Source organism: Carassius auratus, chromosome 36 (genome assembly GCF_003368295.1).
Source record: "Carassius auratus strain Wakin chromosome 36, ASM336829v1, whole genome shotgun sequence".
Taxonomy (NCBI): Eukaryota; Metazoa; Chordata; class Actinopteri; order Cypriniformes; family Cyprinidae; genus Carassius; species Carassius auratus.
Window position 1 is genome coordinate 19,431,205 of NC_039278.1, and position 72,089 is coordinate 19,503,293.

Consider the following 72,089-nt stretch of genomic DNA (forward strand, 5'->3'; position numbering starts at 1 on the left):
GCTGAAAATACAGCGGAGCATCACAGAAATAAATTACAGGTTAACACAGATTCACACAGAAAACAGATGATTTACATTAGAATAATATTTCACAATATTACAATTTTTCCTGTATTTTTGATCAACTAAATACAGCCTTGATGAGCAGAAGAGACTCCTATAAAAACACTGAAATCGTTCTGCTCCCAGAGTTTTGACCGCTAGTGTATAAGGTGATATATAAGTGTCTGTGGAGTGATCTCTCATCATCACACCTTTCTCTGGAAGGTTCCATCCAGTGCTGCTACTATGATGGTCTTTCCCATGTTGGCCATTTCCTCACAGAACTCAACGGTGTCTGGAAACTGCAAAAGATGGTGATTGTTAATCAGTGTGTGACTGAGCCGAGCAATGACTGAAGAGAGTTGAACAGAAACATACAAACTGTCCCTCGTCGATGCCGATGACACAGGCCTGGAGCGACAGACTCTGGACGTCCCGCAGACGGCTGGCAGGAACGGCCTCCATCGTGCTCCTGCGGCACAAAGCACACGACCCTCAGATCTCACACACACACACACACACACACAAGCTGCTCTCTTACATGTCATGCGTGGCCATCCCCATCTGAGAGTAGCGTGTGTCTTTGGCGTATTTGATGAGCAGACAGGAATACTGAGCCACCTGAAACCTCCGCACGCGCCGCATCAGTTCAGTGCTGCACACACACACACACATAATGCAAATAACACATTATTACCCAGCAGATTAAAAACACACTTCTCTTGATTGTATGATGTGCTTATATGCATCAGAGTCATGGATTGTTTTCCTGTATGTCTCAGCATTGTGACGATCCTGACAGCAATGATTTCACCCAGCAACACAAACACGTTTAAAGATCGTTTGGCTAATGTTGAGTTTTGTGGATGTGATTTCTGAATGCTCTCTGAACAGATGTTTAAATTTTCTTTTTTTTTTCTTGGTTATGTGAAACTATTAAAGTAGCATTCCGTCCGATAATCGTGCAAAAGGGTTAAAAGATGCTGGAAAGCTGAGCTGGAGGATTTTTCTGAAGCACAGAGCTCAGTTTAACTGGTCAGAACAAACAAGGGACTCATGAACAATCAGAAAACTGGTAACCACAAACAACCAATGGGGCATTTTAATAATACCAGTGATTTATTTTGCCTTGTTGACTAAATGTAAGCATCTTTAATGTAAAATATCTTACTCAGGACTGTAACTAAATAAAAATAACATGCATTTAGTGTGATCTCTGTTGTTTTGTTAAAATTATTCACATTTTCACGGATTCTGCAAGTGTTCCCAAACTTTCGCATGCCAGTCAGTCTATTGTCAAAGTAAAATGTTACATTTAGAAATCTAGTATTATATGTTCATAAGCAGCTGGTGTTTTCTGGGAACACTAGAGTCACTGAAAAGAGTTTTCGCGCTAACTTCGCGTTGTCTTTGTAACAATGTAACCGTTCTCGCGCCAAACAGCTGCACATCCGCTAAAACTAAAACACTGATTATAGAGTTTCACCTTCATATTTCATAACATAACATGTGTGTACTGATGATTTATTCATCCTCACCTTTTTCCTGAAAACATCGGTCCGAAAATAACCTGAGAAGATGACAGATACTGATTTCATTGTAATCATTTACATTTACGAAAGCAAATTCATAATAATAAATAAAAAACACGCTCGCTTTTTAAACATTTAAACGTTTACGTTAATATTTAGATGTTATCTGCATGACATACATCATCACGGAGTTCATGAATTAAAAGGGCATTAAATATTATAAATATAATATTAGAGTTACCTGAATCTGTCCTCGTATCTTCTGTGGGGAATGCGGTAAAATTTTGGCTACGTTTAAGCAGTCCATGTCGATTGTTTCAGACGTTTTCTAAAATACAGTCAGACTTACAGTAAGATTTGAACAGCGCGCCACCGCCAGTTTGTTCTTTTATAGTAGCGATGGCGTCACTCTCCTCGGGACCAATCGGAAATCGAGGACGCGCGCAGCCACGTTTCGCGCACTAAATCACTGACGTCACAATAGCGGAAGGACCTGACGAAAATCAGACAGGCGGGAATATAAAGAGTGCACTAAATTGCTACAAGATTTTTGTTAAAATTTTCTTAGCTTTTAATACCCACCGATCCAGCACAATTCAGTGAGAAATTAATTAAGTTAAGTTGACGTTTAACGGAACTGCGGACTACAAGAGAGGGGCGTGGCTTGAAAAGGGGACGTAACCGTTGATCTCTCTCTCTCTCTCTCTCTCTCTCTCTCTAACGTTATATATATATATGTTCTATATATTATAGATCAGTGGACGTAACTTGTTAGTGCACCTGTCTCTCTTTTTTATTATTAGCATTATTTCCGAACTTATAATTATATACAAGATCAGGGAAAGATGGTTGTATCTAACAATGAAGAATCATAATATGGCATAAAACATTAAACAAAAAATTCCACGTGCTTATCATTGTATGAGATAAAATGCACAGAAAAACGCACAGTGACAAGGTTAAATGTCTTTGAATAATTCATCATGATGCTTTTTTTAGAAGCCTTTTTAAATTGAACAAGACAAAGAAGACAACAAAAGAGGTTTAAAGCCAGTTTGCTCGTGGATGAAACATTTTGCACATAAAAAATTATCAAAATATTCAAAACATATTTTATAGATTATGGGTTTTCCTAATAATAATAAAAAAATCTACCAAAAATACAATCACAAAAGGGCAGCTGTTTCTTCAACAAGACCACAATATTATGAATTAAACGGTCACGCCCCTCTCGCGCATCACGTGACTTCCATATGGGGATTTAAAGAGTTAATGATCGACTAGCTTCACCCATGTGCGGTTTCAAAGGTCTATACTATGCAGCAATACATCTGGAGCAGACTGAGCCAGGATGTGAGTCCATATGACTCACATAATATTACACCCGAGTGACTGTTGAATCATAATCAGAACTAGGATTTTTTTTTCATGTAATAACATTGTTTAGAGCATGTTTTTTAATGATGTTCTGTTATGTCCATTGACTGTATACAAACAGGTTATGTCCAATGTAGAGGATGCCAAAAATAAAAATGAATATGAAATAGGCACAAATATTATATATGTATTTTTTAATCACCAATGGATTTTGTCTAAAGATGAATCTGGAAAACTGATCATTGTTGCATGCGTTGCTTAACGCGGTGTGCACTGTTTTATACTGCACAGATTTTGTCCAAATTAATAAATAATCTTAGTATTACATGCAGTCGGTGAATTCGCATGCTGTGCACTTGCATAATGTGCCAATAGTGTGCTGTAATTACAGCATCCCGCCAGCAGGGCTGCAGTGTCTGTTTATCTGTGCACTGAGGGGTTCTGGGTAAATGTGGGTCTCTGTATTGTTTTGGACAGGAGCTGGAGCATCAGTTCTCTCCCACCCGCTGGTCACACAGGATATCAACCGATGACGTCATCAGAGCCCATGTGGCAACTCTTAAAACAGGTGTGTGTGTGTGTGTGTGTGTGTGTGTGTGTGCTGGTGAGGGATGTACTGCATTTCATTCATGAAGCAGCTCATCTTCTTACTAATACACTGCTTTTAAAACAGGAAGTGGATTATACATGAATTATATATATGTGTGTGCGTGTGTGTGTGTTTGTGTGTGTGTGTTTTAATTGGCTAATTGTAAATCATTTAGATGTTTAATTTCTGTCTGCCGCATCTTGTAAAGTTCCGTCTGCTGTTAAAGATAAAAATAATAATAATAATAATAATAATAATTACCCATTACAGCTTTACGATTCTAAATTTTCATAGAATAATAAATAGAAAAAACTCAAATAAACTATATAGATATGCATTAAAAACAACAAAAAATTACACAAGAAAATTACATAAATTAATTTTACTTCATAAATGTAAAATTAATAAACTATTTAGACATTAAAAATTGTAAAAAATTATGAAAGTGACAAAAACATACAACAAAAAATACCAATAATAAACTACAAATGAAAAGTGGAAAAAAGCATTTAGCAAGATAATCGCTAAATGAAATAATATAAAATATAAGGAAAACAATCCTGTTTTATTTCAGCTAGTTACCAAGGCAAGGCTCATTCCTGTTAAGTGTAACAAAACTAACATGAATGAAAATGGCAACAAAACTTTATTTACTCATTTTGTTTACTTTAAGTACTAAAATAAAAGTAAAACTGAAATAAAATTTATATGCAAGTTCTTAATTTAATTTAATTTATTAAAATACCTTAAAGGAAAACAGAAAATATAAAAATTCTAAACCAATTGTAAATATGAATAAATACTATAATAGTGTGTTGATGATCACAGTAAGGTCGAGTCGGGGTTCCTGGCCGTGCCATTGGTCCCGAGGGATGTGGTCGTGGTTGCCGTGGGTTACAGCATCGCTCCTGTAGGTATGGACTTGAGTATGTTCTTCATGAGCTGTGTATTGATGTGTGTTATTGTTATTGTGTTTAGGGGTTCTGCATGTGATGGTGTCTGTCATCCAGCAGTATTCACACATCAGGTGAGGTCTGTCTGTCTCAGGTGAGGTGGCTGATGGGATACCAGAAGCTGGACGCTTCTGGTTTCAGTTGTGTTTTTGTTTATTTTGGTGACGTATAAATAAAGTCTTCCCATCTGCCTGCACTTGAGTCTTCGCCTCTTGCGATCCGTGACACTACGTCCTTAATAACAATGGATGAAAAGTTTAGAGCCCTACTGATGATTAAGTCTAGAGTGTGTCCACCTTTGTGTGTGGGTCCATGTACATGCTGAATCGACAGGTAAAAAAAAGCCTCAAGTCCAAATATTAATTTATCACCAATTAACTGTTTGACAAACACTTCCTGCTTCGATGTCCAGATCTGAATTTAAAAAAATCTCAAACATGCTCCGAAGTACCGATCTGAATCAACCGAGTCGCGAAGAGGCTCCGAAGTACCGATCTGAATCAACCGAGTCGCGAACAGGCTCCGAAGTGCCGATCTGAATCAACCGAGTCGCGAACAGGCTCCGAAGTGCCGATCTAAATCAACCGAGTCGCGAACAGGCTCCGAAGTGCCGATCTGAATCAACCGAGTCGCGAACAGGCTCCGAAGTGCCGATCTGAATCAACCGAGTCGCGAACAGGCTCCGAAGTGCCGATCTGAATCAACCGAGTCGCGAACAGGCTCCGAATTGCCGATCTGAATCAACCGAGTCGCGAACACGCTCCGAAGTGCCGATCTGAATACTTCGACCAAAGAATGTAAAAAATAACTCTATTTCTCTAATAACTTTACAACTCTATGAAAGATTCCGATCACATATCTAAAAATAAATCGCTATAGTAATAGAGAAATAATAAGAGGAGTGAAGTTTCCTACCGTTCTGCTGTGTCCTCACGCGCCTCTGACGCTCCGCGGTGAGTCTCCGCCCCTCACAGGCGCCTTTACAGCGCTAAATTAATCATTTTTGCTAATTATTATACATTTACTTCGTTGTCAGCTTCAGGTACTTCATTTATTATTGTTCAATGAACTGTTTGAAACAAAAAAGGTTGTATTTCAGTAATAAATTTAAATTATCAAAATAAAATATATAAAATAATGGTTTCTATTTTAATATCCTTAATATAATCTATTTCTGTGATGTGCAGCTGTATTTTCAGCATCATTCCTCCAGTCTTCAGTGTCACATGATCTTTAGAAATCATGAAAATATGATGATTTATTATTAGAACTATTAATAGTTGCGCTACCAAATATTATTTTGGAATCTGCGATACTTTTTTCAGGATTCTTCGATGTATAATTTAATTTTTATTATTAGAATTATCAACAGTTTTGCTGATAAATATTATTTTGGAATCTGTGATACTTTTTTCAGGATTCTTTGAATAAAAAGTTAAAATTAAATAAATAAACTTGAGTAAAAGTACAGATACGTATAATAAAATATTACTCCAGTAAAAGTAAAAGTACTCCTTTTTCAATTTTACTCAAGTGAAAGTACAAAAGTACTAAATTTTTTATGTACTTAAGTAAAAAAGTACTGAAAGATAGATGTTTGCAATTTTATATAGGCTAGTTTAATTTTATATTAGCACATTTTTTTTAAATAATCCTACTACTCAAACTACCTGGGACTTTTTCCAAAATAACCACTATTTGGATTCAAGATATATTTTTGTTGTTGATATGGACTACACTGATGAGAGTAATGTTCACTGTGAAGCTTACACTGTGATGTACCTGAGAGAAAACAGAGATGACCATCTGATCTCCACCAGTAAGAACAAAGTATTTTAAAGTTGGTTGTTTTACAGAACATCACAGTTATATATGACATGATAATAAGGCCTGAAGTTAGGAAGAACATTTTAAGGAAAATATAATTATATTTTCATAAAGATTTTTTCATTCTCAAACCTTGTCTTTGGTGTAAAAACACCCCTGGCCAAACGGGGTGCATCTCTTCCCCTCTTTGATAATTACTGTAGTTACCATGTTCTGAACATCACATCCTTTCTTTTCTCCCCTGATGTAATCTATATATATCCTTAATAACAATGGATGAAAAGTTTAGAGCCCTACTGATGATTAAGTCTAGAGTGTGTCCACCTTTGTGTGTGGGTCCATGTACATACTGAATCGACAGGTAAAAAAAAGCCTCAAGTCCAAATATTCATTTATCACCAATTAACTGTTTGACAAACACTTCCTGCTTCGATGTCCAGATCTGAATTAAAAAAAATCTCAAACATGCTCCGAAGTACCGATCTGAATCAACCGAGTCGCGAACATGCTCCGAAGTGCCGATCTGAATCAACCGAGTCGCGAACAGGCTCCGGAGTGCCGATCTGAATCAACCGAGTCGCGAACAGGCTCCGAAATGCCGATCTGAATCAACGGAGTCGCGAACAGGCTCCGAAGTGCCGATCTGAATCAACCGAGTCGCGAACAGGCTCCGAAGTGCCGATCTGAATCAACCGAGTCGCGAACAGGCTCCGAAGTGCCGATCTGAATCAACCGAGTCGCGAACACGCTCCGAAGTGCCGATCTGAATACTTCGACCAAAGAATGTAAAAAATAACTCTATTTCTCTAATAACTCTACAACTCCATGAAAGACTCCGATCACATATCTAAAAATAAATCGCTATAGTAAAAGAGAAATAATAAGGGGAGTGAAGTTTCCTACCATTCTGCTGTGTTTGGTCCTCACGCGCGTCTGACGCTCCGCGGCGCGTCTCCGCCCCTCACACGCGCGTTTACAGCGCTAAATTAATCATTTTTGCTAATTATTATACATTTACTTCGTTGTCAGCTTCAGGTACTTCATTTATTATTGTTCAATGAACTGTTTGAAACAAAAAAGTTTGTATTTCAGTAATACATTTAAATTATCAAAATAAAATATATACATACTGAATCGACAGGTAAAAAAAAGCCTCAAGTCCAAATATTCATTTATCACCAATTAACTGTTTGACAAACACTTCCTGCTTCGATGTCCAGATCTGAATTAAAAAAAATCTCAAACATGCTCCGAAGTACCGATCTGAATCAACCGAGTCGCGAACATGCTCCGAAGTGCCGATCTGAATCAACCGAGTCGCGAACAGGCTCCGAAGTGCCGATCTGAATCAACCGAGTCGCGAACAGGCTCCGAAATGCCGATCTGAATCAACGGAGTCGCGAACAGGCTCCGAAGTGCCGATCTCAATCAACCGAGTCGCGAACAGGCTTCGAAGTGCCGATCTGAATCAACCGAGTCGCGAACAGGCTCCGAAGTGCCGATCTGAATCAACCGAGTCGCGAACAGGCTCCGAAGTGCCGATCTGAATCAACCGAGTCGCGAACACGCTCCGAAGTGCCGATCTGAATACTTCGACCAAAGAATGTAAAAAATAACTCTATTTCTCTAATAACTCTACAACTCCATGAAAGACTCCGATCACATATCTAAAAATAAATCGCTATAGTAAAAGATAAATAATAAGGGGAGTGAAGTTTCCTACCATTCTGCTGTGTTTGGTCCTCACGCGCGTCTGACGCTCCGCGGCGCGTCTCCGCCCCTCACACGCGCGTTTACAGCGCTAAATTAATCATTTTTGCTAATTATTATACATTTACTTCGTTGTCAGCTTCAGGTACTTCATTTATTATTGTTCAATGAACTGTTTGAAACAAAAAAGGTTGTATTTCAGTAATACATTTAAATTATCAAAATAAAATATATAAAATAATGGTTTCTATTTTAATATCCTTTAAAATATAATCTATTTCTGTGATGTGCAGCTGTATTTTCAGCATCATTCCTCCAGTCTTCAGTGTCACATGATCTTTAGAAATCATGAAAATATGATGATTTATTATTAGAACTATTAATAGTTGTGCTACCAAATATTATTTTGGAATCTGCTATACTTTTTTCAGGATTCTTCGATGTATAATTTAATTTAATTTTTATTATTAGAATTATCAACAGTTTTGCTGATAAATATTATTTTGGAATCTGTGATACTTTTTTCAGGATTCTTTGAATAAAAAGTTAAAATTAAATAAATAAACGAGTAAAAGTACAGATACGTATAATAAAATATTACTCCAGTAAAAGTAAAAGTACTCCTTTTTCAATTTTACTCAAGTGAAAGTACAAAAGTACTCAATTTTTTATGTACTTAAGTAAAAAAGTACTGAAAGATAGATGTTTGCAATTTTATATAGGCTAGTTTAATTTTATATTAGCACATTTTTTTTTTATAATCCTACTACTCAAAATACCTGGGACTTTTTCCAAAATAACCACTATTTGGATTCAAGATATATTTTTGTTGTTGATATGGACTACACTGATGAGAGTAATGTTCACTGTGAAGCTTACACTGTGATGTACCTGAGAGAAAACAGAGATGACCATCTGATCTCCACCAGTAAGAACAAAGTATTTTAAAGTTGGTTGTTTTACAGAACATCACAGTTATATATGACATGATAATAAGGCCTGAAGTTAGGAAGAACATTTTAAGGAAAATATAATTATATTTTCATAAAGATTTTTTCCTTCTCAAACCTTGTCTTTGGTGTAAAAACACCCCTGGCCAAACGGGGTGCATCTCTTCCCCTCTTTGATAATTACTGTAGTTACCATGTTCTGAACATCACATCCTTTCTTTTCTCCCCTGATGTAATCTATATATATCCTTAATAACAATGGATGAAAAGTTTAGAGCCCTACTGATGATTAAGTCTAGAGTGTGTCCACCTTTGTGTGTGGGTCCATCGACAGGTAAAAAAAAGCCTCAAGTCCAAATATTCATTTATCACCAATTAACTGTTTGACAAACACTTCCTGCTTCGATGTCCAGATCTGAATTTAAAAAAATCTCAAACATGCTCCGAAGTACCGATCTGAATCAACCGAGTCGCGAACATGCTCCGAAGTGCCGATCTGAATCAACCGAGTCGCGAACAGGCTCCGAAGTGCCGATCTGAATCAACCGAGTCGCGAACAGGCTCCGAAATGCCGATCTGAATCAACGGAGTCGCGAACAGGCTCCGAAGTGCCGATCTCAATCAACCGAGTCGCGAACAGGCTTCGAAGTGCCGATCTGAATCAACCGAGTCGCGAACAGGCTCCGAAGTGCCGATCTGAATCAACCGAGTCGCGAACAGGCTCCGAAGTGCCGATCTGAATCAACCGAGTCGCGAACACGCTCCGAAGTGCCGATCTGAATACTTCGACCAAAGAATGTAAAAAATAACTCTATTTCTCTAATAACTCTACAACTCCATGAAAGACTCCGATCAAATATCTAAAAATAAATCGCTATAGTAAAAGAGAAATAATAAGGGGAGTGAAGTTTCCTACCATTCTGCTGTGTTTGGTCCTCACGCGCGTCTGACGCTCCGCGGCGCGTCTCCGCCCCTCACACGCGCGTTTACAGCGCTAAATTAATCATTTTTGCTAATTATTATACATTTACTTCGTTGTCAGCTTCAGGTACTTCATTTATTATTGTTCAATGAACTGTTTGAAACAAAAAAGGTTGTATTTCAGTAATACATTTAAATTATCAAAATAAAATATATAAAATAATGGTTTCTATTTAATATCCTTTAAAATATAATCTATTTCTGTGATGTGCAGCTGTATTTTCAGCATCATTCCTCCAGTCTTCAGTGTCACATGATCTTTAGAAATCATGAAAATATGATGATTTATTATTAGAACTATTAATAGTTGTGCTACCAAATATTATTTTGGAATCTGCTATACTTTTTTCAGGATTCTTCGATGTATAATTTAATTTAATTTTTATTATTAGAATTATCAACAGTTTTGCTGATAAATATTATTTTGGAATCTGTGATACTTTTTTCAGGATTCTTTGAATAAAAAGTTAAAATTAAACAAATAAACTTGAGTAAAAGTACAGATACGTATAATAAAATATTACTCCAGTAAAAGTAAAAGTACTCCTTTTTTCAATTTTACTCAAGTGAAAGTACAAAAGTACTAAATTTTTTATGTACTTAAGTAAAAAAGTACTGAAAGATAGATGTTTGCAATTTTATATAGGCTAGTTTAATTTTATATTAGCACATTTTTTTTTAATAATCCTACTACTCAAAATACCTGGGACTTTTTCCAAAATAACCCCTATTTGGAGTCAAGATATATTTTTGTTGTGTATATGGACTACGCTGACGAGAGTAATGTTCACTGTGAAGCTTACACTGTGATGTACCTGAGAGAAAACAGAGATGACCATCTGATCTTCACCAGTAAGAACAAAGTATTTTAAAGTTGGTTGTTTTACAGAACATCACAGTTATATATGACATGATAATAAGGCCTGAAGTTAGGAAGAACATTTTAAGAAAAATATAATTATATTTTCATAAAGATTTTTTCCTTCTCAAACCTTGTCTTTGGTGTAAAAACACCCCTGGCCAAACGGGGTGCATCTCTTCCCCTCTTTGATAATTACTGTAGTTACCATGTTCTGAACATCACATCCTTTCTTTTTTCCCCTGATGTAATCTGTATATATCCTTAATAACAATGGATGAAAAGTTTAGAGCCCTACTGATGATTAAGTCTAGAGTGTGTCCACCTTTGTGTGTGGGTCCATCCACAGGTAAAAAAAAGCCTCAAGTCCAAATATTCATTTATCACCAATTAACTGTTTGACAAACACTTCCTGCTTCGATGTCCAGATCTGAATTTAAAAAAATCTCAAACATGCTCCGAAGTACCGATCTGAATCAACCGAGTCGCGAACATGCTCCGAAGTGCCGATCTGAATCAACCGAGTCGCGAACAGGCTCCGAAGTGCCGATCTGAATCAACCGAGTCGCGAACAGGCTCCGAAATGCCGATCTGAATCAACGGAGTCGCGAACAGGCTCCGAAGTGCCGATCTCAATCAACCGAGTCGCGAACAGGCTCCGAAGTGCCGATCTGAATCAACCGAGTCACGAACAGGCTCCGAAGTGCCGATCTGAATCAACCGAGTCGCGAACAGGCTTCGAAGTGCCGATCTGAATCAACCGAGTCGCGAACAGGCTCCGAAGTGCCGATCTGAATCAACCGAGTCACGAACAGGCTCCGAAGTGCCGATCTGAATCAACGGAGTCGCGAACAGGCTTCGAAGTGCCGATCTGAATCAACCGAGTCGCGAACAGGCTCCGAAGTGCCGATCTGAATCAACCGAGTCGCGAACAGGCTCCGAAGTGCCGATCTGAATCAACCGAGTCGCGAACACGCTCCGAAGTGCCGATCTGAATACTTCGACCAAAGAATGTAAAAAATAACTCTATTTCTCTAATAACTCTACAACTCCATGAAAGACTCCGATCACATATCTAAAAATAAATCGCTATAGTAAAAGAGAAATAATAAGGGGAGTGAAGTTTCCTACCATTCTGCTGTGTTTGGTCCTCACGCGCGTCTGACGCTCCGCGGCGCGTCTCCGCCCCTCACACGCGCGTTTACAGCGCTAAATTAATCATTTTTGCTAATTATTATACATTTACTTCGTTGTCAGCTTCAGGTACTTCATTTATTATTGTTCAATGAACTGTTTGAAACAAAAAAGGTTGTATTTCAGTAATACATTTAAATTATCAAAATAAAATATATAAAATAATGGTTTCTATTTTAATATCCTTTAAAATATAATCTATTTCTGTCATGTGCAGCTGTATTTTCAGCATCATTCCTCCAGTCTTCAGTGTCACATGATCTTTAGAAATCATGAAAATATGATGATTTATTATTAGAACTATTAATAGTTGTGCTACCAAATATTATTTTGGAATCTGCTATACTTTTTTCAGTATTCTTCGATGTATAATTTAATTTAATTTTTATTATTAGAATTATCAACAGTTTTGCTGATAAATATTATTTTGGAATCTGTGATACTTTTTTCAGGATTCTTTGAATAAAAAGTTAAAATTAAACAAATAAACTTGAGTAAAAGTACAGATACGTATAATAAAATATTACTCCAGTAAAAGTAAAAGTACTCCTTTTTTCAATTTTACTCAAGTGAAAGTACAAAAGTACTAAATTTTTTATGTACTTAAGTAAAAAAGTACTGAAAGATAGATGTTTGCAATTTTATATAGGCTAGTTTAATTTTATATTAGCACATTTTTTTTTTATAATCCTACTACTCAAAATACCTGGGACTTTTTCCAAAATAACCCCTATTTGGAGTCAAGATATATTTTTGTTGTGTATATGGACTACGCTGACGAGAGTAATGTTCACTGTGAAGCTTACACTGTGATGTACCTGAGAGAAAACAGAGATGACCATCTGATCTTCACCAGTAAGAACAAAGTATTTTAAAGTTGGTTGTTTTACAGAACATCACAGTTATATATGACATGATAATAAGGCCTGAAGTTAGGAAGAACATTTTAAGGAAAATATAATTATATTTTCATAAAGATTTTTTCCTTCTCAAACCTTGTCTTTGGTGTAAAAACACCCCTGGCCAAACGGGGTGCATCTCTTCCCCTCTTTGATAATTACTGTAGTTACCATGTTCTGAACATCACATCCTTTCTTTTCTCCCCTGATGTAATCTGTATATATCCTTAATAACAATGGATGAAAAGTTTAGAGCCCTACTGATGATTAAGTCTAGAGTGTGTCCACCTTTGTGTGTGGGTCCATGTACATACTGAATCGACAGGTGAAAAAAAGCCTCAAGTCCAAATATTCATTTATCACCAATTAACTGTTTGACAAAAACCCTTCCTGCTTCGATGTCCAGATCTGAATTTTAAAAAATCTCAAACATGCTCCGAAGTCCCGATCTGAATCAACCGAGTCGCAAACATGCTCCAAAGTGCCGATCTGAATCAACCGAGTCGCGAACATGCTCCGAAGTGCCGATCTGAATCAACGGAGTCGCGAACAGGCTCCGAGGTGCCGATCTGAATCAACCGAGTCGCGAACAGGCTCCGAAGTGCCGATCTGAATCAACCGAGTCGCGAACAGGCTCCGAAGTGCCGATCTGAATCAACCGAGTCGCGAACAGGCTCCGAAGTGCCGATATGAATCAACCGAGTCGCGAACAGGCTCCGAGGTGCCGATCTGAATCAACCGAGTCGCGAACAGGCTCCGAGGTGCCGATCTGAATCAACCGAGTCGCGAACAGGCTCCGAATTGCCGATCTGAATCAACCGAGTCGCGAACACGCTCCGAAGTGCCGATCTGAATACTTTGACCAAAGAATGTAAAAAATAACTCTATTTCTCTAATAACTCTACAACTCCATGAAAGACTCCGATCACATATCTAAAAATAAATCGCTATAGTAAAAGATAAATAATAAGGGGAGTGAAGTTTCCTACCATTCTGCTGTGTTTGGTCCTCACGCGCGTCTGACGCTCCGCGGCGCGTCTCCGCCCCTCACACGCGCGTTTACAGCGCTAAATTAATCATTTTTGCTAATTATTATACATTTACTTCGTTGTCAGCTTCAGGTACTTCATTTATTATTGTTCAATGAACTGTTTGAAACAAAAAAGGTTGTATTTCAGTAATACATTTAAATTATCAAAATAAAATATATAAAATAATGGTTTCTATTTTAATATCCTTTAAAATATAATCTATTTCTGTGATGTGCAGCTGTATTTTCAGCATCATTCCTCCAGTCTTCAGTGTCACATGATCTTTAGAAATCATGAAAATATGATGATTTATTATTAGAACTATTAATAGTTGCGCTACCAAATATTATTTTGGAATCTGCTATACTTTTTTCAGGATTCTTCGATGTATAATTTAATTTAATTTTTATTATTAGAATTATCAACAGTTTTGCTGATAAATATTATTTTGGAATCTGTGATACTTTTTTCAGGATTCTTTGAATAAAAAGTTAAAATTAAATAAATAAACTTGAGTAAAAGTACAGATACGTATAATAAAATATTACTCCAGTAAAAGTAAAAGTACTCCTTTTTCAATTTTACTCAAGTGAAAGTACAAAAGTACTCAATTTTTTATGTACTTAAGTAAAAAAGTACTGAAAGATAGATGTTTGCAATTTTATATAGGCTAGTTTAATTTTATATTAGCACATTTTTTTTTTATAATCCTACTACTCAAAATACCTGGGACTTTTTCCAAAATAACCACTATTTGGATTCAAGATATATTTTTGTTGTTGATATGGACTACACTGATGAGAGTAATGTTCACTGTGAAGCTTACACTGTGATGTACCTGAGAGAAAACAGAGATGACCATCTGATCTCCACCAGTAAGAACAAAGTATTTTAAAGTTGGTTGTTTTACAGAACATCACAGTTATATATGACATGATAATAAGGCCTGAAGTTAGGAAGAACATTTTAAGGAAAATATAATTATATTTTCATAAAGATTTTTTCATTCTCAAACCTTGTCTTTGGTGTAAAAACACCCCTGGCCAAACGGGGTGCATCTCTTCCCCTCTTTGATAATTACTGTAGTTACCATGTTCTGAACATCACATCCTTTCTTTTCTCCCCTGATGTAATCTATATATATCCTTAATAACAATGGATGAAAAGTTTAGAGCCCTACTGATGATTAAGTCTAGAGTGTGTCCACCTTTGTGTGTGGGTCCATCGACAGGTAAAAAAAAGCCTCAAGTCCAAATATTCATTTATCACCAATTAACTGTTTGACAAACACTTCCTGCTTCGATGTCCAGATCTGAATTTAAAAAAATCTCAAACATGCTCCGAAGTACCGATCTGAATCAACCGAGTCGCGAACATGCTCCGAAGTGCCGATCTGAATCAACCGAGTCGCGAACAGGCTCCGAAGTGCCGATCTGAATCAACCGAGTCGCGAACAGGCTCCGAAATGCCGATCTGAATCAACGGAGTCGCGAACAGGCTCCGAAGTGCCGATCTCAATCAACCGAGTCGCGAACAGGCTTCGAAGTGCCGATCTGATTCAACCGAGTCGCGAACAGGCTCCGAAGTGCCGATCTGAATCAACCGAGTCGCGAACAGGCTCCGAGGTGCCGATCTGAATCAACCGAGTCGCGAACACGCTCCGAAGTGCCGATCTGAATACTTCGACCAAAGAATGTAAAAAATAACTCTATTTCTCTAATAACTCTACAACTCCATGAAAGACTCCGATCACATATCTAAAAATAAATCGCTATAGTAAAAGAGAAATAATAAGGGGAGTGAAGTTTCCTACCATTCTGCTGTGTTTGGTCCTCACGCGCGTCTGACGCTCCGCGGCGCGTCTCCGCCCCTCACACGCGCGTTTACAGCGCTAAATTAATCATTTTTGCTAATTATTATACATTTACTTCGTTGTCAGCTTCAGGTACTTCATTTATTATTGTTCAATGAACTGTTTGAAACAAAAAAGGTTGTATTTCAGTAATACATTTAAATTATCAAAATAAAATATATAAAATAATGGTTTCTATTTTAATATCCTTTAAAATATAATCTATTTCTGTGATGTGCAGCTGTATTTTCAGCATCATTCCTCCAGTCTTCAGTGTCACATGATCTTTAGAAATCATGAAAATATGATGATTTATTATTAGAACTATTAATAGTTGCGCTACCAAATATTATTTTGGAATCTGCTATACTTTTTTCAGGATTCTTCGATGTATAATTTAATTTAATTTTTATTATTAGAATTATCAACAGTTTTGCTGATAAATATTATTTTGGAATCTGTGATACTTTTTTCAGGATTCTTTGAATAAAAAGTTAAAATTAAATAAATAAACTTGAGTAAAAGTACAGATACGTATAATAAAATATTACTCCAGTAAAAGTAAAAGTACTCCTTTTTCAATTTTACTCAAGTGAAAGTACAAAAGTACTCAATTTTTTATGTACTTAAGTAAAAAAGTACTGAAAGATAGATGTTTGCAATTTTATATAGGCTAGTTTAATTTTATATTAGCACATTTTTTTTTTATAATCCTACTACTCAAAATACCTGGGACTTTTTCCAAAATAACCACTATTTGGATTCAAGATATATTTTTGTTGTTGATATGGACTACACTGATGAGAGTAATGTTCACTGTGAAGCTTACACTGTGATGTACCTGAGAGAAAACAGAGATGACCATCTGATCTCCACCAGTAAGAACAAAGTATTTTAAAGTTGGTTGTTTTACAGAACATCACAGTTATATATGACATGATAATAAGGCCTGAAGTTAGGAAGAACATTTTAAGGAAAATATAATTATATTTTCATAAAGATTTTTTCATTCTCAAACCTTGTCTTTGGTGTAAAAACACCCCTGGCCAAACGGGGTGCATCTCTTCCCCTCTTTGATAATTACTGTAGTTACCATGTTCTGAACATCACATCCTTTCTTTTCTCCCCTGATGTAATCTATATATATCCTTAATAACAATGGATGAAAAGTTTAGAGCCCTACTGATGATTAAGTCTAGAGTGTGTCCACCTTTGTGTGTGGGTCCATCGACAGGTAAAAAAAAGCCTCAAGTCCAAATATTCATTTATCACCAATTAACTGTTTGACAAACACTTCCTGCTTCGATGTCCAGATCTGAATTAAAAAAAATCTCAAACATGCTCCGAAGTACCGATCTGAATCAACCGAGTCGCGAACATGCTCCGAAGTGCCGATCTGAATCAACCGAGTCGCGAACAGGCTCCGAAGTGCCGATCTGAATCAACCGAGTCGCGAACAGGCTCCGAAATGCCGATCTGAATCAACGGAGTCGCGAACAGGCTCCGAAGTGCCGATCTCAATCAACCGAGTCGCGAACAGGCTTCGAAGTGCCGATCTGATTCAACCGAGTCGCGAACAGGCTCCGAAGTGCCGATCTGAATCAACCGAGTCGCGAACAGGCTCCGAGGTGCCGATCTGAATCAACCGAGTCGCGAACACGCTCCGAAGTGCCGATCTGAATACTTCGACCAAAGAATGTAAAAAATAACTCTATTTCTCTAATAACTCTACAACTCCATGAAAGACTCCGATCACATATCTAAAAATAAATCGCTATAGTAAAAGAGAAATAATAAGGGGAGTGAAGTTTCCTACCATTCTGCTGTGTTTGGTCCTCACGCGCGTCTGACGCTCCGCGGCGCGTCTCCGCCCCTCACACGCGCGTTTACAGCGCTAAATTAATCATTTTTGCTAATTATTATACATTTACTTCGTTGTCAGCTTCAGGTACTTCATTTATTATTGTTCAATGAACTGTTTGAAACAAAAAAGGTTGTATTTCAGTAATACATTTAAATTATCAAAATAAAATATATAAAATAATGGTTTCTATTTTAATATCCTTTAAAATATAATCTATTTCTGTGATGTGCAGCTGTATTTTCAGCATCATTCCTCCAGTCTTCAGTGTCACATGATCTTTAGAAATCATGAAAATATGATGATTTATTATTAGAACTATTAATAGTTGTGCTACCAAATATTATTTTGGAATCTGCTATACTTTTTTCAGGATTCTTCGATGTATAATTTAATTTAATTTTTATTATTAGAATTATCAACAGTTTTGCTGATAAATATTATTTTGGAATCTGTGATACTTTTTTCAGGATTCTTTGAATAAAAAGTTAAAATTAAACAAATAAACTTGAGTAAAAGTACAGATACGTATAATAAAATATTACTCCAGTAAAAGTAAAAGTACTCCTTTTTTCAATTTTACTCAAGTGAAAGTACAAAAGTACTAAATTTTTTATGTACTTAAGTAAAAAAGTACTGAAAGATAGATGTTTGCAATTTTATATAGGCTAGTTTAATTTTATATTAGCACTTTTTTTTTTTATAATCCTACTACTCAAAATACCTGGGACTTTTTCCAAAATAACCCCTATTTGGAGTCAAGATATATTTTTGTTGTGTATATGGACTACGCTGACGAGAGTAATGTTCACTGTGAAGCTTACACTGTGATGTACCTGACAGAAAACAGAGATGACCATCTGATCTTCACCAGTAAGAACAAAGTATTTTAAAGTTGGTTGTTTTACAGAACATCACAGTTATATATGACATGATAATAAGGCCTGAAGTTAGGAAGAACATTTTAAGGAAAATATAATTATATTTTCATAAAGATTTTTTCATTCTCAAACCTTGTCTTTGGTGTAAAAACACCCCTGGCCAAACGGGGTGCATCTCTTCCCCTCTTTGATAATTACTGTAGTTACCATGTTCTGAACATCACATCCTTTCTTTTCTCCCCTGATGTAATCTGTATATATCCTTAATAACAATGGATGAAAAGTTTAGAGCCCTACTGATGATTAAGTCTAGAGTGTGTCCACCTTTGTGTGTGGGTCCATGTACATACTGAATCGACAGGTAAAAAAAAGCCTCAAGTCCAAATATTCATTTATCACCAATTAACTGTTTGACAAAAACCCTTCCTGCTTCGATGTCCAGATCTGAATTTTAAAAAATCTCAAACATGCTCCGAAGTCCCGATCTGAATCAACCGAGTCGCAAACATGCTCCAAAGTGCCGATCTGAATCAACCGAGTCGCGAACATGCTCCGAAGTGCCGATCTGAATCAACCGAGTCGCGAACAGGCTCCGATGTGCCGATCTGAATCAACCGAGTCGCGAACAGGCTCCGAAGTGCCGATCTGAATCAACCGAGTCGCGAACAGGCTCCGAATTGCCGATCTGAATCAACCGAGTCGCGAACACGCTCCGAAGTGCCGATCTGAATACTTCGACCAAAGAATGTAAAAAATAACTCTATTTCTCTAATAACTTTACAACTCTATGAAAGATTCCGATCACATATCTAAAAATAAATCGCTATAGTAATAGAGAAATAATTAGAGGAGTGAAGTTTCCTACCATTCTGCTGTGTTTGGTCCTCACGCGCGTCTGACGCTCCGCGGCGCGTCTCCGCCCCTCACAGGCGCCTTTACAGCGCTAAATTAATCATTTTTGCTAATTATTATACATTTACTTCGTTGTCAGCTTCAGGTACTTCATTTATTATTGTTCAATGAACTGTTTGAAACAAAAAAGGTTGTATTTCAGTAATAAATTTAAATTATCAAAATAAAATATATAAAATAATGGTTTCTATTTTAATATCCTTTAAAATATAATCTATTTCTGTGATGTGCAGCTGTATTTTCAGCATCATTCCTCCAGTCTTCAGTGTCACATGATCTTTAGAAATCATGAAAATATGATGATTTATTATTAGAACTATTAATAGTTGCGCTACCAAATATTATTTTGGAATCTGCTATACTTTTTTCAGGATTCTTCGATGTATAATTTAATTTAATTTTTATTATTAGAATTATCAACAGTTTTGCTGATAAATATTATTTTGGAATCTGTGATACTTTTTTCAGGATTCTTTGAATAAAAAGTTAAAATTAAATAAATAAACTTGAGTAAAAGTACAGATACGTATAATAAAATATTACTCCAGTAAAAGTAAAAGTACTCCTTTTTCAATTTTACTCAAGTGAAAGTACAAAAGTACTCAATTTTTTATGTACTTAAGTAAAAAAGTACTGAAAGATAGATGTTTGCAATTTTATATAGGCTAGTTTAATTTTATATTAGCACATTTTTTTTTATAATCCTACTACTCAAAATACCTGGGACTTTTTCCAAAATAACCACTATTTGGATTCAAGATATATTTTTGTTGTTGATATGGACTACACTGATGAGAGTAATGTTCACTGTGAAGCTTACACTGTGATGTACCTGAGAGAAAACAGAGATGACCATCTGATCTCCACCAGTAAGAACAAAGTATTTTAAAGTTGGTTGTTTTACAGAACATCACAGTTATATATGACATGATAATAAGGCCTGAAGTTAGGAAGAACATTTTAAGGAAAATATAATTATATTTTCATAAAGATTTTTTCATTCTCAAACCTTGTCTTTGGTGTAAAAACACCCCTGGCCAAACGGGGTGCATCTCTTCCCCTCTTTGATAATTACTGTAGTTACCATGTTCTGAACATCACATCCTTTCTTTTCTCCCCTGATGTAATCTATATATATCCTTAATAACAATGGATGAAAAGTTTAGAGCCCTACTGATGATTAAGTCTAGAGTGTGTCCACCTTTGTGTGTGGGTCCATCGACAGGTAAAAAAAAGCCTCAAGTCCAAATATTCATTTATCACCAATTAACTGTTTGACAAACACTTCCTGCTTCGATGTCCAGATCTGAATTAAAAAAAATCTCAAACATGCTCCGAAGTACCGATCTGAATCAACCGAGTCGCGAACATGCTCCGAAGTGCCGATCTGAATCAACCGAGTCGCGAACAGGCTCCGAAGTGCCGATCTGAATCAACCGAGTCGCGAACAGGCTCCGAAGTGCCGATCTGAATCAACCGAGTCGCGAACAGGCTCCGAAGTGCCGATCTGAATCAACCGAGTCGCGAACAGGCTCCGAATTGCCGATCTGAATCAACCGAGTCGCGAACACGCTCCGAAGTGCCGATCTGAATACTTCGACCAAAGAATGTAAAAAATAACTCTATTTCTCTAATAACTTTACAACTCTATGAAAGATTCCGATCACATATCTAAAAATAAATCGCTATAGTAATAGAGAAATAATAAGAGGAGTGAAGTTTCCTACCGTTCTGCTGTGTCCTCACGCGCCTCTGACGCTCCGCGGTGAGTCTCCGCCCCTCACAGGCGCCTTTACAGCGCTAAATTAATCATTTTTGCTAATTATTATACATTTACTTCGTTGTCAGCTTCAGGTACTTCATTTATTATTGTTCAATGAACTGTTTGAAACAAAAAAGGTTGTATTTCAGTAATAAATTTAAATTATCAAAATAAAATATATAAAATAATGGTTTCTATTTTAATATCCTTTAAAATATAATCTATTTCTGTGATGTGCAGCTGTATTTTCAGCATCATTCCTCCAGTCTTCAGTGTCACATGATCTTTAGAAATCATGAAAATATGATGATTTATTATTAGAACTATTAATAGTTGCGCTACCAAATATTATTTTGGAATCTGCTATACTTTTTTCAGGATTCTTCGATGTATAATTTAATTTAATTTTTATTATTAGAATTATCAACAGTTTTGCTGATAAATATTATTTTGGAATCTGTGATACTTTTTTCAGGATTCTTTGAATAAAAAGTTAAAATTAAATAAATAAACTTGAGTAAAAGTACAGATACGTATAATAAAATATTACTCCAGTAAAAGTAAAAGTACTCCTTTTTCAATTTTACTCAAGTGAAAGTACAAAAGTACTCAATTTTTTATGTACTTAAGTAAAAAAGTACTGAAAGATAGATGTTTGCAATTTTATATAGGCTAGTTTAATTTTATATTAGCACATTTTTTTTTTATAATCCTACTACTCAAAATACCTGGGACTTTTTCCAAAATAACCACTATTTGGATTCAAGATATATTTTTGTTGTTGATATGGACTACACTGATGAGAGTAATGTTCACTGTGAAGCTTACACTGTGATGTACCTGAGAGAAAACAGAGATGACCATCTGATCTCCACCAGTAAGAACAAAGTATTTTAAAGTTGGTTGTTTTACAGAACATCACAGTTATATATGACATGATAATAAGGCCTGAAGTTAGGAAGAACATTTTAAGGAAAATATAATTATATTTTCATAAAGATTTTTTCATTCTCAAACCTTGTCTTTGGTGTAAAAACACCCCTGGCCAAACGGGGTGCATCTCTTCCCCTCTTTGATAATTACTGTAGTTACCTTGTTCTGAACATCACATCCTTTCTTTTCTCCCCTGATGTAATCTATATATATCCTTAATAACAATGGATGAAAAGTTTAGAGCCCTACTGATGATTAAGTCTAGAGTGTGTCCACCTTTGTGTGTGGGTCCATCGACAGGTAAAAAAAAGCCTCAAGTCCAAATATTCATTTATCACCAATTAACTGTTTGACAAACACTTCCTGCTTCGATGTCCAGATCTGAATTAAAAAAAATCTCAAACATGCTCCGAAGTACCGATCTGAATCAACCGAGTCGCGAACATGCTCCGAAGTGCCGATCTGAATCAACCGAGTCGCGAACAGGCTCCGAAGTGCCGATCTGAATCAACCGAGTCGCGAACAGGCTCCGAAGTGCCGATCTCAATCAACCGAGTCGCGAACAGGCTTCGAAGTGCCGATCTGAATCAACCGAGTCGCGAACAGGCTCCGAAGTGCCGATCTCAATCAACCGAGTCGCGAACAGGCTTCGAAGTGCCGATCTGAATCAACCGAGTCGCGAACAGGCTCCGAAGTGCCGATCTGAATCAACCGAGTCGCGAACAGGCTCCGAAGTGCCGATCTGAATCAACCGAGTCGCGAACACGCTCCGAAGTGCCGATCTGAATACTTCGACCAAAGAATGTAAAAAATAACTCTATTTCTCTAATAACTCTACAACTCCATGAAAGACTCCGATCACATATCTAAAAATAAATCGCTATAGTAAAAGATAAATAATAAGGGGAGTGAAGTTTCCTACCATTCTGCTGTGTTTGGTCCTCACGCGCGTCTGACGCTCCGCGGCGCGTCTCCGCCCCTCACACGCGCGTTTACAGCGCTAAATTAATCATTTTTGCTAATTATTATACATTTACTTCGTTGTCAGCTTCAGGTACTTCATTTATTATTGTTCAATGAACTGTTTGAAACAAAAAAGGTTGTATTTCAGTAATACATTTAAATTATCAAAATAAAATGTATAAAATAATGGTTTCTATTTTAATATCCTTTAAAATATAATCTATTTCTGTGATGTGCAGCTGTATTTTCAGCATCATTCCTCCAGTCTTCAGTGTCACATGATCTTTAGAAATCATGAAAATATGATGATTTATTATTAGAACTATTAATAGTTGCGCTACCAAATATTATTTTGGAATCTGCTATACTTTTTTCAGGATTCTTCGATGTATAATTTAATTTAATTTTTATTGTTAGAATTATCAACAGTTTTGCTGATAAATATTATTTTGGAATCTGTGATACTTTTTTCAGGATTCTTTGAATAAAAAGTTAAAATTAAATAAATAAACTTGAGTAAAAGTACAGATACGTATAATAAAATATTACTCCAGTAAAAGTAAAAGTACTCCTTTTTCAATTTTACTCAAGTGAAAGTACAAAAGTACTCAATTTTTTATGTACTTAAGTAAAAAAGTACTGAAAGATAGATGTTTGCAATTTTATATAGGCTAGTTTAATTTTATATTAGCACATTTTTTTTTATAATCCTACTACTCAAAATACCTGGGACTTTTTCCAAAATAACCACTATTTGGATTCAAGATATATTTTTGTTGTTGATATGGACTACACTGATGAGAGTAATGTTCACTGTGAAGCTTACACTGTGATGTACCTGAGAGAAAACAGAGATGACCATCTGATCTCCACCAGTAAGAACAAAGTATTTTAAAGTTGGTTGTTTTACAGAACATCACAGTTATATATGACATGATAATAAGGCCTGAAGTTAGGAAGAACATTTTAAGGAAAATATAATTATATTTTCATAAAGATTTTTTCATTCTCAAACCTTGTCTTTGGTGTAAAAACACCCCTGGCCAAACGGGGTGCATCTCTTCCCCTCTTTGATAATTACTGTAGTTACCATGTTCTGAACATCACATCCTTTCTTTTCTCCCCTGATGTAATCTATATATATCCTTAATAACAATGGATGAAAAGTTTAGAGCCCTACTGATGATTAAGTCTAGAGTGTGTCCACCTTTGTGTGTGGGTCCATCGACAGGTAAAAAAAAGCCTCAAGTCCAAATATTCATTTATCACCAATTAACTGTTTGACAAACACTTCCTGCTTCGATGTCCAGATCTGAATTTAAAAAAATCTCAAACATGCTCCGAAGTACCGATCTGAATCAACCGAGTCGCGAACATGCTCCGAAGTGCCGATCTGAATCAACCGAGTCGCGAACAGGCTCCGAAGTGCCGATCTGAATCAACCGAGTCGCGAACAGGCTCCGAAATGCCGATCTGAATCAACGGAGTCGCGAACAGGCTCCGAAGTGCCGATCTCAATCAACCGAGTCGCGAACAGGCTTCGAAGTGCCGATCTGATTCAACCGAGTCGCGAACAGGCTCCGAAGTGCCGATCTGAATCAACCGAGTCGCGAACAGGCTCCGAGGTGCCGATCTGAATCAACCGAGTCGCGAACACGCTCCGAAGTGCCGATCTGAATACTTCGACCAAAGAATGTAAAAAATAACTCTATTTCTCTAATAACTCTACAACTCCATGAAAGACTCCGATCACATATCTAAAAATAAATCGCTATAGTAAAAGAGAAATAATAAGGGGAGTGAAGTTTCCTACCATTCTGCTGTGTTTGGTCCTCACGCGCGTCTGACGCTCCGCGGCGCGTCTCCGCCCCTCACACGCGCGTTTACAGCGCTAAATTAATCATTTTTGCTAATTATTATACATTTACTTCGTTGTCAGCTTCAGGTACTTCATTTATTATTGTTCAATGAACTGTTTGAAACAAAAAAGGTTGTATTTCAGTAATACATTTAAATTATCAAAATAAAATATATAAAATAATGGTTTCTATTTTAATATCCTTTAAAATATAATCTATTTCTGTGATGTGCAGCTGTATTTTCAGCATCATTCCTCCAGTCTTCAGTGTCACATGATCTTTAGAAATCATGAAAATATGATGATTTATTATTAGAACTATTAATAGTTGCGCTACCAAATATTATTTTGGAATCTGCTATACTTTTTTCAGGATTCTTCGATGTATAATTTAATTTAATTTTTATTATTAGAATTATCAACAGTTTTGCTGATAAATATTATTTTGGAATCTGTGATACTTTTTTCAGGATTCTTTGAATAAAAAGTTAAAATTAAATAAATAAACTTGAGTAAAAGTACAGATACGTATAATAAAATATTACTCCAGTAAAAGTAAAAGTACTCCTTTTTCAATTTTACTCAAGTGAAAGTACAAAAGTACTCAATTTTTTATGTACTTAAGTAAAAAAGTACTGAAAGATAGATGTTTGCAATTTTATATAGGCTAGTTTAATTTTATATTAGCACATTTTTTTTTTATAATCCTACTACTCAAAATACCTGGGACTTTTTCCAAAATAACCACTATTTGGATTCAAGATATATTTTTGTTGTTGATATGGACTACACTGATGAGAGTAATGTTCACTGTGAAGCTTACACTGTGATGTACCTGAGAGAAAACAGAGATGACCATCTGATCTCCACCAGTAAGAACAAAGTATTTTAAAGTTGGTTGTTTTACAGAACATCACAGTTATATATGACATGATAATAAGGCCTGAAGTTAGGAAGAACATTTTAAGGAAAATATAATTATATTTTCATAAAGATTTTTTCATTCTCAAACCTTGTCTTTGGTGTAAAAACACCCCTGGCCAAACGGGGTGCATCTCTTCCCCTCTTTGATAATTACTGTAGTTACCATGTTCTGAACATCACATCCTTTCTTTTCTCCCCTGATGTAATCTATATATATCCTTAATAACAATGGATGAAAAGTTTAGAGCCCTACTGATGATTAAGTCTAGAGTGTGTCCACCTTTGTGTGTGGGTCCATCGACAGGTAAAAAAAAGCCTCAAGTCCAAATATTCATTTATCACCAATTAACTGTTTGACAAACACTTCCTGCTTCGATGTCCAGATCTGAATTAAAAAAAATCTCAAACATGCTCCGAAGTACCGATCTGAATCAACCGAGTCGCGAACATGCTCCGAAGTGCCGATCTGAATCAACCGAGTCGCGAACAGGCTCCGAAGTGCCGATCTGAATCAACCGAGTCGCGAACAGGCTCCGAAGTGCCGATCTCAATCAACCGAGTCGCGAACAGGCTTCGAAGTGCCGATCTGAATCAACCGAGTCGCGAACAGGCTCCGAAGTGCCGATCTCAATCAACCGAGTCGCGAACAGGCTTCGAAGTGCCGATCTGAATCAACCGAGTCGCGAACAGGCTCCGAAGTGCCGATCTGAATCAACCGAGTCGCGAACAGGCTCCGAAGTGCCGATCTGAATCAACCGAGTCGCGAACACGCTCCGAAGTGCCGATCTGAATACTTCGACCAAAGAATGTAAAAAATAGCTCTATTTCTCTAATAACTCTACAACTCCATGAAAGACTCCGATCACATATCTAAAAATAAATCGCTATAGTAAAAGATAAATAATAAGGGGAGTGAAGTTTCCTACCATTCTGCTGTGTTTGGTCCTCACGCGCGTCTGACGCTCCGCGGCGCGTCTCCGCCCCTCACACGCGCGTTTACAGCGCTAAATTAATCATTTTTGCTAATTATTATACATTTACTTCGTTGTCAGCTTCAGGTACTTCATTTATTATTGTTCAATGAACTGTTTGAAACAAAAAAGGTTGTATTTCAGTAATACATTTAAATTATCAAAATAAAATGTATAAAATAATGGTTTCTATTTTAATATCCTTTAAAATATAATCTATTTCTGTGATGTGCAGCTGTATTTTCAGCATCATTCCTCCAGTCTTCAGTGTCACATGATCTTTAGAAATCATGAAAATATGATGATTTATTATTAGAACTATTAATAGTTGCGCTACCAAATATTATTTTGGAATCTGCTATACTTTTTTCAGGATTCTTCGATGTATAATTTAATTTAATTTTTATTATTAGAATTATCAACAGTTTTGCTGATAAATATTATTTTGGAATCTGTGATACTTTTTTCAGGATTCTTTGAATAAAAAGTTAAAATTAAATAAATAAACTTGAGTAAAAGTACAGATACGTATAATAAAATATTACTCCAGTAAAAGTAAAAGTACTCCTTTTTCAATTTTACTCAAGTGAAAGTACAAAAGTACTCAATTTTTTATGTACTTAAGTAAAAAAGTACTGAAAGATAGATGTTTGCAATTTTATATAGGCTAGTTTAATTTTATATTAGCACATTTTTTTTTTATAATCCTACTACTCAAAATACCTGGGACTTTTTCCAAAATAACCACTATTTGGATTCAAGATATATTTTTGTTGTTGATATGGACTACACTGATGAGAGTAATGTTCACTGTGAAGCTTACACTGTGATGTACTTGAGAGAAAACAGAGATGACCATCTGATCTCCACCAGTAAGAACAAAGTATTTTAAAGTTGGTTGTTTTACAGAACATCACAGTTATATATGACATGATAATAAGGCCTGAAGTTAGGAAGAACATTTTAAGGAAAATATAATTATATTTTCATAAAGATTTTTTCATTCTCAAACCTTGTCTTTGGTGTAAAAACACCCCTGGCCAAACGGGGTGCATCTCTTCCCCTCTTTGATAATTACTGTAGTTACCATGTTCTGAACATCACATCCTTTCTTTTCTCCCCTGATGTAATCTATATATATCCTTAATAACAATGGATGAAAAGTTTAGAGCCCTACTGATGATTAAGTCTAGAGTGTGTCCACCTTTGTGTGTGGGTCCATCGACAGGTAAAAAAAAGCCTCAAGTCCAAATATTCATTTATCACCAATTAACTGTTTGACAAACACTTCCTGCTTCGATGTCCAGATCTGAATTTAAAAAAATCTCAAACATGCTCCGATGTACAGATCTGAATCAACCGAGTCGCGAACATGCTCCGAAGTGCCGATCTGAATCAACCGAGTCGCGAACAGGCTCCGAAGTGCCGATCTGAATCAACCGAGTCGCGAACAGGCTCCGAAATGCCGATCTGAATCAACGGAGTCGCGAACAGGCTCCGAAGTGCCGATCTCAATCAACCGAGTCGCGAACAGGCTTCGAAGTGCCGATCTGAATCAACCGAGTCGCGAACAGGCTCCGAAGTGCCGATCTGAATCAACCGAGTCGCGAACAGGCTCCGAAGTGCCGATCTGAATACTTCGACCAAAGAATGTAAAAAATAACTCTATTTCTCTAATAACTCTACAACTCCATGAAAGACTCCGATCACATATCTAAAAATAAATCGCTATAGTAATAGAGAAATAATAAGAGGAGTGAAGTTTCCTACCATTCTGCTGTGTTTGGTCCTCACGCGCGTCTGACGCTCCGCGGCGCGTCTCCGCCCCTCACACGCGCGTTTACAGCGCTAAATTAATCATTTTTGCTAATTATTATACATTTACTTCGTTGTCAGCTTCAGGTACTTCATTTATTATTGTTCAATGAACTGTTTGAAACAAAAAAGGTTGTATTTCAGTAATACATTTAAATTATCAAAATAAAATATATAAAATAATGGTTTCTAATTTAATATCCTTTAAAATATAATCTATTTCTGTGATGTGCAGCTGTATTTTCAGCATCATTCCTCCAGTCTTCAGTGTCACATGATCTTTAGAAATCATGAAAATATGATGATTTATTATTAGAACTATTAATAGTTGTGCTACCAAATATTATTTTGGAATCTGCTATACTTTTTTCAGGATTCTTCGATGTATAATTTAATTTAATTTTTATTATTAGAATTATCAACAGTTTTGCTGATAAATATTATTTTGGAATCTGTGATACTTTTTTCAGGATTCTTTGAATAAAAAGTTAAAATTAAACAAATAAACTTGAGTAAAAGTACAGATACGTATAATAAAATATTACTCCAGTAAAAGTAAAAGTACTCCTTTTTTCAATTTTACTCAAGTGAAAGTACAAAAGTACTAAATTTTTTATGTACTTAAGTAAAAAAGTACTGAAAGATAGATGTTTGCAATTTTATATAGGCTAGTTTAATTTTATATTAGCACATTTTTTTTTTATAATCCTACTACTCAAAATACCTGGGACTTTTTCCAAAATAACCCCTATTTGGAGTCAAGATATATTTTTGTTGTGTATATGGACTACGCTGACGAGAGTAATGTTCACTGTGAAGCTTACACTGTGATGTACCTGAGAGAAAACAGAGATGACCATCTGATCTTCACCAGTAAGAACAAAGTATTTTAAAGTTGGTTGTTTTACAGAACATCACAGTTATATATGACATGATAATAAGGCCTGAAGTTAGGAAGAACATTTTAAGGAAAATATAATTATATTTTCATAAAGATTTTTTCCTTCTCAAACCTTGTCTTTGGTGTAAAAACACCCCTGGCCAAACGGGGTGCATCTCTTCCCCTCTTTGATAATTACTGTAGTTACCATGTTCTGAACATCACATCCTTTCTTTTCTCCCCTGATGTAATCTGTATATATCCTTAATAACAATGGATGAAAAGTTTAGAGCCCTACTGATGATTAAGTCTAGAGTGTGTCCACCTTTGTGTGTGGGTCCATGTACATACTGAATCGACAGGTAAAAAAAAGCCTCAAGTCCAAATATTCATTTATCACCAATTAACTGTTTGACAAAAACCCTTCCTGCTTCGATGTCCAGATCTGAATTTTAAAAAATCTCAAACATGCTCCGAAGTGCCGATCTGAATCAACCGAGTCGCGAACATGCTCCGAAGTGCCGATCTGAATCAACGGAGTCCCGAACAGACTCCGAAGTGCCGATCTGAATCAACCGAGTCGCGAACAGGCTCCGAAGTGCCGATCTGAATCAACCGAGTCGCGAACAGGCTCCGAAGTGCCGATCTGAATCAACCAAGTCACGAACAGGCTCCGAAGTGCCGATATGAATCAACCGAGTCGCGAACAGGCTCCAAGTGCCGATCTGAATCAACCGAGTCGCGAACAGGCTCCGAAGTGCCGATATGAATCAACCGAGTCGCGAACATGCTCCGAAGTACCGATCTGAATCAACGGAGTCGCGAAAATGCTCCGAAGGGCCGATCTGAATCAACCGAGTCGCGAACAGGCTCCGAAGTCCCGATCTGAATCAACCGAGTCGCGAACAGGCTCCGAAGTACCGATCTGAATCAACCGAGTCGCGAACAGGCTCCGAAGTGCCGATCTGAATCAACCGAGTCGCGAACAGGCTCCGAAATGCCGATCTGAATCAACGGAGTCGCGAACAGGCTCCGAAGTGCCGATCTGAATCAACCGAGTCGCGAACAGGCTCCGATGTGCCGATCTGAATCAACCGAGTCACGAACAGGCTCCGAATTGCCGATCTGAATCAATCCGAGTCGCGAACACGCTCCGAAGTGCCGATCTGAATACTTCGACCAAAGAATGTAAAAAATAACTCTATTTCTCTAATAACTCTACAACTCTATGAAAGATTCCGATCACATATCTAAAAATAAATCGCTATAGTAATAGAGAAATAATAAGAGGAGTGAAGTTTCCTACCGTTCTGCTGTGTTTGGTCCTCACGCGCGTCTGACGCTCCACGGTGAGTCTCCGCCCCTCACACGCGCGTTTACAGCGCTAAATTAATCATTTTTGCTAATTATTATACATTTACTTCGTTGTCAGCTTCAGGTACTTCATTTATTATTGTTCAATGAACTGTTTGAAACAAAAAAGGTTGTATTTCAGTAATAAATTTAAATTATCAAAATAAAATGTATAAAATAATGGTTTCTATTTTAATATCCTTTAAAATATAATTTATTTCTGTGATGTGCAGCTGTATTTTCAGCATCATTCCTCCAGTCTTCAGTGTCACATGATCTTTAGAAATCATGAAAATATGATGATTTATTATTAGAACTATTAATAGTTGTGCTACCAAATATTATTTTGGAATCTGCGATACTTTTTTCAGGATTCTTCGATGTATAATTTAATTTAATTTTTATTATTAGAATAATCAGCAGTTTTGCTGATAAATATTATTTTGGAATCTGTGATACTTTTTTCAGGATTCTTTGAATAAAAAGTTAAAATTAAATAAACAAACTTGAGTAAAAGTACAGATACATATAATAAAATATTACTCCAGTAAAAGTAAAAGTACTCCTTTTTCAATTTTACTCAAGTGAAAGTACAAAAGTACTCAATTTTTTATGTACTTAAGTAAAAAAGTACTGAAAGATAGATGTTTGCAATTTTATATAGGCTAGTTTAATTTTATATTAGCACATTATTTTTTTTATAATCCTACTACTCAAAATACCTGGGATTTTTTTCCAAAATAACCACTATATGGAGTCAAGATATATTTTTGTTGTTGATATGGACTACACTGATGAGAGTAATGTTCACTGTGAAGCTTACACTGTGATGCACCTGAGAGAAAACAGAGATGACCATCTGATCTTCACCAGTAAGAACAAAGTATTTTAAAGTTTGTGGTTTTACAGAACATCACAGTTATATATGACATGATAATAAGGCCTGAAGTTAGGAAGAACATTTTAAGGAAAATATAATTATATTTTCATAATGATTTTTTCCTTCTCAAATCTTGTCTGTGGTGTAAAAACACCCCTGGCCAAACGGGGTGCATCTCTTCCCCTCTTTGATAATTACTGTAGTTACCATGTTCTGAACATCACATCCTTTCTTTTCTCCCCTGATGTAATATATATATATATAGGTGGTTGAATAAAAACATTTGGACATTATTTATAAAAATGACCTCAAGTTAGCACCAGCAAGCTTGTTAGCTAGACATTTAGCATCAGCTACAATATTTACTTATTTTCAGTACGGTTATGAATAAACATTGATGTCTGTCTAACGTTACTTGTCTAGTTAATTCAAACAATATAACGTTACTGTTGATAAACAATATAAAAACAGACTCATAGTAGCATTTTAATAAAACTCTTAATATTACGGCAGCGGGGAATTTGGACATGCATGAGTTATTTTATTTAATCTGTGTTAGTTTAAGGTTATTCTATTTTATTTTTTAACCTAAAACACAGAGACGCTGTGTCTGCATCGTTTGCACTGGAGCATTTCAATGGGCTTAAACAGATCACTCTTTACAGCGGATTTAGTTCCCAAACAACTGACAATTTTGACCTCAAATATGATTTTCAGTTACAATAATTAATCCAAAATTTAGACATTAATAAGTTACTTTTAGCAACATCAGGCGCACGCGCGCTCACAAGATCTCCCGGTTCTTACTGACTCGCACTAAACGGTTCATTTGAATCAGTGAGTGGTCGACTCCAGAACAGCTGCAATCTGATCATTCTAATTCGTAAACGAATCGTTTGGTGCGATTCTGATCCGATTTAAAAGTAGGTGCGTTCTGTTCGCCCGTAACTGTACTGCGAAGTGGACTTCACAGGGTATTCCGCCATCTTAAGTGAGATTCCAATCCGAAGGGAGCGAACATGTTCAGTTCGAAGGGCACTGAGCATGGCACAGGGAATAAGGGAACATGGATACATCACTTCACAGGAAGTGGAGAGCGATTATCCCCCAACTGTCATTGCGCGCAGCACGTCATCACCAGTCAGAACGGCCGTCTTCGCCGTCTTCTTTCATATTCATTACGGGTTGTAAAAAGGTATGATAATGTAAAAGTGACTAGAAGCAGACGAGGCTCTGCCATTTTTCTTTATTTTACTTTATTTACCTCAGTGTTTACTATAGGCTACGGCTGTGCCCAGAAAGAAGGCGCACGAGACCGCTATGCAATTATATGACCATTTATTAAAAACACATATAGGCTATACAGTTAACCAAATAAAAGTTATTTTCATATTTGCATGACAGCAGGGCTTCAATTCTGTTAATAGTCAAGTAATAGCAGCAATTGTCAATTAAAGTGTATAATAAACATACGTTTTTCATTATATAGTACTCAATTATTTTTTATTGTATAGTGTACATATTTTAAATGTGATTGATTGTAAATAAAAATTAAAATATGAATGTAGTCTTAGGCTATATATTTATATCATAATCTGCGCGACCCCATCGGTGACTTTCTTTGATGACGTTTGCAGGGCGTGCCAAATGAGTGGTTATTGTCAGTGAAGTCCACTTCAACTGATATACCGTGCTCAGGGAGTAGGGAGCAGTGGACACTGTGTAGGGACCCTGTCGAATGGAACTCACCTTATATTTTGAAAAGACTCAGTTCGTTCGTGATGAATCAGACCGCTTCTGCCTGTCGGAGCACGTGATATATTATAGGGAGTAAAGATATGTTTTATGAAATGTAGTGAAGTAGAAAAGTACGATCTTATGCTTTGGAATGTAGTGAAGTAAAAGTAAAAGTTACTCAAAATAAAACTACTCCAGTAAAGTACAGATACTTGAAAAATGTACTTAAGTACAGTAACAAAGTAAAGCTACTCCGTTACTGTCCACCACTGTAAAAAAGTAACGGAAAATGCACCATATGGTAATGGTAACGGAGTTAATTTATTTAAAAAGTAATGCGTTACAGTATTAGTTACTGTCAAAAGTAACTGCGTGCGTTACTGCCCAACACTGGACAACACTCTTAGAAAAAAGGGTTCATTGGAGTTCTATATAGAACCCACTACGAACTCCCAAACTGATTCAAATGATTCGCGAACCCGCTCCGAACTCTCGAACTGACTCAAATGATTCGCGAACCCGCTACGAACTCCCGAACTCATTCAAATGATTCGCGATCCGGCTCCGAACTCCCTAACTGATTCAAATGATTCGCGAACCAGCTACGAACTCCCAAACTGATTCAAATGATCTGCGAAGCCGCTCCAAACTCCCAAATTGACTCAAATGATTCGCGATCCCCAAACTGACTCAAATGATTCGCGAACCCCAAACTGACTTATGTTATGGTATTATTCATATAATACATATAATTTTATGCTATTATAAATCTATTATACCGGTATGTTATTGTACCATTGTACTCGCTTTTCATATTATTCACTTTACTTTAAGCTGTACTACATATACTTTTTAATATAAAATATCACTTTACTATTTTTCTGCTGTGCACTGTATCAGTGCATATTTTCAAATTTCACTGGATCCATAGCCTCATCAGTTACATGTTATTATTTGTTGTGGAGTTCATCTGTAGTCTATAGTGCAATCAAAATGAAAAGCAGACTACAAGTGTGTCACTTTTTGATTTGTATTTACTTGTTTTATTAAATTTTCTAAACGATAGTAAATTATTAGTGTTTAAAGTACACATGAAATCAAAATGACTATATTTACTTTGTTCGCCTAAATTGATCGTTTTGTGCTGAACAATTCATCCATGCGAGTCAATCCACACAAAAAAATTTTTTGGCTTCATAATCTTTAATCAAAATCTGAAAATGCCCCTCCCCTCTGCATTGGAGGACCTTCACTGATGACGTAGGCTTGAGGAATTGGGTGTCTGCTTAATCCGTAACCACGCCCCTCCAACTGACAGTAGACAGGCTGCCTGTGTGTTTGCGAGCATTGACAGCGCGTGAAAGGAGAGATGGCGAGGAGGTGCATTTTTGGTTGTGGAACTCACGGAACACTTTTCCCTTTCCCTAAAATTTCCTCGTTACGGTCCAGATGGATCGATATTATTACATTTCGAGGAAGGAGGGATAACAGAGTGTTCACGGATGTGCTCGAAGCACTTCACGCGCGAATACTCCAAAAACAGGACAGAACAGGTAATGGGGTTCTTGAAATATCTGTCATTAACAGATAATGCTGTCCCGTCAGTGTACACCGTTGGTACCTCACAAAGTTTGACGACGGTGAGTTGAAATGAACCATGTCTCATGCAATTGAACACACCTACTTATCTAGATCCAATCAGGTGCTAGTTGGAAAATAAGCCACGCCCACTATTTTTCCTCATTTATTATTCCGTTTCTCTCGGAAATACGTCACAACACTGGAGAAAAGCCGTTTGCAACTTCCGTTTCACGGGGACTTTAAAGATGTATTATTTAGATTTTATCCCAGTATTTCAAAGGGAATGAGCTGTGTTCTGACCTGAGACACAAGAAAGAGAGAAACAAAAAGAAAGAAAAATTTTGGGATTGAACACAGAGAAAGCAATAAAACAACTACATATTATGTAATGTACATTCAAATTACATTACATGAATATGTTACAGTGAGTTATACTAAATTAACAGATTTGTAAACCGAAAAAATCAACGAAATCAACAAGTGAGACAAATGTGAGCTTTCGATTAATAATTTTCCAAACCTAACTTGGAAAAATATTAATTTGTTCATATTAATATGAACTAATGCAACAGGGGTAACATTACTACAATATGAAATGCTCATTAGTTAGAAGTGCAATTAGTAGACAGAAGTATTAGAATGAAGTGATCATCTGTTTTGTTTAGTCCACATTTTAAATTAAATCATGAATATGTAATATAATATTAATGAAATATATCAATATATGTAATATAATATATGATGTCTAATATTAAATAATTAATGAAATAATAAAGATATTTAATATAATATTTAAAAAATAATCATTAAATAAAAACATGTTGGAAAATGAAAATCTTCTTATAGTTTATTAATTGTATTATATTATATAATAGTCTGTCAATTTATTTGTATATTTATCTTTATAACCTTTATATTAAATTGTTAATAAATGTGTATATATAATAAACACAAGAATTTGAATGATCCGTCATCTGTTTAATAACATTAATATTATATAATTATTATATTGTTATTTATTATATAATGTTGAAATAAATTATAATTTATTAATTCTATTAATTTAGTTACACACATACACTTAAATATAATTTATTGTTTTATTCTATATTACGTTAAATTAATTTAAAATGTATTTATTATTTTAATTAGGATTTTATATATATATATATATATATGTATATATGTGTATATATATATGTGTATATGTATATGTAATAATACATGTGTATATATAATATTAAATTATTAATAAATGAATATATAATAATTAAATTATATAATCATTGTAATTATAGGAAATAAATAAATTACATTTAAATAATACATAATAAAAAATAAATAAAAATTTTTTTTTTTTGTTCATGAGCCACTGATCTGGTTATGAGTATACCAATGTTTTACCAGAATATTATAGTTTTACTGCAATGTTTCTGGTTGAACTCTGTCCCAGTCTGTTCACTGCTCTCATCTGATTGGATCAGACAGAAAAAGATCTGCATGTTTGATCTTGTTTACAATCATTTGCCAAACAAATCAGTGTTTCTTCAAGAGAAACCCGACCACAGATTTACTCTCTTAATGTCTTAAACTCTTAATGTCTAGTTTCACCTTTCTGACGGTATCACAGCTGTAGAGAAGAGATGAGGTGGAAAGCAGTGTTTTGTGTGTAACCTCTGACACAGAGCTTCAGCAGGGCTGGGTCTGAAGGTTATAGTGACTGTGTACTAGGTTAGGGTTCGTGATTTGCCTCGTCACTCAGTGCTGCGCGGTTCAATGATCTCAGAAGATGATGACACACGAGTGCTGATAATAAAACAGTCTCACACTTCACAAATGACACAAACAGCACACATGAGGGCCAGAAAGAAAGGTTTGTTTGTTATTCCTCTTTTATTCACATTCACTGTATTAAGTTTAGTTAAATATATGTTTGAAAAAGACTAGATCTAAGCTTCTAAAGTTATTTTTGTTCTTATTAGAAACTACTTGTTTTTTATTTTATTTTATTTTAGTGCAGTCCAAAAGTTTTTACTACAGTAGTAAAAATAGTTTTGTGTGTTTGTAATTTTATTACTTTCAATACAACTTTTGATTGACATAACCCAACAATTATCTTAAAATGTAATATGAATTTGATCATTTTTCTTTTAAATGTACTAATTCAAATGAATTATTTTCATTTAACGTTATGAATTGTGAATGATCTGGACTCATATTTGTGTTGTGCTGCATTGATGAACTATGTTAATTGTTGTATAATTGTTTATTTTGTTGGACTGGTTAGTTCACAGGTGATCTCACCTTTCACAGGTAAAGTCATGGTTGCCATGTCAACAGATACATTACAAGCATGCTGTGATTGTTTGAAGGTTTATGCGTGTCTAGTTTCTTTCAGATGTTTTCTGGTTAAATTAAACTGATCCAAGATGATTTTATTATCTTAACGTTTTTTTATTAAATAATAGATTAAGTAATAATTTTTATTTAATTTTAATGTAGTCTAAAGTTTTGACACTAGCGGTAAAAAGTCTCAACATTTATTATTATTATTATTATTATTATTATTATCATTTGAGAGAAAAAGTTAACAAAAAATGTGATGAACTTTATCCATTTTGTGTTTATATATACTATTTTAAAAGCTTATTTTCTGTATTAGCATTTTTCTTTATTAAGAATGATCTTTTGTTTTCTGTTTTCTCCACATTTTTAATTAAATGACAAGAAAAAATATATAATACACACACACACACACACACACACATATATATATGGTCTTATTTCTTTATTTAATATTATATATTTATAACATAAAGATAGTAATACATTAAATATATAATAAATTATTAAATAAGTAAATAATATCTGATGTGGTTATGAGTAAATATTTAGTATTACTATGTGTAACTGAAGTGTTTCTATGTTAAGAATGATCAAAACATAAACAAAATTCAAGACACGATGATTTAATTTATTGAATACGCATTATACTTTACATTTTACATTCAGTGGAGTCCAAAGATCTGACACTCGTACTGAAAATTGTTTGTTCTATTCCTTCTTTGTAAGCTGCTTTAGATAAAAGCGTTTACTGAATGTAAATATTAAAGGTCAGCTGGGTGTTCTGAAGCATGTTTTATGAGGTTTGCTGCTGAGATTCATATTCTCTGGGCCAAAGTTGTGTTTAATCTCTTAATGAAGCGTGCAGTAATGATTGTTAAACAGACACGTTTAGCATTGAACTCTCATTATTATGGGATGGGAGGTTTGCTGTCGTTTAAGCAACTGTGGTTTAGTTTTGTGCATGTCCTGCAGTGTTTATCATAGCGAAATGGAAAAAGGTTTGGTTGAGCGCCTGATTAGCATTTTTCATGGATGTGCATGCCGTAAATAAAAAATTACTGTCAACGGAAAAAACAAATACACTTAAGTTTTTTTTTTTTTAGCAATATTGTAATAAAATGTCATCTGAATGATATATGAACAATCCCCTCAGTAAAATCATTCAAAATATAGAGAGGAATAAAACTGTAAGTTTTGGTGTTTGTAAGTGCTGCAGAAGTGGATATAAAACTCTTTAAAGATATGTATGGGAATTAAAATGTACAGGCGGAAATAGATAAAGTGCAATAAAATATAAACACCCAAATGTATATTTTAGATGTTTTCATTCCTGTAGTCTGAAAGAAAGATATGTTATGGAAGCAAAACAGACCAAAATTTCAAAAAAAAAAAAAAAAACTGTGTATGGAAAAACTATTATTTTACCTTAGATTTCAATTATAGTACATATCTTTAAAAGCTGTTTTCACAAAATGAGTTTGTTCTCCACTTCTGCAGCACTTACAAACACCAAAACTTAAAGGTTTATTCCTCTCTATATTCTGAAGGTTTCTACCGAGGGGATTGTCCATATATCATTCACACTCATTTATACATCATTTTATTCCTAAAAACCCAAACCCAAACCAGAATTTTAAATCTGGCTTCATCCAGCGTTCAGATTTATGTTCTGGAAATGCATGAAAACTATTGCATAACATTTCAGAACATTAGTAATAGAGAACAATTCCCTTAATGTATATATGATTATTATTAGATGGGAATATATGGTTGTATTGGTCAGCTCACATTTTTACTTGTAACACTACAATAACAATATAAGAAGAATCATGTACTCAAACATTGATGTTTTAGTAGATGATTATTCATGCACCGTATTTTTTGATTAAGTGTTACGTTTTTTCACCTGTGGTGTCTTGCTTTAAATCTGAACCTTGCACTTTTATCCTAACATCCAAAAGATGTTTTATAATGGAAAGTAGAATTTTAATTTATTCATATTTCAAGTTTCTTCTCTTTTCCATGTCAACAGCGAGCCGTGACTCCATCGGGGTTTCTGCTCATGGTGTGTCCATGTTCTCTTCCGTCACCAGCTCTATCTCTGACCTGCGTTTCCGCTTCCGATGGCGAGCTATCCTGGTGGGAATCCTGCTGGGATTGGCTGTCCTGGCGTACCTGCACCAAACTCCATCGAGCTCCACCGATGGCAAAGCTAGCAGCCAGCGCTCGTGGCGTTCCAGCCGGGACGTATCAGGCATGATGGCATCGGCCGAATCTGTGGATTCACGTTATAACGACACGTATCCGCTCAGTCCTCCGGAACACACGACCGGCGGGATCCGCTACCGGATCGGAGTCATAGCAGACCTGGACACAAACTCACGCAGACAGGAGGAGAACACGTGGTTCAGCTTCCTGAAACGAGGACACCTGCTGGTGTCCGACAGCAGGGACACTGTGTCTGTGGAGTGGGATCCGGAGACTGTGGTTCTGGAGAGTCATCTGTCGGAGAAGGGTCGCGGGATGGAGCTGTCCGAGCTGGTGGCGTTTAACGGGCACCTGTACAGCGTGGACGACCGTACGGGTGTGGTGTACCGGATAGAGGGCAACCGAGCCGTGCCTTGGGTCATCCTGCCGGACGGAGACGGCAATGTGTCTAAAGGTGAATACAGCTTTATATAAGAACAACTTTAAGAGACTCCAGCAGCGTATATCTTATTTATTACCTTACATATTCGTGTTCTTTTAGCTCAATTGGTAGAGCACTGCACTATGAAGCGCAAGGTTGGGGGTTCGATTCCCCGGGAACACATGACATGTAAAAACGTATAGCCTGAATGCACTGTAAGTCACTTTGGATAAAAAGAAGTGAAAGAAGTGTTTTCTGCTTAGCAGGACTACATTTATTTGATCAAAATTACAGTAAAAAAAAATTGAAATATTATAATTTAAAATAGCTGTTTTCTATGTGAATATAGAATGTTGAAATGACATTTGTTTCTGCGATTTAAATCTGTTTGTGTAAACCTTGATATGTTGCTGTTCAAAAGTTTGGAGTGTAAGATTTAAAAGAAGAATTTAAAAAATATACTTTTATTCATCAAGGATGCATGAATTAATGAAAAATGACAGTGTTATAAAAGATTTCCATTTTTAATAAATGCTGTTCTTCTGAACTTTCTGTTCATCTGTGAATCCTGAAAAATAAAATAGATCACAGTTTCCATAAAAATATTGTGCAGCACAACTGTGTTCAACATTGATAATAATCAGAAATGTTTCTTGAGCAGTAAATCATCATATTATTCTGATTTCTGAAGATCATGTGACACTGAAGACTGGAGGAATGATGCTGAAAATACAGAAATACATTACACTTTAATGTATATTAAAATAGAAAATGTATATTTTAAATAGTACAAATATTTCAAAGTTTTTTTTGTATTTTTATCAAATAAATGCAGCCTTGCTGAGCAGAAGAGACTTCAGTCAAAAACGTTAAAAAAAGACTGGCAACAAATATCATCTGATTTGATTGTATATCGTCATTCTGTATCATTAAAAAAAGTCACATGAAATCATAATGGACTTAGTATGAAAATCAAGTGCATCTACTCTTCAGTATGTTTAATCCATCCTCTTGTTTAAACAGGAAGTATATAAACTGGAATAAGAAACATCAGAAATAAACCACACGTGTTGAATTATCAATGAGGAATCTAGACGCAATATTTTACATGCTCAAGAGTGCATCGTTTTAGTGCATCATGCAAGTGTGATCTTTCCCTTGACCTCTGACCTTTGGTGGCAGGTTTTAAGGCGGAGTGGTTGGCGGTGAAGGACGAGCGTCTGTATGTCGGTGGTCTCGGGAAGGAGTGGACGACCATCACTGGAGAGTTCGTCAATAATAACCCCGAGTGGGTGAAGATAGTCGGGTTTCGTGGTGATGTGGAGCACAAGAACTGGGTACCGCGGTATAACTCGCTCAAGATAGCAGCAGATATCAAACCACCAGGTGAGACACACTCACACTCACACACACACACACACAAACTCACACACACTCACACTCACACACACACACACACACACACATTTTATATTGTAAAAACATTTTACAAGATGACTGGGTTTTTGATCAAATAAATGCAGAAAAAACTCTTTGACTGGCGTATGATCTGATATCGTATCGTATCGTATCGTATCATCTGTCTCAGGTTATCTGATCCACGAGTCGGCCGTGTGGAGCGAGCGTCTCCAGCGCTGGTTCTTCCTCCCTCGCCGAGCGAGCTCTGAACGCTACGAGGAAACGGCAGACGAGCGCCGAGGCACAAACCTGATCCTGAGCTGCTCGCCGGACTTCAGTGAGATCTCAGCGTCACGCATCGGGACGCTCAAACCCACGCTCGGCTTCTCCTCCTTCAGATTCATCCCAGACACAGACGACCAGATCATACTGGCGCTCAAATCAGAGGAGGACGCGGGACGAATCGCCACGTACATCACGGCCTTCACGCTGGACGGACGAATCCTGCTGCCTGACACCAAGATCGGAGACGTCAAATATGAAGGACTGGAGTTCATATAGATGACACGGCCATACACTGGCCAGAATATTTCCAGACACATGCAGACGGCCGTCCTCAATGTGGGACCAGACACAGAAAACATCACTACAGTAGACTTCAGGAGGCTGAAGCAGCGGGAAACAGATGCAATAATAGAGGAAACAGGCTTTCTGCAGGTCCTAATTCACGTTTTCCAAAACTAAGGCTTTAAAATAAAGTCGTGGCATTAAATGCTGCATGCACTGCAACAAATGAACATTTTCCAGCACAGATAGATTAACGTAATGCTGCATTTAGGTGACCCTGGAGCACAAAACCAGTCATAATTTTTCAAAATTGAGGTTTATGCATCATCTCTCCATTGATGTGTGGTTTGTTCGGAGGACAATATTTGTCTGAGATACAACTATTAGAAAATCTGGAATCTGAGGGATGCAAAAAAAATCTAAATATTGAGAAAATCATCTTTAAAGTTGTTCAAATGAAGTTCTTAGCAATGCATATTACTAATCAAACATTAAGTTTTGATATATTTACGGTAGGAGATTTACTAAATATCTTCATGGAACATGATCTTTACTTAATATCCTAATGATTTTTAGCATAAATGAGAAATATATAATTGTGACCCTTATATTGCAGAAAGCCTGTGTAATAAATACATAAATGTGTACTTTGAGAAACGCACAAATGAGAAGTATTCCAGTAATTGGGTTAAAAATTATTAGCCTTTATTAAAAACAACAACAGCTCAAAACTTTATTTTTTTAAGTGTACAATCTACACTGGATATGTTTATATAAAATGTCTTTGATTCATGTAATTGATTAAAAAAATAACAAGATGTGCATATTAAAATGAATGCAAATAAAGATTTATTATTCATTTGAAACATTTAGGTTTTTGTTTTTTAGTGCATTTAATTAATTAATTTATGTTTGTGGTTTACTAAATTATGGATTTAATCAAATAATGAATTTAAATGGTAAAATCAGAGTTTAGTTCCCATGATGACCAGGTTGGTGGGAAGCCCGTCGACTTTAAGAACCTGAAACACATCCAGCGTCTTTAGGAAGTCGAACATGCGTCTGTCTTTGGATCTGAATTCACTGAAAACCCCTTTAGACCCTGTGAAAACACACTTAGATGAGCAGCTTGCCGTCATCTGTTGAGCATGCGGTGAGAGCGCTGACTAATGTAACGCTGCTGATTGGTGGAGAGTGTTGTTAAACTCACCGCTGTCTCTCAGCGCTGACAGCATCTGTTCAATCAGCCGCTTGGCCGTGCTGTGATCAGGAACTCTGGAGTGGATCTGAACGGCCATGACTGATGGGAAATCCTGCAGCATCGTCTCTGGATACTGGAGGGAACACAAACACAGTGAAGACCAAGACATGTTTTGAGTTTTGAAGATTGTTTCTGTACCTGAGCTTTAGTCATGGCTGTCTTGGCATCGCTGAGGGCGAAGGCATAACCACAAACTCCAGCCACGTCGTCTAGGATCAGACTGCAGTTCTGCGACGGCGTGACGTGACCCTCCACCAGCCTGACGCAGACACAGAAACCAGTTTGATTAAGTGCTCGGTGACTAACTTAACTAAACTAACTAGTGTATTCCTCTCACCGGTCACCAACCAGCTCCACCTTCTGCTGCGTCTCGATCTGCATCTCCTTAAAGATCTTCTGCACCTCCGGCTGGAAACAAACACACAACAGAGTCGCAAGAATCCAGACAGACACATAAAAAAATACAGTAGAACTTTTGACTGGTGAATAGGAACTAAAACAAGACATGATGTTTTGTGGTGTACTGTCTCTTTAAGAGCGTGTCACCTGGTCTCTAGGAGTGCAGGGTCGTATGGTGTACACGCGTGTGGCCGGAGGACTGCGGAACAGATCACGGATCCCGTGAGACGGCAGCATCCGCTAAACATCAACACAAACACCGTCAGGAGCTGGAGGCTCGGTCACAGGTCAAAGGTCAATGTGGTACAGAAGTGTACCTGGAACTCTCCGGACAGTCCTCCTCTGAAGCCCCAGGGCTCGGGGTCATCGGTCAGAGCGAGGGCAGCATGAGGCGTCTGACCTCCTGCAACACAAACAAGACAAGTTTAGAATTATTATTATTATGAAACAGAGAGTTCGGCTCCTTGATTCTGATTGGCTGAGGCGCGTTCGAAGCTGTTGTGAATTACGCTACAAAGTAACACACACCTTTGTTTACTTCTGTGCAGTGGTGGACAGTAATGGAGTAGCTTTACTTCGTTACTGTACTTAAGTACATTTTTCAAGTATCTGTACTTTACTGGAGTAGTTTTATTTTGAGTAACTTTTACTTTTACTTCACTACATTCCAAAGCATAAGATCGTACTTTTAACTTCACTACATTTCATAAAACATATCGTTACTCCCTATAATAGATCACATGCTCCGACACGCAGAAGCGTTGTCTGATTCATCATGAACGAACTGAGTTTTTTAATAAATAAACGTTTAAATCGGATCGCGAATCGCACCAAATGATTCGTTTACAAATTAGATGCTTTCTCTAAGGTACATCACAGTGTAAGCTTCACAGTGAACATTACTCTCATCAGTGTAGTCCATGTCAACAACAAAAATATATCTTGACTCCATATAGTGGTTATTTTGGAAAAAGTCCCAGGTATTTTGAGCAGTAGGATTATAAAAAAAAAATAATGTGCTAATATAAAATTAAGTAGCCTATATAAAATTGCAAACATCTATCTTTCAGTACTTTTTTACTTAAGTACATAAAAAATTTAGTACTTTTGTACTTTCACTTGAGTAAAATTTAAAAAGGAGTACTTTTACTTTTAGTGGAGTAATATTTTATTATACGTATCTGTACTTTTACTCAAGTTTATTTGTTTAATTTTAACTTTTTATTCATCAAGGAATCCTGAAAAAGGATATTAAAAAAGAAACCATTATTTTATATATTTTATTTTGATAATTTAGAATTATTACTGAAATCAGACGCGCGTGAGGACCAAACACAGCAGAACGGTAGGAAACTTCACTCCTCTTATTATTTCTCTTTTACTATGGCGATTTATTTTTAGATACGTGATCTGAGTCTTTCATAGAGTTGTAGAGTTATTAGAGTTATTAGAGAAATAGAGTTATTTTTTACATTCTTTGGTCGAAGTTTTCAGATCGGGAATTCGGAGCCTGTTCGCGACTCGGTTGATTCAGATCGGGACTTCGGAGCCTGTTTGAGATTTTTTAAAATTCAGATCTGGACATCGAAGCAGGAAGTGTTTGTCAAACAGTTAATTGGTGATAAATGAATATTTGTACTTGAGGCTTTTTTTTACCTGTCGATTCAGCATGTACATGGACCCAAATACAAAGGTGGACACACTCTAGACTTAATCATCAGTAGGGCTCTAAACTTTTCATCCATTGTTATTAAGGACGTAGTGTCACGGATCGCAAGAGGCGAAGACTCAAGTGCAGGCAGATGGGAAGACTTTATTTATACGTCACCAAAATAAACAAAAACACAACTGAAACCAGAGGAGCGTTCAAAGTTACGAGACTGTTTCTGAGGAGCTACATTGTTTGGTGGAAGAAACTGTTTTTATACTTTATTTGCTCGGTTTTATTTTGTGAAACCTTACTGTGTATATGGAATAACCGCAATAATCCCCGTGAAGCCGTGGTTTACTCTGTTTTAATAACAGCTAAGGAGCGTTGTCAGTTCTTGGTGCTTGTTCTTTGAGCTTACTGCTGTATGATCAGAGGACGAGCGGCTCGAGTCTCTCACCCAGGGTCTTGACGAAGGCTTTGGCCATGGTGACGCCGCTCTTGATGTCACAGATGTAGTTGTAGAGGTCGTAAAGGACGATCCGGTTGGGAACATTGGACAGTCTGTTGAACATCCGCACCACAGCGCTGCACATATCGTCAAACTTCTCCGCTCTCCGCCGCCATTCCTCCTTATCCTGCGGAGATCCAACCACAGGTACATGTACATCAACACATTATATCCAAAACAACTCACAGTGCATGCAGTGTCAATGCATTAGTGATGAAGTGTGTGATCCTGACCCGCTCTGAATCCTCTCTGCGCAGCCAGTGCAGCTCCTGCAGCATGAGGACGGCCGTGGCTCCGTGTTCGTACGGCAGATAGAAGAGCTCGGACAGCAGCATCAGGTCGTCCAGCGTCAGCGGCTCAGCGGTGTACAGAGGGTTGTCTCTGGGTCCTGGAGCGTATCCCTCCGTCTGCATCGGCTCCTCGTCAGACGCCTGGCGTTTAGAGCGGCCCGCTCCTGCACCTGAGACCACAGGGACACACCTCTGGGATAATCATGAGTGATTGGGATTCCAACATTACTATTAATGCCAATTAAGCAGGTGTTTTTTGATTCTACAGGGTCTTATCTATTATCTAAAACCATAAAAACGTTCAATAGAATAAAACTAGAACTTTAACTTACTATATTTGTCATTTACGTGTCATTTGAAGTACTCAAATAATTAAAACTAAATAAAAGAATAATTAATAATAATAAAAACACAAAATAATTAACTGAAATTTTAATAAAAGCAGAATTTGTAAAAATATAATTCAAAACAATAACAAAAACTATATCAATGATATTAAAATAACACTGATTCAATGTTTTTTTTTTTTAATTCAGCAAATCACAGAATCAGATTTTTTTAAATAAAATATATTGAAAAAAATAATTAGTTTGCTTTATAGTAATGAGTATTTCTTACAATGCTTAATTTGCATAAAAATAAAGCAGAAAAATTGTTTAGCAGAGTCCTAAAATAAGTTTTTTTTAATAAGAAAAACATACATTTTTCTTTGAATTAAGGGTGAAATATGAGCTGTGTATATAATCTTATTATTAATCTTTTGTTCATATTATTTTAATATTTTCTGTTTTCATTTTAGTAATTTTTTAGTAGGTTTAAAAAAAATGTCTATGTAGTTTTCATTTTTAGTTTATTTATTTATTTTAGTATTTCAGTGTATTTAATTGATATTTGACATATTTATCAATATTAAGTAATGAAATGTTTTGATGGCCTTTTAAAAATGTATTTACCATCAGGTTGATCAGCTCTGCTGAACTCAACCAGCCAATCAGTGAGCGCCAGCCGCAAAGCCTCATGGGGGTTGTAGTCCGAGCCCTGATCGTCTCCATCTGTGCAGCGATGACATCACAGACATTAATAAATGATGCAAACGATGCGGTGTGAACAGAAGCGATCATTACCCATAGAGACGTCTCTGTGTCCCGAGCTGCACCAGGTGGCCAGCGTGTGAACAGCCACAAAGTTAAGCTCAAATTCACAGTTGGGGTTGGTGAGGACACCTCTGAGTTTAGGGATGAGCTCGGTGGGCCGGTTCTTGAAGGGTCCCAGGAACATTCTCTGCGGGTCGTAGTCGTTAGCGTGGATGTTGTCCCAGATGACCGGCGGTCTCCTCAGAACAGCGGACACCTCCTCTATAGACGCCACACTGATGTCCTGGGACACCACCTTCGGCCCTGACGGGACACAAGCATGTTCTGCATGTCAAAACTGCCTTCACGCCCCTTCCTTTACGATGCATTCATGCATTTAGTTCAGTGCACTAGTGATGCATGGGTTTGATTCGCAGGGAATGCATGCACTGATCAAATGCAGACTCTGAATGCAATGCAAGTCACTTTAGATAAAAGCATCTGCCAAATGCATGAATATTAGTGATGCTACCTGTCCAGAGGATGTCGATCCCAGCGTTGAGTTTCTCTCCGACCGTGTTCAGATACGCAGACAGCGGCACGCTAGGAGAGCAGAACGCAGCGCAGTAATCTGCACAAACCAGATTACAGAAATAATGACAATTGTTGTGCATTGAAGAAACGCTCAACACTGAGAATGCTGGTGGTTATTTTGAGACGGCTGTGTTTACCGGTGGGGCAGAAGAGGAAGGTGTGCGGCTCGTCCAGGTGCAGAAACACCTGGTTAGTGACGGACACCTGAGCTTCAGCGAACGAGCTGAACGCCTCTTTATCAGCCGGACACATCTCCGTCTCGATGTCGTCAAACAGCAGCGCGAACGACCGGCAGCCGAAGCCACACACCTGCACAGAGTTCACAAAGAGATCACTTCTAATCAAAGATTGGGTCAAATAACTGATGATTGCTTTCCAGCGGTGCGCACCTGGCTGAGCTTCCTCTTGAGCGCCGCCAGCTCTTTAGGGTTGGAGAAGGTGATGTCCAGCCCTGGAGAGATGGCATAGATGAACTCCACGTTACGCTCCCGAGCGGCGGAGATCAGCGTCATCAGCTGCTCTGGAAGACACAACCAACACCACATCTTCAGAAACTACAGTCCTGCTCTGCTCAAGGGGATCAAGATCAAAGTTTATCAAGGACCAACTTTGGTTTGGGCTTCTCTGGTTTAAAGTACTGTGAGAGTATCATATTCAGTATTCATTATTCAGTGCTGTGTATCAAATACATGACTGTCACCTGCTTCCTCCAGGGAATACAGATCCCTCCAGTACATCCGGTGTTTGTAATCATCTTTTGGGGCGTACAGATACGCGTTCAAGCCCCATTTCTGCTCCCTATGAAGACAACAGCACACACACACAGAGAAGAAGTAAGATAAATGAGCTGATAAGAGCTGAAGGCATGTGATAAGAGCGGTTCGTTCACCTCCTGAAGAGCTCTTTCCTCTGGCTCATAGTCCACGGCCTCCCATAAAACCCTGCAGCACACAAAGATCATAACCTTCAGAAATCAAATACATGCATTTATCCTAATGCATAATATGTAAAACTGGATAAATTGTGCATCTTGTTTATTATATATTCTGCATTTATTCTACATTCTAGGCATTATTATTATAATGATACAAATCAGTAGAATATCCTTAAAAGCTATTTATAACATGATTAAAAAAAATTACATGTTGCGCATGTTTCTAGCACTATTTGGCTATTTTTATTTTGCCATATTATGAATATGGCTTTAAAGAAATAATAATATTTATTATTAGCATTACTCCTACTGCTACTAAATAAAACCAAAAAATGTATTCAATCATAATATTTTACTGCAAGATAAAATTATTATTATTACCACTACTACTAAAAATGAAACTGAATAAAAAAAGAATAATATTACAATGCGGCTACTAAATAAAATAAACAATTACTAAATAAAACATATTAGTATTGTACTATTTTATCAACATGTAACAAAAAAAACAACTAAATAACTAAGCTGTAATCACGTTACAAACACATTAAGCTTAACATTAATCATGTGTGTGGTCTTTACGTATATTTATGTTATGTTACAGTTTTTGTATTATGTCAAACGCTTTTAGTGACTCACCCTCGACTACTCCACTGAGGAACATCTTGGATTTCTGGGACATGATTCCTGGTTTTGCTGGAAGTGTGCTCGACGAGATCTGTGGATCTGATGACACGGAATCAGCTGTTTGGATTAATGTTTATGTTTATAATATCTCTACTTCCTTATTGTACGCGTGGTCACGCTGTCGCGCATGCGCGCTTCCGCAGCTGTCAAATAAACCCCGCCCATCCGCGCATAGCTCCGCCCTCCGCCCGCCCGCTTTCTGCAGTCTCTACTTGAGGTAACGTACTCCACACAAATTAATCATGAAATTATTAATAAAAGGCACTACACACTACACTACATTTGAAAATGTATATGAATTGCATGAATTAATGTCAGTGTGCCTTTAAAATGTTTAAAATGACAATGAAGGGAACTTAAAACACTGTAGAAGTTCGTGACTAAAACGAACATCCCCTCAAATCAATGAAAAACTGAAACATTATTAAGAAAATATATACACCCAGGTGTTTATTCTTCGTCTTTCCGTTTGAATATTACAAAATAAACACGTTTTCTTGTGAATGTTGTTTTAAATGGTAATTAATTTACAGGATTTTCTATTTCTCAACAACGTCGTCCTCTCTCACGTGACATCGTTTTCGCGGGAAAACAACGGTATTTTCAGTAAGTACTATCTTTGAATATTTGATGAATTATAAATTTTTTGCTGCAGGATCTTTTCCCTTCACTTTACTTTCTAATAATTAAATTTAGTTTTGGTGATTATTAGTAGAACCAGAGTAAAACTTCATAATATTAATACCTAGTCTTTATCTTCAACACTATTGATATTATTTCAATTCAAACCCAACAGACTTCTGTCAAATGTCTTAATTATAAAGCTTGTACATCTTTTACAGTAAATATCACCTGCTTTAATATTTAATGGCTTTTTTTGTATAAAATAATGTCATTCAAATATTTTCAAGTGACTTAAGTGTCAAAAATACTTCTAGAATTATTACCTTACTATAATAATCTCACCTGATTAGATCTCAATATGAAAAATAATTACAATTTATAATCATAAAAAAAAATGATAGGGTCACTTCTATGTGTAACGTCCTAATAATGTTAAGAAATAGTTATATTTAAATTTTATTTTCAATTATTATTTTTTTTAAATGGTTTTCTAGTTTTATATTGTTAATCAATGTTCTTAATTTGTCGCAAACATATTATATTATTATAATTGTATTTTTTTATTATTATAGTTTTAGTATTTTGGGGCTGCCATGTGCTATACTAAACTTGTGCAGTTACCTAATCGGTATAATTAAACATATCCATCTAGTGTTATATAATAATTAATATTTAATATAAATATATATCATAATTAATTATTATAATTATAATACAATCATCAAAAACCAAAATGAATTGCAGATAACTGAAATAAATTAATCTCTGGGTAGAAACAGAGTTAAAAGCATTATATTTACAATGTTCTGAGTTTAGTGTAAAAGAAGAGAAGTCATTCGTTAATACATAAACATTTTTATTCAAGTAAAGTATTGCCATTCCAAATGAAAAACAGGTTTTTTTTTTTTTGGTATCACTTCAAAAAACTCAGGTTGTATATATATATATATGTATATATTTATATATGCAGAAGACAAACCATAAACCATGAACCATTTTATTTCCTTTCATAATGACCGTTTCATCCTTTAATGCCGTTCCATTCTTATGTACAAAATTGAATACGCAAAAGTACTTCAGTAGAAGTTTTAAGTGTCAAGTAAGAAAGAGCTGAAAGCAAAGTCAGTTTAGTGAAGTGCAAATGGCCCAAGCGCAGCTCTCTGGACTCCATCTGTACGACTGTGATTCTGGTTTATATGAGTTATAATAGATGCTGTTAATAGAGCTTGACTTGTATTTAACCCCGTGTGAACCAGTCACGTGTTATCAGTGCTGTGAGGTAATGCTGAGTCTCTGATCCATGAACATCATCTTCTCTGCTGCTACCTCTTCAGTCCTCTCTGAGCCTGTTTCAGCAGCGTGTCGAAGTCGAACGACTCGCATCGGCTCCTGGATGTTGGAGCCACATCCCGGCTGGAATCTAAACGACAGGACAAGGAACCAGAGATGAGGCAAAATCCAAAAAATCCTTGTTTTTATGTTGCATTACACTGTGAAAGCATCACAATCTCACACAAAATAACTGTTAGGTGACTGGGGGGATAGAATCGGATTGAGATTTTTCTTGTGATTGCGATTTAAAATGTGTGTAAAAAAAATAAAGTGATTATATGTCCTAATATTTAATTATATTTCAATGTATTTAATATTTAATATGTTAATACTACCAAATAAATTTTTTTTACTAAAAGACAAATAAGAAATATTAGGATTGTAATACATCACAGTGTAATAAAAAAAAAAAAAAAAAAAAACATTAATTATATTTTACAGTAAAACTGTAAAATTACAATATTACTATTTATGGCTCTCTTAAGTTATTAATTTTCAAAAGTTAAACCATCAGTTGTAATTATTATTATTATTATTATTAAATAAAATTACAAATAAAAAATAAATCTTACTATTGTAATTTTACTGTAAAATAAAAATAGTTTAGGAACAATAATATAATAATGATACATTTTATTTTAGATTACAACTTTGAAAATTACAAAGTTCATATTTATGTCCATTTTAAAAGTTAAACCATTGACTTCTATTAGTACTACAAAATTACAAAACAAAAATAATCATTTTACTGTAATATAAAATAATAATAACACTTAATATAAAAAATAAATAAATGGTATTTGAGAAAGATAGTGTTATAATAAACAAAGCTGTGAAATTACATTATATTTAATATTATTTATGGCTAATAATTTCCTAATTTCTTTATTTTCACTCTGAAATATGCAGCGCATATATTAATTTAATTAAATCTCACTCTAAGTCAATGTGTGATTTACTCTGTAACTCTTAACAGACAATGCAAAACTGCATTTCTCCTCATATCAGCTAAAAAGTAAATTAATATGAAATGAGAAATCATTTAAGAGACCAACCTAAATCTGCATAGTTGGATTTACAAAACTGTCTTCTGCCGCCAAAGCAGATGTCGAAGGGCAGCTCGTCTGGACGCCTCAGTTTACTGCCGTTCTCAATAGCAGCGTAAGCATCGTCTGTGCTGTGATACGTGATGAAGCCATAGTTGTCTCTACAAAGAGAAACACACGGAGAAAATATATCAGCTGATTACAGAAGCCGAATTACAGAATTCATTATAGAAGCCGAAGCTGATGCACCAAAATTAAATACATTTTTACAATATTACAATTATAATATTTAACTGTATATATTTAATTATTTTAAATTTACAACTGTAAAATTGCAATAAGTATTTATACAATCTTAATTTCTTCATTTTAATATTTTAAAGAAACAAATATGATTGATACTACTAAATAAAAACAAAATGAAGACAATAGAAATATTACTAATGTAATGTATGTATCCTTAATATACATTGTTTTCCCTAATTAATTGTAAATCTAAATTTGGTTTCATTCTCTATTTGTATTTCTTGTAATTACTCAAAAGCTACTATAAAATTACTAATAAATATATTATATTATTTTACTGTAAAAAAAAATAGTATTTTAGAAAAAATCTATATTTACACTACAACAGTAAAATTACATGATTAATATTTATGGCTGCTGAAAACATTAAATCATCGTTATTACTATTATTACTACAACTACTAAATAAAATAAAAATGACTCCAAAACTACTACTAAATTACAAAAAATATATATTAATTTTGTAGTATTTTACTGTAAAATAAAAATAAAAACATTTTACATTACAACAGTAAAATTACAATATTGATATTTATGCCTGTTTTAATTTCTTTATTTGAATGAAATAATAAAAAATGACTCAAAAACTACTACTAAATCACTGAGAAAAATATTTGAATATTTTACTGTAAAAAAAAAAAGTACAAGAAAAAAATACATTTTACACTAAAACAGTAAAACCTTCATTTCTTCATTTTAAAACATTAAACCAGTTATTACTATTATTAATACTAACAGGAATTAAAAAAATAAACAAATAACTAAAACTACTACTAAATTACTAAATAAAATATACTAAATATTACTCTAGTAATATTTCACAGTAAAATAAAAAATTCAGTATTTAAGAAAAACGTCGTTTTATTTATTCGATGGTATGTTTTTGTAAATCTCACCTGATTATTATAATAATAATAATAATTGTATTTCTTGTTATTGGTGTGTCTGTAAATCTCACCCATGACTCCTGAGATGCACCGTGCAGTCCTCCACCTTCCCGAACAGAGAGAATCGATCTCTGAGGTCCGACGGAGACGTGCTTCTACGGATCCCTCCCACATACACCACCCTCCGCTCCTCCTGGAGATCAAACACGTCATTACACACACACACACACACACACACACACACCAATCGCTCATCCACTTACGATGGCTTTCTGCTGCCGGAGTTTACGAGCCTCCTCGTGTCTGCGGTTGAGCTCCTTCTCTCTGCGACTGAGAACAACCACTGATTTAGACTCACACTCAACAGCAGACGAATCACTGTGTTGTGCTGCGTTCACACTGACCTCGTCCATCTGCAGCGAGACTCAGGCGAGCGCGAGCGCGAGCCCGAACCCGAACGAGAGCGGTGTGACGATCCGGATCGTGATCGGGAGCAGCGGCGTTCTCGCTTGCGAGGAGGAGAACGAGAAGACGAGCGTGAACTGGAGCGCGAGGAGGAACTGCTTCCTGAATGCCTTCTGGACCTGTACCTAAAGCCACAGACGTTATTAAACAAGATGTTTCGGGTTAAACTACTAAAGATTGGGACAGTTTGAACGGATCATTCATAGGTATCATGCCAATGAATCAATTCAGAACTCTGATTCATTGATTCGATTGAATCATTACTCGGATGTTCACAGAACATAAAAAAAAGTATATATATTTTTTATATTTATTGTATTTTAATATTATATTATTACTTATTCATTACTAAAATCAGATTTTTATATTAAATAGTTGTTTTGTGTATATATTAATATATTATTTATATTTACATATACATATTAAATAAATTTGTATATATTTATTATATTATATACATTATATATATATAATGTATATAATATACATTCATCCCTGTTACAAGGATGAATATAAATGAGCTTTTATAAAATTATTTGATTGTACCATTACTCAAATTAATAATGATTAAATAATAATTATTGTTTGTTTTATTATTTAAATAATTTTTTTAATTAATTGTGTATCATATTATTTTCAATTATATACTTCTATTTTTGATTCATATTTATAAATATTGTTTTAATTTATATAAGCTGCTTATTGCTAAATGGATGCATATAAAATTAATTATTAAATAACAAAAAAAATATGTTAACTTTTTTTTTTTATATCCTAAAATTTTTTCATATTATTATATACTGTATTTTAACAAAATTTTACTGTATTTGAGTGTCAACAGCTTCCATTTACCTTGTTCTGGGCGGCGAACGAGACCTGGAACGAGAAGATGATGATGATGATGATGATGAAGAACACGAGGAGCATGACCTCGAGCTGGAGCGCCGATATCTGCCATCATAGCCCCGCCTCTTCAGCCTCCCGCGGTCCAATGGGCTCAGAGAGCGGGAGGAGAGGTGCAAGCCCCGCCCCCTCAGAGACTCCGCCTCCTGGAACGCCTCCATCCTGCAGGGGGAGCTGTCAGGAGAAAGCAGCACTGAAGCGGACAGAGCGTTTGTGTGCGTCGAAGAAGTCTCCCTGCTCTGAATCCCACAGTAGTCGTGGTCCAGGAACGCTGGAGTGGGATCCGCCGCTGGAGAGGAGCTGGGAAGTGATGGTTTGGGGTGAGTTTTACTGGGCGGCAGTGGGCGAGGTTCGATTATCTGGATGGGTTTGCTGGGCGAGGGCTTGATGGATTCATGTTTGGTCCCTTTGAGCGACGCCAGGGGTCTCCAGATCTGATGTGGGGGTGTAGCGGGTGGAGTCAGTCCTGGAGGAAGGGAAGTAATCAGTGACACAAGCACAGGCTAAAACGAATCGTCTTCTGTCGTGACGAGACAAACATTAGACAGATCAAGTGAAAGGAAAAGGCAAGAGGAGTCTTTTATGGACTGGAAATGATTCAGTGCTGATAAAACACACTGTTCTTATCTGATCTGATGTAAATGAGCTGATAGTGTCTTGATAATAACACGCGATCATAAACGAACATGTATTTATCATTTACCTTGAGTCTCAAACTGCTCCAGAAGACTGGTTAGATCAGCGGCTTCAATCCCTGCAAACACACACCGCATTAAACTCTTTCAGACTGTGATTCTAGTGCCAGTGATATACTACTGTAGATCTATGAATATTCTGGATTTGTAGGGGGTTTCACATTTTCCACTTTAATTTAAAGTTTGAGTAATTTTGTTGCTGTTTTTTTTTTTTTTTTCATGTTCTATTTTTGTCTATTATAGTTTTCATTAACATTTTAAAATATTTTCAGTTTTAATTTTAGCTAGTTTTAGTGATTTTGTTGTTTTTGTTATTATTATTAGTTTTTTTATATAATTTAGTTTTGTATTTAGTTTCTATTAGTTTTTATAAATATTTGAAAATCACATTTTTGTTTTTATTTTAATTTAATTTTAAATTTTAGTTGTGTTGTCATTTTATTTGTTTGTTTTTGTCTATTTAGTTTCTATTATAGTTTTCATTAATGTTTTAAAATACTTTGTTTTAATATTTTTCATTTTAGCTAAAGTTGTAGTAATTGTTATTTATATTTTTGTATTATTTAGTTTTTATTTAGTTTCGATTACAATTTTTTTTTAATATATTTTAAAATCTAAATTTTGTCTTAAATTGATTTACGTTTACATTTTAGTTAAATCTTTACGATTTTTTTTCTTTTTGTGATTTTGTAATTTTTATTTAAATTTATGCTGTTTTTTAATTTTTACTTGTTTTTTTTCCATTTAGTTTCTATTATAGTTCTCATTCATATTTCAAAATAATTTTTATATTTTCAGTTTTCATTTTAGCTAGTTTTAGTAATTTTGTTGCTTTTGTTATTATTTGTATAATTTAGTTTCTATTAGTTCTATAAATATTTTTAATCAAATTGTAGTTTTTGTTTTTATTTTAATTTTAGATAAATCTTTAAGAATTTTGTAGATTTTTTTCATTTTTATTAGTTTTTTATTTTTGACTGTTTAAAATGTAATTAACAATATTTTTATATTTTTATATAAATTTTTATACTTTCCATTTTTCCATTTTTTTTGCTTCTATTATAGTTTTCATTAATTTATTAATATTTATTTTTCACTTTAATTTTAGTTAAAAGTTTTAGTCATTTTGTCAACTTTTTTTTTTTTTTATTCATTTTACTTTTTTGTATATTTAACTGTTAATTAATTTTAATTTTAGTTTTAATTATTCTAGTAAATCAAGTTAAACTGAATGAAAATGAGAAATGCTGCCCTGGCAACTAGTATTTCAGTTCATTTCAAGTAACGCAACGTTTTTGTAGGGCTTCAGTTTTAAAAAAAAAGACCCTGCTCTGAAAGCAATTTTAATAGAAGAGCAAGTTTGATACGTCTCTAAACTTGGCTATTTCTTGCTCACCGATTTCTGCACCGGTGGTCTGCTTCTGCTTCTCTGTGACAGTCGTGGGCATCCGGACAGACGGTCGTCTCCTTTCAGATGAAGTTTTGTGTTTGATGTCCACAGAGATGGAAGCAGATGTCACAGGCACGAGCTCAGAGACTCGAACCTCTTCACATGAAACGCAGACGTCTGGTTCTGAGGCGTTCTGCGGCGCTGCTTGGGTTGTGTTTATGCATCGTGTGGGTTTCAAGGGCACTAACACCGGGTTTGGAGGGTCAATGCAAAGCTCCACAGCCTTCCTGCCGTCTTTCCGAGAGGGACGTGAGACCCCGGGCGGCTGGGATGGAGGTGTTTTCACTTTAACAGCTGGTGATATCTCACCAGAAGCTGTGTTTGGATCCAGCAGGATTGGTGGAAGCTCGCTGGGAAGGTCGGGAAGCGACGGCCATTTGGTTCGAAAGTCCATCCGTTTCTCCTCCAGAGGAGGCTTCTTCTGTCTGAGGAGACGGTACTGATCTAGACTGAGCGCTTTGGGCTTCTGAGGGGAAGTGATGTCAGTTTTAGAGGATGTAGATTCAGAATCAGATTCCTCATCATCAGGAGGAATCTCGTGAACGGAGATTAGATTACACGCGAAAGTCACCGTTTTCTTTCTTCGCATCTTCACATCGCCGGGTTTGACTAAAGCGCTGCGTTGAGGTGTCATCTTAACGCTTTGCTCTAAAGATCTCACACTTTCTTCCTGGCTGTTGGTGTCCTGTGCATTTGGTTCTTCGTCTTGTTCTGTCAAGACTTCTCTGTCTCCTGATTGGTCCAGCATGTTCTCTTCCTGTTCCTCGTAACCTTCTACATCAATAAACTCCTCCTCTTCCTGCTCCGCAGACGCTCGCGTCTCCTTCTCCAGGTGTGTCCTGATGCAGTACGGATGCATGTGTCTCACTAGTTCTGCCAGTAACTCGCGTCCGTCCTGTGGGAATACGAGATCGGATTCGATCCGGAAGGTTCTCACAGAGCGGCGCTTCTTCTTCTTCTCATCTTCTTCTTCGTCTCGCTGGGGAATCTCACTCTGGGTCAGGAAACGCCGACGAGGTCTCAACTGTCTGTCAGACATCACGACCTCCTGATGGAGAAGAAATAATAGACAATAGAAATAATGTTTTTCTATTTTAATATACATTAAACTGTTGTTTATTTCTGTGATGCCTTGAATCGACTCAATAACGAGAGAGAGCAAAGGAAACGTACTCTTCCTGAGTTTTTGGACCGATCCGGAGACGTCTGGCTCAAATGAAGCAGATTCCTGAGCTGTGATGGAAACACGTGTGATTAAGTAATTATATTAACACTAATGTGCATACATTAAGACACTAAACAGCAAAAAAAAAGTCTCTTTTTTTTCACTAACCGTGTGATCCGAACCATTCTGAGCGGCGAAGATCTCTGCGTCCGGGAGCGTGTCGAACGGAGACAGCGTCTCGACGTCTACGCTGTCCAACATCTCGGTCAGAGCGGACAACAGCGACGCCTCGCTCTCCACGCTCTCCGTCAGCCTCTTCTCCTGAAACATGGATAAAATGGACGGATCCAGGCTTCCATGAAGAGCATCAGAAATCCTTCCGACATCCAGCTCGAAGACAGGAGCATCGTGATTTCCAAATTCATCCTGTGGATAACACAAAACAATGTGGGATTCAGATCTCGCAGAACTTAAAGCTCTTACTATATTTTACTTTATATATTTTACTTCCATTTTGATTTACAGTGAAAACAATCGAAGAAGAAATATAAATGTTAACATTAATTATTAACTGTCTGAACTAAAAGTTAATAAAAAATTACTAGAAAAGAAACTTAAATTTTAAACCTGTAGAACCAAAAATGTAAACGTTCAGTAGTACACTAACTCAAAATTTACAGGTGTGTAATAAATAAGAAACTAACTGTTTATTCTGCAAATATTTAAATAATATTTTAAATAAAAAAATAAAAAAGCCTTCATACCGTGAACCATATTAAAACTTTACCAGTAACTATAGTGGAAATACTAAAATCACTACAATAAATCTATAAATATTGAATCTTTTTTTTTCTATAAAAACTGACTTAATTTATTACAAATGTATTATATACTTAATATATTTAACTTTTATCCATTTTGATTTACAATATAAACAATAAAGAAATATAACATATGTTAACATTTTACTAACCGATTATTATTTTTTTTTTTATTTTATTGTATAACAAAAAACGTTCAGTAGTACACTAACTCGAAGTTTTCATGCATTGGACTAAAGAACAAACTCAGCAAAACTCAATTTAATTTTCTGGAGTCTTAATTAAGTGTGAATAGTAGTTGTCTAATTCGGATTGACTCTTGATCTGAGAATGAACGGGATTCACTGGGGTTCTGTAAGACTGGTGTGCGCGAGAGACACGTCAGCGTGGTTTGAGAAGCGTCAAAGCGTAATCTGACAATCAACATACACTAAAGTTAATTATTAATCATTCATCCATCCATTCGTTTATGCATTTAAATATGAACAGAGTGGAAAAGATCGTGTAAAAAAACTCGTTTGATTCACTCATTTAATCTCGATTATACAGATTGAGTGCAGAAGCTGTCAAACAAACACGCTGCGATATTACTCTAATTACTCGATATTACTCATTATTATGAATTTAGGACATTTTATTTTTCACACGGTTATATATTTGAACGACATGTTCATAATCCAAACCGGTGTACGATCATTTAAATAGTTTAAACCCTGAAAGTGGTGTTTAAGAACCTCAATGGAGCACTTAAGCCACATTTGAGTTCATAAAAAGACCTTAATATCGCATTTCTCAAGATTTATAACGCGTGTATAACTTCACATCCGCCTCGAGCACGCGCTGGCGTCCACGTGTTCACATGGCGAGCGTCCTTTCTACGCTTGATCGTCACCACAGCGTCTTTATATAAACATCTGTATGCGTACAACAGAAACATGTATAAAACCTGAGAGTCCCGATTCGCCTGTGCTGCTGTGTGGTCCGTAAAATCGCGCTTTAAATCCTTCGGTTTTACGCCATGCGGCGCCGCCATTTTGATTCGGAGAGAGGAGCTGCACACGAGGCGCCGGGCGAGTCACGTGGTGCGGAGATTCCCGGGAAAATGACAGCTCGCCTTGAATACGATTTAAAAAAATATCGTTGCAGTTGCTAGGCAACAACTTAACGGTCTAATCGTTTTACCTCATATTCGTTTTACTGCGTTTTAAATTAGAAAAGTCATTTTAAGGCTTTGAAATTGCTATTATTTTACATATTTTATTTGATTTCTGTAATTGGGATGACAAATAGAATGTCATGTAGTAGTTGATCCGCTATTAGTAATTATGTACTATTCACATTGCTTTAATTTCATTAATTAGGGGCCAAATAATGGATTATTATTTTTTAAGTTTTATATTAATTTCTTCAACTCTGCATTTCATTATAATTGTTCAAATAATGCACATTTAAATCAGCATTTCTGTATTATTTTCTAGTAAAATATCAAGATAAATATTAAGAAATGGACCATAAACTAATGTACTTTTTCGAGACTATTTCTTTCCATTAGCAGATTTGTTTTCACTTGTTTTAAGCACTGTTAATTACCATTAAGTAAAACAAAAAAAGAATTACTAAAAATAAACATTGACTGAAATATAATAAATATAACTTAAACATATTTTATGTCAGCTAGTTGCCCAGACAACATTTATCATTTTTTTAATTTTAAGTTAAAGTACTATAATAATTAAAACTAAATAATCTAAAAAATATGAACAGAAATATATATATATATATATAAATATATATATATATATATATATATATATATATATATATATATATATATATATATATTAAAACAAAAAATATAAATTAAATCTAATTCAAAATATAATAAATAGAACAGTATATCAATAAATACCAATGATTTAAGCAATACAAATCTTTAAATTTAGTTTTTATTTTAATTTATTGCTAGTGGTAACTGATTTTAATATAAAGGCTATGATAATTTATTAACACTATTCTATATAATGTACGTTATTTTAATGCCTACATTAATATGTAGCATTTAAAATGATTGATTTAGGTTTTTAGCATTTAATTTTTCATTTATTTAGACAAAATTGCATGTTATTGGCCTTAACATGAAAATAACCTCAGTCTCTGAGCTCATGGTTGTGATTTAAAGGTGAAAATTTCAAAAGTTTTAAGACAAGACACCACAGAGTAAAACTGAATGAATAAACATCATCAGGTTTCCCTAGCTGAATGATTATATTAAGAATTTCAAACTTTTTTGTGACAAGTTAAATGTTATGTTTGAATAAACAAGCTAATTCTAATATCTAATTAAATATGATCTAATTTCCATGCATTTCCATAACATAAAGCTAAACACTGCATAAAGCCAGGTCCAAAATTCTTGTTTTATGTTGTTTACATATTAAAGTTAAAGGTTTTTATTGAAGGGATTTTGGATTTCTCTTTTTATCACTCCATAAATCTGAAAATACTGTGAATCGTGCAGAAAAAAAAACACATTTTCAATATGTTTTTAAGAATAAAAACTCAAGTGAATGATATATCCAAAAAACCCTCGGTAGAAACCTTCAGAATATAGAGAGGAATAAAACTGTAAGTTTTGGTGTTTGTAAGTGCTGCAGAAGTGGATAAAAAACTCTTTAAAGATATATATATGAAATTGATATCTAAGGTTGCAAATAGATGAAGTGCTATAAAACAAACTCTTAAATGTGTATTCTGGATGTTTTCATTACACTAGTCTGAAGAAGACATGTTATTGGTGCAACATATCACTCTATAAATCAGAAAATACTGTCAACAGCCAAAAAAATTAAAATAAAAAATCACTATATTTCTAGGAATAATATGATGTATAAATCAGTGTGAATGATATATGAACAAACCCCTCAGTAAAAACCTTCAGAATATAGAGAGGAATAAAACTGTAAGTTTTGGTGAATATCAGTGCTGCTAAAGTGGAGAAAAAACGATGTAAAGATATATTGCAGTTGCAAATAGATAAAGTGCAATAAAACAAAATCTAAAATATGTATTTTGGATGTTTTCTTTCCACTAGTCTGACATGTTATGAAAGCAAAATAGACCAAAATCTCAAAATTGACCTGAATATGACAACAAAGTTTTTGTCTGTAATGTCTTGATGAAAATTCAGTAAAGAGCTTTTTTTTCCCATACTACAGAAGTCAATAGTTAAGTGAGTAAATTATGCCAGAATTTTAATTTTTGAGTGAACTATCCCTTTAAATTGTGTTATTATTCATCATGTCACTTGAAGTGTGTGTGTGTGTGTGTGTTCTGGTCTGCAGAGAGCATCAGTCAGCACAGACGACCCCTGACCTTTAACCTGACACCTCATCATCTGCTCTGTCATGTGTGTAAACATCTGATCCCAGAACAGCCTGAGAGAGAGAGAAAGAGAGCTGAAAACACCAGATGTAAAAGGAAACAGGTCTTTTTCTGTTTTTCTATTCACTGATCGTCTCGCAGAAGAGGAGAACCTGAAAGTGTGCAGAAATACAGAGAAACTGAGATCTGAAACATGACAGATCGACACGGGAGAAACAACCGGCTTTGATCACAGAGGTACAGGACCACACAAACACACACACACACACACACACACACATTTCAGGATATTTAATGCCAAATTTACACAGAAATTCTTTATGTAGACATGTTACTGGGAAATTAAACTACAAAAACGACTCATTCAGAAATCTTTATGGCTAAAACCATGAGCTGAACAAATATATTAAAATTCTGATTAATTCAAATACATTTTTTTTTTTCAATTTTTTGTATTTTTCATAACCATACTATTTTTTTTAAATAAAATAAAAAAATAAAAAAAATAATTAATTAAAAATAAATGTCTTCTCATGTAAATGTTGATATTTCACTTTAAAAACAATAAAGAATTACTGATTCAATTCTGAAGCAGCATTCTCAAATAAAAAAAAATGCATTTAGACCAGAATTACTGTGATACTTGAGGTCATAACTAAGGCTTTTATGCAGCATTGTGTGTTTAGACTGAATTTGAGAGCAGCCTTAACTCGACTGTATGAAAAACCTTAAATAAGGCTGTATCCCTGACTTCAGTGTTTGTTCTAAAGCTAATTATTCAGCAGAGAGTGTGAATGTGCCTTGTTGAGATCTCCAGCACAGTCTGAGATATCTGCCCATTACAATCTAAACACAGTTATGATCATATCACTGCGCTCCTCAAGAACCAATCACAGCGTTTCTAATTAAGAGATCTCACTGATCATAATGTCTTCATAGGGTTTCTGCTGCGGTTGCATTGAGTTGTTGTTTGGGTGGTTGTCTGTCAAGGGCAAACACGCGTGTGTTTATGTGCACGTGTGATCTGCCACATTGCCATGGTGACAGTGCCCCCCCCCACCCCGTCACTGCTGTCTCTGTCTCTCTCTCTCTCTCTCTCTCTCTCTCTCTCTCTCTCTCTCTCTCTCTTAACGAGCTCCAGTCGTTTCTCACATGGGGAAAAATTCATATTTTAAACATAATAATTAATCGTAATATTTTTAGAATATATTTATTTACAAAAATGTAATATTTCCTTATTAGTTCATATTTATTTATTTATTTATCTAATTTATTTATCGCCAGCCCTAGTGGCTGCTGAATGCTGACAACACTGAAAGACAGAAAAAAAATAAATGGGAAAATTAATATAAAATATATATACACACACACACACACACACACACACACACACTTACATAAGTTAAATAATAAAATAAATTTTTATTATATATATATATATATTTATACAGTACTTATATATATCTGGGATTCAAGATCTGTTTTAAAACTAGAAATAAAAAAAGTTATTTTTTAAGATAAAATGAATTAGGGATTAGGAGGTCTGGGGAAAAGTTCTGAGAAATACAAAACAATTCAATAACAAAAATAATAAAACAAATATTAATTATGAAATAAAAAATAGATAATAAAAAAACAAATAACAATATATTAACACAAATTTAAAAGTAATACAAATAAATTAAATTCATAATTAATTAGAAAAATGTAAAAAATAAATAAATACATTAAAATTTGATTACAATCTGTAAATAAACCCAATAATTAAAATTAAATTGATGATGCTGTATTATATATAAGGCTGTTAAATGTGTTTGTGTTGTTTGTCGATCTGTGATGTTTAGATCCTCTGTTGTGTTTTCAAGGTAATAATTTACAGGTCAGAGTTCAACAGTGTTCATGTGTGTGTGAATAGAAGTGAATGAAGTCTAGCAGTACACTGTCAGTAATATTCTGGAGTTCAGTGATATAGACAGAAACATTATATTAACTTCTGAACACACTGATCTACTCTGCCATAATAATGTTTTTGAATTATCGTCATTTTGTGGAAAATATTGGTATGCAGTTTAATTGATTCATTGGATTAATCAATCAGGATACTAGGAAATTAATTAGATCACATGAATTAGGATTTAAGAGGGCAGCGGAGGTCCGTGTTTTGAATAAAATGGTGTAAAAAAAATTACAAATATATTAAAAAAAAAAAAGTTATTAAATAAATGTATAAAACATTTTAAATAAATATAAAAAATAAATCTATAATTTGAACAAATAAAACCAAATATTTTTTAAAATAAAAAAGTTATTATTTTTAATAAATAATTAAGTAATAAAAATAAATAAGTCATTAAATATGACAAATAAAAAATATAACAAATAAATAAAATAGATAAATAGATAAATAAATAATACAAATAAATTCATCATTAATAAATAAAAAAACAAGTACATGAGAATTAGATAAAACTATGTAAATACAAAATTATAAATAATTAAATAATAAAACATTATTAAAAATTAATCAGTTAAATTTAAATAATTCAATTATTAAAATAAATAATTAGTAGTTATTAAATAATGAACCCCAAAATGTAATAGCTTAAAATAAACAAATAAATAATGAAATAAAAATAATATAATAAAAAATAATAATAAATTATTACATTTTGATCAAACAAACAAATACATAAAATCACAGCAGTAATATAATACAACCTTCAATATGTTTCCCAATAATATTGTAGATTGATTTATAATATTTTTTTCATGATGTATTTAGATCTTCATACAAGAAACTATAAAGATGCCCTTCACATTTTAAGATGGGGGGGATCATATTTGGGGTCTTTAGCATCTAAAGAATGGAAAGGATTGATTGGATGCTTGGTGATGATAATGATCCACACGCTTCTTATGCTTCTGCGACTCTCTCTGCTCTCATTCCTTTGTGCCTGCTCTTTTCTAACCCCTCTCTCTCTCTGTCTGTTTCCACTCTCTCCTCCCTCTCTGTCTCTCCGTGCCGCTGTGTGTGTGTGTGTGTGTGTGGATCAGACGCCCATGTGAGCAGCAGCAGCAGCAGCAGCGGGAGGATCTCTTCGCCTCTGTTCCAGCGTTCGGTGACGGGGATGTGAGAAGATGTCGGTGGGAGGCTGTGCGTGTCCCGGTAAGCTCCAGGCTTTCTCTGCAGTGACACACGCTGAGGTTAGATATGCACAAACATGGCTGCCCGTCTCCTGACGTCTGACTTTTCATCTGCTGAAACAACTGGTTTGCGTCGCTGACATTTACAGCGTTTCGTGGCCTAGATCTCTGTTGTGTTAAAGCTGAGACCTCCAGATAAATCAGAGGAGGAGCGGGAGTTTGTGAAGTGGCTTGATGAAAGGTCACGCTGTGTTTTAAACTCGACACACACACATCTCAGACGTTTCATGATTGATTCGTGTGTTTGTGTTGTAGTTTTCAGCGGATGAGAACAGATATTTGTGAGTGTGTGTGTTTGACAGACAGAAAATCAACAAGTGTTTGGATAGCATAATGCATTCAACGCCAACAACTCAAAATGTGCATGTTCTTATTAATATATTAACACTACATTGTAAAACTACTGTATATGTTAAGGTCATGGTTTACAGTGAACAGCTAAGGGGCGTTGTTATAAATTCACTGTAAACCACGGCTTCACTGGGATTAATGCTTTTATAAAACGGTTATTCCATATACACAGTAAGGTTTCACAAAATAAAACAGAATAAATAAAGTATAAAAACAGTTTCTTCCACCAAACAATGTAGCTCCTCAGAAACAGTTGAGGTTGCTACAAAGTGGTTGCCGAGCAACACACAGAAGTAAACAAAGGTGTGTGTTACTTTGTAGCGTAAATCACAACAGCTTCCAACGTGGCTCAGCCAATCAGAATCAAGGAGCAGCTCAGCCAATCAGAATCAAGGAGCGGAACTCTCGGTTTTATAATTATATAGTATAACATTATGCTTTTAATACTAAAAACATTGACAGAAAATAGTTCACTTCTAATCAAAAATAAAGGATGTTAACTAATATTTGCATGTCCTTATTAGTTTATTAACATGATATGTTTTATATATAATATTACAGTGCATTTACTATCAAAAAAATGGATAGAAAATAGTCTAAAATCTAGTTAAACATTAAATATTACATCCAGTATTTGCATCAGTTTATTGGCTTATTAACATAAGCACAATGCATTTAATACCTAAAATATTATTTAAATATTGTTATATATTATTTTACAAAAATATGTAATACCATAAATATATGGTTCATCTCCTGTAATAAATATTTACCCAATATTTGCATGTGTTTACTAGCTTATCTTAAAGTTTTTATTCTTAAAGTTTTCTAAAACTGTTTGGCTATAAAACGTCCTCAGACGCTGAACACTGTTGAACACACAGACGTCATACACACTGAAGTCCACAACAACAACAGTGTGTGTGTGTGTGTGTGTGTGTGTGAGAGAGAGAGAGAGAGAGAGAGTGTGTGTGTGTGTGTGACTGACTTCATGTTTTGCACTACATTACTTCAACACTTAGTCACACAATGCTGATGTTGTTAACATTAATAATTTGAGAATAAAGTATAACAATAATAATAATTTGCAGGGTTTGATGTCTTATGAGCTAATCATATTAGACAAAGAAACAAAACTTACTTATAACTTATATCTTTCAGCAAACACACTGATGACTTTTGTTTTGATGCGTCTTATATCAGACATTGATTGAGTTAAGCATCATATTCCACACGATCATAACAGTCTCTGTTTAAATCAACTCATACAATTTCTAGACTAAAAGTCACCAAGAAATACAATTTTATATGTATAATAAAATGTATAAAAAACATTTTCTATTATTATTATTATACACTGAATTTTCAACTTGAAAAAAAATATCTATTATTAAAAATTGTAAAAATAAATATATAAATTCAAATAAATAATTTCTTAAGACTGATCATCCAGGAATTAGATTTTATATTTTTTATGCAGAATATATATATTCCTTCTATTTATAAAAAATTATAAATTATATATCTGTGCACATCATTATTTTTCATCAAAAACATTACCTTTATTGAAATATCTTCTCTGATGAAATAAGGTGGATAAAATATAATAAATATTATAAAAATATTTCTGCCTCTTTTTGTGTAATACTGTAATATTAAAGTGTGATTTATAAATTACTATAACAATATAAATTACTCATATTATCAGAAATGTAATATAGTTACATTCATTATGTTATAAATTGCTTTAAGTGCTTAAGTGTCAATCTGTCTGAATCTAAGATTAATGCATCATTATCAGCTAAATAAATCATCTCTCCATTGATAATTTGTCTGAGATACAACTATTATAAATCTGGAATCTGAGGGAGCAAAAACATCTAAATATTGAGAAAATCATCTTTAAAGTTGTTCAGATGAAGTTCTTAGCAATGCATATTACTAATCAAACATGAAGTTTTGATATATTTACAGTAGGAGATTTACTAAATATCTTGATGAACATGATCTTTACTTAATATCCTAATGATTTTTGTCATCAAAGAGAAATGTATAATTGTGTCTCATACGGTGTATTGTTGTCTATTTCTCCAAACATACGTCTGTGACACTGAAGACTGAGTTTGTCTCGTGCTCTGTCCTCTCTGTCTGAGTCACATGATCTGCTTGATTAGAGGGAAACCAGTTAAAGCAGAGCGCCGTGAAAACACAACCGCAGCCAGACAGAGGAGGTGTGTGTGTGTGTGTGTGTGTGTCGGGCACGCTGATCTGTCATTGGTCAGGCTGTTTCTGCTGTCTCCTGCACAATGCCACAGATCTGGAACAAAATGTCTTCCTGTGCAGCATCAGAGCGATGTGACGTTACCCATCAGCCCCAGACACACACACACACACACACACACACCGTGATCCTTCACCGAGCGCTGTCGTGTTATTAGACTCATCAAACTGTTTTTTTGACAGACACAGTTCAGCATAAAGACACCATCTATTTGACATTTTATTATGTCATAATTCACCAAGATTTATTTGTTTTATCAGATTATAACATTCTTGCATGGTCTGTTTTATATAAGAGGCAGCTAATTGATTTGGAATTAATTTGGGGAAATTAATGCACTTTTAAATTTGACAAAAAATTGAGCTGCAGTTTTATTTTATAGTCATTAATATAATATAATATAATATTGTTAATATTTTAATTGAGTTTTTATTTTTACATTTATTTTAAAAAGTTTACAATTTTATTTTTCATTTCATTTTTTATGTCTTTATTACTAACAAAATTGACTTGGCATGAATAAAATGCAACATTATTTGTTATATGCTAAATTTGCCATTTTGCAAAAATATATCTTAAAAATCTTAAATAAATAAAATTCTCTAAAATAATTTCTTTGGCCTGATTAATCAGGACTGTTTATTTCAGTTATATATATATTATTGTTATATTATATATTATTAGTCAGTGTTCTGTCAGTCGTTCCTGACTCTAAGCACTAGGTGTCTCTGTTGAGCTCAGTCTGAACACCTGAGCCTCTGATCCAAACACTGTGATCAGCACTTTAAAGGGCCCTGCGGGAGACCTGTCAATCAACACAGAGCCACGCCCACTCTTTGTGTCAGAGCAGGGAGGAGGGGCTTGAATGCTTAGAGCTGTCATGAGTGTGTGCAGTGCATTATGGGTCACATTCTCACTGCTTACTGAGAATAAGTGCAATAACTACTACATTTACAAATTAATAGTCATTCTTAAGGTTTATTATTATTTTCAAAGTCAAAATCCAGATTTCAATAGGAATCCATGTGATTTTGACAGATTTCACTGTGGGTTTAAGTTGGTCATGTTCATGCAAAACCTGGGAATATGAGGGAAGATCTAAAATAAATCATGGAATAATCTATCTTTAATTGTGCAACAACAACAACAACAAAAAGTTTTATTAAAATGTACCTTTTAAATTATTTTATTATTCACATTTTTCAGAATACAGCATTTTATTAAAATCTGCAATTTTTTATATAATATTACAATATTATTATTCACATTTTACAGAATTACAAATTTTATAAAAATGTGCTTTTTATTTGTTTTTATAATTTTACAATAGTATTATTAAAAATTTTCAAAATTATTTTTTTATTAAAATATGCTATTTTAATTTTTTTATATAATATTACAATATTATTATTGAATTTTGTAAGAATTAAACATTTTATTAAAATGTGCTATTTTTTATATAATGCTACATTGTTATTATTCACATTTTCAGATTTAAAAATTGTATTAATATGTGCTATTTAAATTTTCTATATAATATTACAATATTATTTTTAACGTTTTCAGAATTCAAAATCATATTAGATTATTATTATTAATATTGTTTTCCTGAATTTAACCCCCTATCACAATCCGGGGCCGGTGTCGGAGTGTTATCAAGCCTGTGACAGATGTATTCTCTTGACTTCCTGTTGACGGGTCAGATAGTCCTCAGCCTGGCCTGCAGAGATACTCCGATCCACACGCGTGTGTTTACCGTGTTTAGACGCAGCATGATGGACGTACTGGGTGAGAAAAGAGCTTTCTTCTGGATTATTTGATTCTTTGGTCTGTAATGCAGGAGCGTGATGTCATTGATTATCCAGCTCTGTGTTAAGTGGCTCACCATCGACCTGGGTCAGAATTGATTATCTGAAACTCCCAGCAGTGTAATAGTCATTTATCGTCCGCTCGTCAGACTATGAAGAGGACTAATGCATGTTTGAGATGTTAGCGTGTGTAACTGAATCATTGATTTGCTTTGACAGTCTCAAGTATGCTAATCTCCTCACAAGTGTGCGTTACGGTGTTATAAATGCTTTTATATTGTGATATATATTGAGTTTAGGCAATTAACAGCAAAGCTGCATATGCATGTGTTTTAAAGGCCTCTGCATCATAATGTAGCTGTTGAGTTGATGCATGCATTTGTAAGTCATGATTTATGTGAAGTGATGACAGACAGAGATGTGAAAAGTGTCTCGCTGAGAGAGACAGCGCTTTACCTCTCTCTCTCTCTCACGCTTTTAGAACAGACTACATTCAGCTGAGCTGGACATTCAGATGGGGCTCAGTACAGAAACATTGGTCTGGATTGATCCAGCTGCCTGGTCCTAAATATATTCAGTTTGAAGCACTTTATTAGCATTATTGTGCTTGCAGAGTATTGCCAGAGCATTATACACACAAGTGATGTCAAGAAAATTAAATGTGCATACAAAAGTAATAAAATGTGATGCAAAGTAATTAATAAAAATAGATAAATTATATAATTATATATATATTTAGAAATGTATGTATATATTTATACATATTAATTTTATCATTATTTTGCACCTTATTTTAATACTATTTGTCTGTGCATGTGTGTGTGTGTGTGTGTGTGTGTGTGTCTGTATTTATATATATAATCTTTTTCATTTATCTTGCATTCATTATTTTGCACCTTATTTGAATTCCATTTATATATTATAAACATATAACATATGTAGAAATTAATAATTATATATTTTTTTATTTAGATCCATTATTCTATTTATTTTAACACATTATTTGAATACTATACACAATATTTTTTAATAAATATAATTAAATTTTATTATTGTTATCATATTTTATTTTGCACCTTATTTTATTTAATACTATTTCTTGCTCTCTTTTTCTATAAAATAATATTATATTATATTATTAATTTATCCAATTTTTTTATTCATTATTTTGCATCTTAGTGTAATACTATATAGATACATCATATAAAGTATACATTTATCAAGGCATAAGATACACTGTAAAGAGAGAGAGAGAGAGAGAGAGAGAGAGAGAGAGAGAGAGAGAGAGAGAGAGCGAGAGAGAGAGCATCACTCAGGCCTGCGCGCGTCTATTGTTCGCTCTGCGCGTGAACACAAAGACTCTTGAGGCGGTTCGTCGAGCACGAGCGCCGCGGGACCTGCGCGTTTTAACGTACACCGGACGATTCTTCATTCATTAACCGCCGTTTCCCATGATTTCACACCGATTCTCGTGATTCTCCGCGTCCCGGGATCCCCATAAAGCCCGTGTGGAGTCGCTCGGTCCTCCGGTCAGCAGTGTTTCAGGTAAAACTGAGGGGTTTTATTTAATTACACGCCGTTTTTTCACCTCACTGATGGGGTTTGTTTCAATTTCATTGTCGACTTTTATTTTGACGGGTTTGGCGCTTTTCTCGGATCTTGTTTTGGTGTTTTGTTTCAACGGTTTTATCGCGCCGCTAGCATTAGCATGTAATGTTAGCCTCGGGCCTCAGCAGAGCTTCATTTATCAACACTCGAGCTCGTTCAGTCTATAAAACAGTTTCACTACACTCTCGGCTTCTTAAAGTCTGCCAGACTCAGATTTCTCTGTAAACGTGTCGAGTTAGTGAATATAGTGTGTGAGATACTGACTGATCCGCTCAGATGAGCTCAAGGGTCTCAGATTCGGTTTATTTCACGATGATA

General features: G+C 35.0%; 5 protein-coding genes across 6 annotated transcripts in view; 2 read left to right on the top strand and 3 right to left on the bottom strand.

Moving 5' to 3' along the window:
* The window catches only part of LOC113055550 (thymidine kinase, cytosolic), a 3,218-nt gene extending 1,284 nt beyond the window's left edge, over positions 1-1,934 (bottom strand). The window contains exons 1-5 of the mRNA XM_026221942.1: positions 1,816-1,934; positions 1,581-1,612; positions 584-697; positions 421-514; positions 255-344 (exon numbers count right to left, since the gene is read on the bottom strand). Of these exons, the coding sequence (XP_026077727.1) occupies positions 255-344; positions 421-514; positions 584-697; positions 1,581-1,612; positions 1,816-1,881 (396 nt within the window). The 5' untranslated portion in view covers positions 1,882-1,934. The remainder of the gene's footprint in view (positions 1-254; positions 345-420; positions 515-583; positions 698-1,580; positions 1,613-1,815) is intronic.
* Positions 1,935-36,933: 34,999 nt separating this feature from the next.
* Positions 36,934-42,410, top strand: LOC113055551 (soluble calcium-activated nucleotidase 1-like). Its single transcript, XM_026221943.1, has 4 exons — positions 36,934-36,980; positions 39,486-40,115; positions 41,265-41,468; positions 41,671-42,410. The coding sequence occupies exons 1-4, from the start codon at positions 36,944-36,946 to the stop codon at positions 42,039-42,041; spliced, it is 1,242 nt and encodes a 413-aa protein (XP_026077728.1). The 5' UTR covers positions 36,934-36,943; the 3' UTR covers positions 42,042-42,410.
* Positions 42,411-42,943: 533 nt separating this feature from the next.
* LOC113055552 (protein O-GlcNAcase-like) lies at positions 42,944-49,553 on the bottom strand. Its single transcript, XM_026221944.1, has 16 exons — positions 49,397-49,553; positions 48,713-48,764; positions 48,524-48,621; positions 48,213-48,343; positions 47,961-48,132; positions 47,762-47,860; positions 47,281-47,553; positions 47,110-47,208; positions 46,100-46,326; positions 45,816-45,993; positions 44,025-44,110; positions 43,855-43,947; positions 43,646-43,716; positions 43,447-43,567; positions 43,258-43,381; positions 42,944-43,149 (listed from the first exon to the last, which is right to left on the bottom strand). Exons 1-16 carry the CDS (start codon positions 49,437-49,439, stop codon positions 43,013-43,015), a joined length of 2,004 nt encoding a protein of 667 aa, XP_026077729.1. The 5' UTR covers positions 49,440-49,553; the 3' UTR covers positions 42,944-43,012.
* Positions 49,554-50,933: 1,380 nt separating this feature from the next.
* LOC113055553 (peroxisome proliferator-activated receptor gamma coactivator-related protein 1-like) lies at positions 50,934-60,257 on the bottom strand. Its single transcript, XM_026221945.1, has 11 exons — positions 60,085-60,257; positions 58,486-58,743; positions 58,326-58,385; positions 57,099-58,200; positions 55,711-55,761; positions 54,957-55,473; positions 54,044-54,229; positions 53,903-53,969; positions 53,711-53,832; positions 52,456-52,607; positions 50,934-51,488 (listed from the first exon to the last, which is right to left on the bottom strand). Exons 1-11 carry the CDS (start codon positions 60,169-60,171, stop codon positions 51,391-51,393), a joined length of 2,700 nt encoding a protein of 899 aa, XP_026077730.1. The 5' UTR covers positions 60,172-60,257; the 3' UTR covers positions 50,934-51,390.
* Positions 60,258-65,556: 5,299 nt separating this feature from the next.
* Positions 65,557-72,089, top strand: part of LOC113055554 (LIM domain-binding protein 1-like) — a 14,447-nt gene continuing 7,914 nt past the window's right edge. Inside the window, exon 1 of one of the 2 annotated variants that reach the window (XM_026221947.1) lies at positions 65,557-65,685. In XM_026221947.1, coding sequence (XP_026077732.1) covers positions 65,658-65,685 — 28 coding nt within the window. In that variant the 5' untranslated portion in view covers positions 65,557-65,657. Of the gene's footprint in view, positions 65,686-70,008; positions 70,144-72,089 lie in introns of those variants that run through there. The other variant, XM_026221946.1, reaches the window with a different exon arrangement.

Bases quoted from the DNA above. Each gene is read 5' to 3' on its own strand.
- LOC113055552 (XM_026221944.1), bottom strand. From the start codon at position 49,439: ATGTCCCAGAAATCCAAGATGTTCCTCAGTGGAGTAGTCGAGG. The intron at 48,765-49,396 runs GTGAGTCACTAA...TGTGTGCTGCAG, and splicing joins CCTCAGTGGAGTAGTCGAGG to GGTTTTATGGGAGGCCGTGG. The intron at 47,554-47,761 runs GTAGCATCACTA...GTGTCCCGTCAG, and splicing joins GATCGACATCCTCTGGACAG to GGCCGAAGGTGGTGTCCCAG.
- LOC113055553 (XM_026221945.1), bottom strand. From the start codon at position 60,171: ATGGCGGCGCCGCATGGCGTAAAACCGAAGGATTTAAAGCGCGATTTT. The intron at 55,762-57,098 runs GTGAGCAAGAAA...GTGTGTTTGCAG, and splicing joins GACCACCGGTGCAGAAATCG to GGATTGAAGCCGCTGATCTA. The intron at 55,474-55,710 runs GTAAATGATAAA...CCCTTCCTCCAG, and splicing joins GGAGCAGTTTGAGACTCAAG to GACTGACTCCACCCGCTACA.
- LOC113055551 (XM_026221943.1), top strand. From the start codon at position 36,944: ATGACACAAACAGCACACATGAGGGCCAGAAAGAAAG. The intron at 40,116-41,264 runs GTGAATACAGCT...CTTTGGTGGCAG, and splicing joins AGACGGCAATGTGTCTAAAG to GTTTTAAGGCGGAGTGGTTG. The intron at 41,469-41,670 runs GTGAGACACACT...CATCTGTCTCAG, and splicing joins AGCAGATATCAAACCACCAG to GTTATCTGATCCACGAGTCG.